Source organism: Cupressus sempervirens, chromosome 9 (genome assembly GCF_028749045.1).
Source record: "Cupressus sempervirens isolate cs-2001-9-10 chromosome 9, ASM2874904v1, whole genome shotgun sequence".
In the NCBI taxonomy this organism is placed as follows: Eukaryota; Viridiplantae; Streptophyta; class Pinopsida; order Cupressales; family Cupressaceae; genus Cupressus; species Cupressus sempervirens.
The window spans coordinates 704,475,031-704,547,119 of NC_143126.1; the positions used below are offsets into that span (position 1 = coordinate 704,475,031).

The following is a 72,089-nucleotide window of genomic DNA, read 5'->3' on the forward strand; positions in this document are numbered from 1 at the left end:
AAATTTTGATTTTGCATAGACATCTTTGGACAACTGTGAAATAGTGAAATGTCACCATTTCGCAGGTGGCATTACTTAACAATTGGTATTAGAGAATGAGGTCCTCTTTGAAAAAAATCTTAGCAGCTTGAGGATATCTATGACTGACAAGAGGGAAAGTCCTAAGTTTGATGGTAATAACTATGGCAATTGGAAGGACAAGATAATAACACATTTTATCGGCATGGGAATTGAATTTTGGTTAATTACAAACAACTAAAGTACAAATTAAGACATATAATAAGTTATCTTCAAGCACAAATGATGAGAAGAAGATATTTGAATGTGACATGGTTGGAAGGGAGGCATTGATCAATGCCCTATCAAAGTCAAAATTCATTAAGGTAAAAGGACTTGATCCAACACATGATATTTGAGTTAAGTTAGAAACATTAGATGAAGGTGATGACTATACAAAAAAAAACTAAATTGTTGAATTGGAAAACTAAGCTTGAGAATGCTAGAATGCAAGAAGATGAAATTATCCTGGAGCATATGTGCAAATGATTAGTGAGATAAATACATGTATTAAAAGCTCATGAGAAACCATAATGGAAGATGAAGCTTGTCAGAAGATTCTCAGATCTTTGACACTAACTTAAGAAAATAAGGTATATGCAATTGAAGAAGTTATTCCTCTTATTCAATAATTTAACAAAGAAATGTCAATTGAAAACTTACAAGCTTTTAAAACCGGTAGATTGAAAGATGCTTTGCTAAGAGTTGAGATTGCTTTTAGAGCTAGTGTACACAAAGATAAGATAGTACTTACAAAAAATGCAAGTACCAATGGAGGCATTGGAGATTATGCAAGTGATTGGGAAAATTTTCAAGAAGAAGAGAGAAAGATAGATGAATTTGCATCTCTAATGCAAGAAGAGAACCTAAAGGTAAGGGTATTTTTAAAAACAAAGCTCCTTTTTTTTGTTGGCATTGTAAGAAGATTGGTCATTTTCTGCTTGATGTCATACAAGAGAATCTAAGTTAAAACCTAGACCTTAAAAATCAAAGATTCCTAAATAATGTATGTATATAGTGATGAAGAGATTGAAGTTGAGGAAATAATTTTTCTAGATAAAAATGATATAAGATGAAATCAAAATTGTTACAATTAAGGAAGAAAGTCTTGTTTATGAAGAAAAAACACTTATTTCACACGTTGAGAAAAAAGAAATCAAACATGATTATAGATAGTGGATTTTTACATCACATGATAAGTGATAGAGATAAGTTTGTTGAACTTAAGAACTATAATGTAGGTGTTTTTAGAGTTGGTAATAATGCACCCTATCCTATTAAGAGAAAATGATCTATTACTCTTGATGGTAAGACTATTAAAAACACTTATTTCTCACGTTGAGGAAAAAAAATTATGATATAAGATGAAATCAAAATTGTTACAATTAAGGAAGAAAGTCTTGTTTATGAAGAAAAAACACTTATTTCACACGTTGAGAAAAAAGAAATCAAACATGATTATAGATAGTGGATTTTTACATCACATGATAAGTGATAGAGATAAGTTTGTCAAACTTAAGAACTATAATGTAGGTGTTTTTAGAGTTAGTAATAATGCACCGTGTCCTATTAAGGGAAAATGATCTATTAAAGATGTTTATTTTGTCGATGGATTGAAACATTACTTGTTGAGTGTTGGATAGCTTGTTGACAAGGGATAACATTTACAATTCTCTAATAAGAAATTTTCAATCAAGGATAAGCATGGAAATGAGGTTGTCATGGGAAAAAAGACTAGAGGTATTGTATTTCAATTGAATCCTACTGAGATTAGTTGTCTTGTTGTAAAAGTTAATGACACTTGACTATGACATATAAGATTTTTTCATATAAACTTGATAATATAGTGAAGGTGGGTAATTATAATGCCATCAGAGATCTACCTAAGATTGTGAAACTTGCTAACATGATGTTTAAGGAATGTGTAATAGCTAAATAAAGGAGTACACTTTCAAGAAAAATATTTACTACTTCAAAAAAGTTGGATATTGTTCATACATATTTGTGTGGACCTATAAAGACAAGAACATTCTATGGTGAAAGGTATTTTAATATTTTGATTAATGATTTCACTAGGATGATGAAGGTTGCTTTCTTAAGAGTAAAATTTGAAGCTTTTGATAAGTTCAAGATCTTTAAAGAAAAAGTTAGGAATAAATCATAAGCGAGGATAAAATATTTGAGGTCTGATAGAGGTGTAGAGTTTACTTCTAATCAATTCAATGCATTCTATGAGAATAATGGTATTTGTAGACAAGTCTCAACACTTAATTCACCACAATGAAATGGTATAGTAGAGAGAAGAAACATAACAACGAGTGAAAAAGTTAGAATGATGTTACTTGAAGCTAAGCTAAGGTATCACATGTACATTGGATAGAAACAATTAATACTACACTATACACAATATAAATTGTCAAAAGCTTCTCACAAATAGAAGAAAACGTATTAGTCCCTACCTTTTTAAGGCGGGGATCTAATATTTTCGATGGACCCTGATTCAATTTATATTTTTTCTTGCACGATGTCATATTATAAAGTTCAAGAAGGCAATTTTTTAAAAAATATTTATTACATGCATATTCCTATTTTTTGATTAGAGGAATCAAAATTTAGTGGGGTTTTCAAGCTTTTTTCATATTTAAAAATAGAATTAAATTATGACTAGCATTGTCGTGAACTAGGTCCCACCTCTACGGCCATGGATGTGGGTAGGGTTGTGGGAAGAGCCTCAAGTGCAGGGGTGTGAATAGAGATCTAGGGTAAGTCCAAGATTTAATCAGTAAACATATCTTTTGCGCACTAATTTCCTCCTCAAAATTTTTCTTTTTTCTTTTCCATGTGGGCTACTGCATGGAACTTCTACACTTTGTGTGCCTTTAACCCCACATTCATAGAAAAAACAAAAACAATCAAAAACTTTTTTTAAGCTATCGAGGATAATGATTTGAGCCATGCAAAACATAGTAAGGTTAAGGATCGGGGGTCCCACATTGGAAAATTAGGACCAGGATAGTCAAAAATATGGGAGCTTAGGCCGATGTCTGAACAACCTCTGGTTCGCACAGTGGTCACTTGGTAACTCGCATCTGAGGAGGTTACAAACAAAGGTTTGCCCAAATCGACAATCTAGCCCTATAGGGACACAATAGAAGGAGCATCACAACATAAACATTAAATGCATCTTTGTGAATGAAAAAAAATACCTGGGGATTCTTAAAAGGAGGTAGATTTGTAAGAAGAAAAAATAACTACAGAAGAGGAAACTTATCATGATTTTGCCAAGAGCAACTAAAACACTTTCAATAACTACTCCAAAGGATCAAACAACTAATGATCCAGCAATCCAAGGGGGAACCCAAGAGACTACAATAGAGTTCCCTAAATTTAAGGTCGGGGCAAACAGAGGAAGTTGTTAGGGGGTCTACTTACAAGAACCTTACAACCCTTCCTCATCTCCTTTGCTTTGGTCATCAAAGTTGTATGTGAAGGATCGTATAGACATGAAAAGAAGGATTGAGGCCCTAGAGGAAAAGGGACAACAAGACAATGACAAGCTGTAAGAGGTCACAATTACTAGTTGCGAGCTTGAAAGAGAGAACAAATGGCTAAAAAAATAGGTTCTATGTCTTCAAGATGGCATTGAGAGAGGGTAGTAGGAAATAATCAGTCTCAAAAATATTCTGGAAGAAAGGAAAGCAACAACAGTAATCAGATTGAAAACAATCACAAAATCAAATACCATAGCAAAAATAGAGGAGGTTCAAGCAACACTAGCAAATATGGTAATGAGAGAAAATGAACTTAAAGAGCAAATAAAAGAGGCCAAGTCATTGCCCCAAGAGGAAAATGAATTGCCAAAAGAGAAAAAGGAAATAATTAAAAGGCAAATCAGGAAACAAATCAGAGAAGAGAAGAACATAGAAGAGAAGGCAGTAAACCTCATCATTAAAGGTTTAAAAGATTCTAGAGAATGTGAAAAGTTAGAAATTTGGGTACATGACTTCCTTAGGGACAAGTTAAACTAGATGGGGAAAATTAGGCAAGCGCACAGGATTGGAAAGAGCATGGGGGTGGGGAGAAACATGCATATGAGAGTTACCTTAAACAACATAGAGGACAAGAGCACAATCTTGAAGAACATGGGGCTACTAAAAGACACCCAAATCTATTTAGATGAAGATTTGACCATTAACCAATAGGAGGAAAGAAGAAAGGAGTGGGAGAAAGTTAAATCAGCGAGGGCTAATGACAAATGGGCTTGGATGAAAAATGGTAAAGCTAATGCTGCTAATAAACCAACAACTTAGAAATAGGAACTTAGGGCCCCATGAGAGTACTTAGACATGGTGAGTTGAAATTGTAGAGGTTATCCATGGAGAAGAGGACCAAGGTTGGGGCCCATAACCGATAGGCAAGACATCATTTGCCTCATAGAAACACATGAGCACGAAGGATGTATTATTCCAAATTTGGAAGGGTACAATAAATTCTTAGTATGGAATGAAGAAACAAAGACAAGTAAAGGTCATGGAGGGATTACAATCTTGATAAAAAAAAATGTGGAACAAGAACATAAAAGTTAAGAAAGATAACTCAAATAAATAATTTATATGGCTAAAGATTAAGGATGACAAAAATATCACGTAGTTGGCGGCATGCTATTGTACACCTAAAAGCTCTAAACTCTACAAAAGAAGAAATTTAGATAATGAAGACCCATTTTCAGCCCTAAAGAAAGGCATGCTCTATTATAGCTCTACTAGAAACATTATTCTTATGGGAGACTTTAATGCTAGGACTATGAGTAATCAATTGATTTAGTTCAGCAATGACTCAATGGAGAACGACAACCCCTTGTGGCTAAAAGAGGAGAAAGACAATGTCAATAAAAGGACCTCACAAGATGAAAAAGGCAGGTTGTCTCACTTCGGGGCTAAACTTCTAGGGCTTTGTAGCCTACATGGGTTGGTGATTTGCAATGGCATTATGAAGTGGCCAAATTCAAATAGAATCACTTGCAAAACTTATAATAGGCAAAGCGTAGTTGATTATATGATTTGTTCTCAATCATCTCTCACCAAGGTAGCTGATTTTAGAATTGAAGAATGTCCTATGGAGCTAAATTAAGATCGCATGCCTCTCTTTATTAAATACAACATGAGAGTTAGAAGGCTGAAAATGAGTGAGTCCAAGAGGTCAATACAAAAGGCCATAAAGAGGGAAACATTCTTATAAACAATGCAAATAAAGAGTTATTTTACACTACCCTTGAACTACAGATCCAATTGACTCAAGGAAACAAGAACCTCAATGTCAACAAGGATAAGAACAAACACATTAACAACAGTTCAATGATCCCCTTAATACTAAGAGCATTAAAGGAGTGTAAGAGAACAAGAAAAAAGAAGCATATTGCAAGAACTTTTCCAGCTAACCCATGGTATGAAAAAGAATGCAAGGCTAAAAAAAGGGGCCTTAAAGGAAAAAGGGAAAACAAGGCAATCACACATGAATACAAACAACTGAGAAAACTCAAAATAAGATGAACATGTTGCTAACCGAGGAAAAGAGTTAATCAAACTAGGAAAGCATAACCCTAAAGGTTTTTGGAGGGAGTTACAACAAATCAAAAAATAGGTCAAAAAAAAATTCACAAATTCTCAATGGTTGGAATATGCAAAAAGTCTTTATGAAAGATGAGAAGGGGAAGTAAATCTTCCCATGATCAGTAGCTCGGTTGAATTATTCTCAGATGAAGACATTAATTTGGGGATAAAGAGACTTGTCAGTGGCAAGGCTCAAAATATAGATGGTTTACAAGCTGAATTTCTGAAGTGGGGGGCTGATTTGTTGACTCCACACATCAAGAACATTTTTAATAGGGTCACTCAATGCGACTTTCGCATTGAATGGACAACCAACGTAGTTATCCCCCTCCATAAAAGTGGAGATATCATCAATCCTTCCAACTACTAAACCATTATGGTGAACCCTCTCTTAAGCAAGCTTTACAAGAGTATGTTAGAGCATAGAATCAATAGTTGGGTAGAAAAAGAGGGAAAAAGAGCTAAGGGGTAGGTGATTTTCAAACCCAAACACTCCACCATTGATCATTGCATTACTCTACAATACCTCATCAAGAGAGTATGGGAGAATCAGGGAGAAGAAGCTTTTTATTGCTTTGTCGACTTTAAGAAAGCCTTTGATACTGTACCCAAGGACAAAAAATAGAAGAGACTGGAGGAATTGGAGGTTCCAATAGAGTACAAAGCTATTATCTATAAGCTTTATGGGCAAGTTAAAGCAAAAATCAGAACCAAAGAAGGCATGTCAGAGTGCTTTTGCAATGACATAGGGGTAAAACAAGGTTGTCCACTTTCCCCCACCCGGTCTGGTCTTTATATTGACAAGCTAGAAGAATGGTTAAATAGAGCTAATGGAGAGGGAATTCAACTAGTGGAGTATGTGATTAGGTTGCTCCTATATGTCAATGATCTTATACTCATTGCTAATACAACCTAGGGATTAAAGGAACATCTGAGGAATTTAGAAACAATTTGAACAAAGGTCGAGATGGAAGTGAACACATCAAAAACCAAGATCATGTTCTTTTCCTTTAAGAAAAGAAAATAACAACTTACTTTCATATTCAAAGGTAAAGCCTTAGAAATTGTAAAATAATACAAGTATCTAGGGATATACTTCCACTACCTACTAGGTTGGGATACATGTAGATAAAAAAGAATATAGGGAGGGTGGAAGGCCTTGTACCTTCTACAAAATAGATGCAAAAAAGTAGAGTTATGGGATTGGGAAACTAGAAAAACCCTCTTTGGGCTACTAGTGATTCTGGTTGTTCTTTATGGCAACGAAGTCTAGGGGAGCAATGTTTCAAACCATGAATGGTAGCAAATGAAAGAATACAAAAGCATTTCATTACCACTAACCTCAAAGTCAAGTCAATAGTCCCATATGAAATTATTTTGACGGAAGCATGCATGTTTCTGGTAGAGACTATGACACTTATTCGTCTGTTGAGCCACCTAAAAAAGTAGATAAAATGGATAAGCATCGCTGGCCTAAAATGGTGGTTGACAAGGAGTTTGACCGTCGAAAGAAGACATGGAAGAAAAAAAACAACAAATGGTTCAACAAGTGGAACATCAACTACCAGGAATACCCAAAATCCAATCTAGAAATTAAAAAATGGGTGGTAGAAAAAATCAAATCTGCCATGTGGACAAATCAGTTAGGTAGAAAAAAGGCTCATTATGTAAAAGAATTTAATCCCACATGCAATCATAGTGACAAAGAATACTTAGGGGCTGAGATTAGAGGAAAAGCTAAAATTCTAATTGCCCAATTGAGGTGTGGATCACACCAGTTGAGATGTGAAACATGCAGATGGGAGGTTCCTAAAGAAGAGTGGGAGGACAAAATCTGTAGGTTTTGCAAAGATGGAGTGGTACAAACAAAAGGGCACTATGTGAAATATTACACCACATACGAGGACATTCACAACCAACACAATGACACTTTACAGGGAACCAACATAAAAGAACTTTTTGAAGGGGCAAGACTCCACAAGGGGGTAATATTAACTCCACAAGGGGGCAATATTACTTATACAAATCCACAACAAAAGGGACAACCTGGATAAAGCACAATAATTTAACTAAGGGTTGGTCTATGGGTCTCATGGACATCATTAAAAACTTCAATTTCATTTCATTTCATTGTAGAAGAGCTAAAAATAGTGAGAGTTTTCAAACTCAGACATACCTTCTCAGGTTTCGTTGACACATGAACTAATTATGAGGTTATGCCATAAACCCTCTTTTCTTTTCTATATCATCATATTTTTTCCTTTGTCTACCTGTATTTTTGACATAAAATCAATATAACATACAACAATGATTAGATTATAATGTATTCAACAGAGAGCTTTAGGGCATTTCAACGGCTGTTGTCTCTATTTGTCATTGTTCTTTTTCTTTTCCATCTTTTTTTTTTTTTTGTGGAACAAGTAAGAATAGGGAGCAAATACTTGAAGGCATGAACATATTTTGATTTGCACCAGCTACTGTTGCATTGCAGAATAGTTTGATAGAACAGAGTCAAGGGTTTTGGTTCATTACACTGTAGTTTTAGTTTCAATGACTCATTATCACATTTTATGGTAATACCCCAAACATTCTTCAATGACCTTTTTCGTCTATATTTTTTATTAGTATTTTCTTATGGGTATTTAAATTCTAGCAGTATTTGTCTCGGTAAGAGTTTGAGACCGAATCCCTCATATTAATCTTTAGTAGTGACATAGATCTCCTCCACTTTTCTCTGGCGGATTAGTGGGTTCCTCTTAAAAATACAACACTATTCTTTTTAGTAGTACCTATATTAGATATGCGAAATTATTTATATATTTCTTCTATTTTAAAATTTGTAGGAATGGAAGCATCAGTTCTCTAATAGTTCTAATGCAGAGTGCCCAGAATTTCTAATGTAGAATGCCCAAAGTTTCTCAACCATTTTTTCTTAATCAAATTAACAAGTTCTGAAAACAAATATATGAACAATTTTTAAAGGCAATAAGCATTGCACAATGTACAATGCCCTTATATTGTTGAAATTTTTTTGGATTTTAGTTTCTGTTTCTTTTGTGACTATATAGAAAAGGAAGAAGTGCACCAAAAAAAACCTTGTGCAATTGGCATCATTAAAATAAAGAGTAAAACCCAGTTCGGCTGTGTCATTGAATTCATAAATAATAGGCATCTAAATAAAGTATTGTCCCATTTTCAAACATAGCGTAGATTCCTCAAATACTTAAATACTTATAGATGTAAAGCATTTTCCATACAAACTACAGCCAAAGGTGTAGAAGTTGTGAAAACCAACTTCATAGATTGCCAAGATCACCTGCATGCAAATAACCTGTTGAAGAGAAACCGAAAAAAGAAGGAAAAAGCAGAGCTTGGAAAAACTCAACAAGATGAGAGAAAAATTGTATTCCAAGATTGATTGAATGGATGCTTAAAAAAAGAATTACAAGAGTTCAACCTTAAAGGTGAACGAAAGCCCTAAAGCCTAAAAAAGCTAGGTTGCACAATATAATTAATAAAATATTAATTATATGCACCTACAAGATAGCTTAAGAAAACTAGAGTAATAGGAAACTTAATTAATTAAATCAAAGTGATTTAATTAATAAGTGCGAACAAATAATTACTCTAACACCCCCCCTTAAGCGAAGCTCAGGAGGTAAGCTAACCTAGCACAACTATGAAAGTAGGAAAAAATGGGTTCCGACAACAAGGCCTAATCAGGTACCCAAAACAAGGAAATCTCTATAAATCGGAGACAAAGGAGAAAAACCAATGGGAAAAACCCCTCTCCAAAAGGAGATAGCAAAGAATGTTCCAAAAGATAGGAACAAAGAGAAGATCATGAAGAAAACCACTGAAGCAGAAGAAGTCACAAACTCTGTCAAAAAGAAACTAGTGATCTAAAGATCCTCCACAAAAATAAAAGGCATGAACCGAGAGTGTCTATATGGTAGGTGATCCATCTCACCGAAATGCATAGGTAGCCAGCCACTGCAATCACCTAGTATATAGGATCAAAATACTGAATACATAGCTCACTCCAACAAACCATCAAACTAAGGAAGCATTAGAACCAACAATATAACCCCCCCTTAATGCAAACAGGGTGAGGTGACAGGCAACTGAAAAGATGGGCCAAAAATCTCCTACAACACAGGAACTAAACACATCAAGAGTGAGGTACAGACACCTATAAAGGCACATGTCACCGACACTGCATGAGGCGAAAGAGGAAGAGGGCACACAATTGGCAAATAACTACCCCCCCATGGCACTTTATAAAATAGTGCGAGTACAACAAACCACAATGATGAAAAAGATCTTAAAACGCAAGAGTGACACTTTATCTAAGTGTGTTTGCATAAAGATGCTTACAATGATCAAAATAGGAAAAAAGTTGATACAAAAGATAGTACAGCCCAAAAGAAGAGGTCCCATGCCAAGAAAACGATCTTCGGACCTGAAATACCCAAGATATCCATCATAGAGTAAAAATGCCAAAAACATGATAGACAGAGCATGGGATAGAATCTAGAAGAAATTACATCATTTCTGAAAAGTAGACAAAACCAACTTTCCAAAAATATCACGTTTTCAAAAAACGGAGATCGGACGCACAAGAAATGCTTGCTGGAGTAAAAAATAGAAGTTTGAACTTTAACTACAAAAATAGGAAAGTAAACTACATCAAAACCAAAAAACTCCTACACCACTTTCTCTGTCTTGGAACTAGCTTTCTGGCGCTTCTTTCGGATCGAAAAAAGACCTTCGTATGCTCAAGATATGGCCAAAAAACAACTGTAGGTCAAAAAGGACCCTAGAGAGGTGTTGGAGGGCTGATGATGTAGTGCTGACATCATGCTGATGTCAACAAATCATGACAAAAAATTTGACGACCTGCTTGCTGTCGCAACAAAAAAATATGCCACGTGGCGGTGCTGACTAGACCTGGTGACGTGGCAGGGGCCACGTGGAAAACTGCCAACGTGGCACCCATGCCATGTGTCAGTTGCGGACTAGTGCTGATGGTACAAAATCTTCCATGCTGGTGTTGAATGGGCGTGGCCGCAGGTGGGCGGTGGTCGCTGGCGGCGACGGTCGTAGTGGTGGCTGGAGTAGGCAGCGCCGCTTGGAGGGTGGAGGGTCGGCAACGCGACAGTGGCCACAAGGGCGGTGGCTAGGCCGCAGTGGCACGCCGGTGGTGACTGCAGGCACAAGCGATCCACTGGTGGCACGTGGGTGGCCATTGGGTAGAGCGGGCCAAAATATTTTTTTTTTTGAAAAATCGCAATAAATGAGTCCGTATGGCCTCTCGAAGGGAAAAAAAAATTGCTTGACACTACGGAAGCCAAAAAAGACAAATTTTATATGGATCCTGACTGTAAACGGCCTTTCGAATCCAATGGCAGCATTCGTTTGGGCCCAAAGTGCTATGAAAAATCGCTCTTCCTCTCAATTGAAGAAAAATTATCAAAAAAGCTAGGGTTTCTAACTATGAATCGCGGCTTCAAAAATCTTTCAAACAAGAAGCAGCAGGGCGGCTCTGATACCATGTAGAAGTTGTGAAAACCAACTTCACATATTGCCAAGATCACTTGCATGCAAATAACTTGTAGAAGAGAAACCGAAAAAAGAAGGAAAAAGCAGAGCTTGGAAAAACTCAACAAGATGAGAAAAAAATTGTATTCCAAGATTGATTGAATGGATGCTTAAAAAAAGAATTACAAGAGTTCAACCTTAAAGGTGAACGAAAGACCTAAAGGCTAAAAAAGCTAGGTTGCACAATATAATTAATAAAATATTAATTATATGCACCTACAAGATAGCTTAAGCAAACTAGAGTAATAGGCAACTTAATTAATTAAATCAAAGTGATTTAATTAATAAGTGCGAACAAATAATTACTCTAGCAAAAGGTATGCTTGATTTTATATCCTTAGTTAAGTTCTAAAGTCAAATTATGTGAGCTTATACATGAAAAATAAATAGCTAGAAATCTTCTCCATTTCTAGAAATATTAATTGTACAACAAAATTGCGTGGTATGTGCCCAACTGAAATTCAGTGAAATCAAATGGAGAAATGCCAGAAATTTCTTTTTTTTTTTAAAAGCAAGAGAAGATAATTTAGGAAAAACTACACTGCAATGTTGTAAATTATCTATCATTATCTTCTTTTGTATGATGGTAGAATTTGGAATACAAATTCAGCCATTATGGTTACACTAATCTTACATGCCACAAACAAAGGGATATGGCAGACACACTTGGAATATTAGACGTCTTTAGAGTAATGAATAAATTTGCTAACTAAATGACAATGTTGTGAGCTGTATTTTTGCATTGTTAGAGTCACAAACCTTGGCTTCTTCTACCCTTCACACAACTCCATTGGCCCTGCATACAAAAGTTCAAACTTGGTAGGCAAATTGGACTCCGCAGCATTTCATGAAATATTCTTTATTTTGAAATTCAAAGAAATTGTCTCTGAAAATTTTCCCTAAGGACATTTTTTTATAAATGATCTCTATATCTTTGTTTGATTTCTTTACTCTGAATTTGATGTTAGTTTCTTCATTGTTTCCTCAAATTACTGTTGCTTACAGTTGATCACTGGTCTTTAGAACTTAACTATGAGTAACACACACTTATTATTGTTCAACTCTAGTCATTGCATTATTATAGTTGATATGCTCATCACAATTATGCACTCTGCTTTTTTTTTAAAATGATCCTTTACTAATAGGAAGATTATATTTGACTTTTTATTTATGTAAAATCTTTGTTTTTTAATTATGTGTTTAGGATACACTAAAGCAGTTGTTATTCTTCACTTTTGTCCAGGTTAGTGTTTCTAACTTCCACATGGATACTGCTTGAACTCCTAGAATAGTAAGAGAAGAGGTCAGTAATACAACGTGCACTAGGCTCAAAAGAAGGTACACTATGAAATTTGGTACTAGTAATGTTGATGTCATCTCAATTTCTTTCCATTTGCTTACGATCTACAAACACTCTATATTATGAATATAATATCATATTTGCATTTGCCTTTGCTTCCCATGAAACTGATTATAACTTTTAATTTTCTAGTTCTTGAAGTCATATTTGTATTTCGCAAATTCATACAAACTAGTATCATAATATACACTAGACATAGATTAGTTTCTACCTAGTATACATATACTGAAATATTAGTGCAAAAGCAACATACAGAATGATTACACAAACTAGTTATTAAAATAATAGCAAATCAATAGCAAACATGGCAAAAGAACATGAAACTCTATAAGGTCTTGAACAAGTTGAACAACCAAAACACATTGACATGTATATGGGAAAATGGACTTTGTCACCAGCTGCCACCACTTCATCACCATGTCCAAAACCACAGACAATAAGATTCAAACATTCTTTCTACCCTCACAATAGACAACTCCACCTCTCATAACACCACTTCTGACCTTCTCACTCTAATATTCTGCAGGAACAATCAACCCACAAGTAGCAGCAATGTACAAAGACTATGCACGCAACATGAAATCTACCTAATATTATAAGCAAATATCAACGTCCTGCTTCTTTCCTTATCATGAAAACAAAACAACAAACTACTTTATTTTCTATGACTCTAAAGTCATATATGTACTGGACAAAAGTGGACTGCGACTATAAACTTTATAAACTTTCAATGAATAGAAAACAACATGTGGTTGTGTTTAGTATACTTTCATAGTTCTCACAGATAGTCTAATTGTTTATTGGGATAAAATATATGTAGCTATATATGGGATATGTAACACCCCGCCAAGGGACCCAAAAGAATTAACCTAAAGTTTTACTAAGTTTGCCAAACATTTTTTTTTTAAAGAGAGAATAACATACACATCAAACATAAAGTAGCGGAAGCAATTACATTCAATCATAATTAAGCAAACATCATAGATTACATTCCTTAAGGATCCCAAGACGTTGAATCACATTTAAATATAATTAATACTAAGTTTAATAAATACCATATCCAAATGAAAGAATAATTAAAAATCCAAAGTCTATTTCAATAATATACATTTGTTTCGAATGCCACTTGGCAATAAAATTTGGAATGCTCAATCATCCATTATACATGTCACAGGGTATGAAAGGCTAAAAGAATATACATTTATAAAAATGGATTACATCGTCCTTTTTGGATCCATGAACAAAGTGCAATATAATAAATGAAACCATCCATCATAAAGATATAACTATCCATCATAAAGATTCAGAGATAGGCAGAAAGGAAATGCAGACAAGGAAACTCTAGCTACTATATCAACGAACGAGGCTCAATGGTAAGAGTAAAAAACACTACCACCCAACCGCATGGTAACCCAAAAAGGCTCACTCCCACCACGCTAAGGAGATAGTCTCAAGTCCCAAATAGGATAACAATCTAAATATCAAAAGTAATCTCTAAGTCTAAGAAACCCTAAAAGTACTCTAACTCAAAGATTCCAAGATAAATCGACATCTAGACCCAGAGGCACACAAAGACACGTAGGGAATCTATTATGTAAGCGGTCAAGTGTCATCACACAGATCAACACTAGAGTTACCCTGGCAGTCTCTCAGGACCCCGGCCCCCTAGTGATCCATATGTGGCACTAGTATCCTCTCGTACTGACAAGACATACTAATGATGCATGGCCACAACCAAGTGTTCTCTCTACTCCTATCCTAGTTTGTACTAGCACTTAAGGCATAGACGAGAATATAAAAAGACTCTTATTAGGTTCATTTTACTCTCATTTAGTGTAGTGTTTTCACTTATTAAACAACTTACAATGGGTTACCCTAGTAGCCACTTAGGGCCCCAACCTCCATTGCAAGCCCCTTCCCAACATTACATATATATAACCTACCCTAGGCTCATAAAAGTATAAATCAAAAAATCATATAAAATTCACCCCAGTCCTATACAAGTGACTAGAAAGCATCAAAAGATAATTCATAATAACACATCAGTTCTCTATGAGCAACTAGAAAGCATCCCCAAAAATATTGATCGAAGATTCAAAATGGTTAAATCACATATTTCATAGCATGACATCACTAAGAACAAATTATACCAAACACCTCAATCCTATAAAAGCGATTGGAAAGCAATCCAAATACAACTGATCGAAGACTCAAAATGGTTATATCAGATAGGTCACACCTTTCACCTCAGTTTCACAAGAGAACACTGGAAAGCAATAACAATCAATAGATCAATACACATCATAGAGCATACTAGACACATTACCATGGTTGAGTATAAAAGATCGGAATCAAATCATCATAACCTCACAAATACAGAACTCTCAAGCCTCTAGTAACATCCTAAGATAGGTCAACACTCTAGTCAACCCAAACCCAAAACATAAACAACATATAAATAACAAAGTGTAGGTTTCATAGTTTGGTTTGATTTGAAAATACATTGTTGAGTTAATAGTAAGGTTTCAGTTTTCATTTTCTCAAAGTATTATAATTATTAAGGGTTTTTGGACAATAAAATATTCCTAGTATTACAAACCATTTTCATATATCTGAACCATATAAACACATCCAAGTTTATAAAAGAAAATATTAAATCTTCCAATTAATTTCTATGATTTTTATTTTACTTTAGAATTATATTTAAATAATAAAGTAATAAATCAAATTTTCAAATAATTAAATTTTAAATTTTAACAATACTTATTAAAATTAATAATAATTATTATTATCAATTATTACGATAATAATTTTAATTTAATTATGTAATGTCCCCTCTTTAGTTCGACATGGCATTGATCATGGATTTGCCTATTCCAGACTCTCGTAGGCAAATGGTGTGGAAAGAGAGTCAATTCTGCGGATCAGATAGTCATATCTTGCTCTTGAAGAAGTGTTAAGAGGTTATATTTTATCATTATGTGATATTGGGGCCCACATGTTATAATTTTAATTTGAGTTGCACTTTTTATTTTATAAAATTACTTTATTATAAAAAAGTGCATTATAATGAGAAATTATAAAGGATGTTTCTAGAAGTTCTAGCAACTTCTTAGAAAAGTGAATAAATAGAGGGTTGGGCCTCTCATTTGGACATGCTTGGATTGGAGAACTCTTCTACTTCTTCATTGTGAAGACATTTGTGGACTTTGGATCTGCAAATTATTCGATCTTTGGGAACGAATCACTCCCTTGGATTGGCGACTTTGAGGGTGTGAAATATCACCTGAATTGTTGCATAATTGGAGTTGGTATTCAACCATCTCATTGGAGCTTATTGAGAATTCGTTGTTAGGGTTTGTTTTTGGTTGGAATAAGGATTTCAGATTTGTCCTATCATTGGAGAAGCATTTGACAAGAGTTTGAAGACAGAATAAGTGCATTTTCAGAATTGGCAAAGCAGGGTTCAGAACCACATAATTGCTCATATCTCCTCAACCCCTTGGAGTTATTTTTTATGGTTTTACAGGGTTACTACCTAACCCTAGGCGCCCATTTTCCTTGCATTTGGGGGTCCCAAAACCCTAATATTATTTTATTTCAGCAGCCGTACAGGTACGGCCTGGTACGACCCTGCTAGTTTGGGCAGCAGCAGCAAATTAAGGACAGTTTGGGGGTGCGGTTGGAGGTCTTCATCAACGATCTGCAGCAAAACGTGGTGTTCTTCCATAGTTCTTCAAACTAGGTTCTTGCATTCTGAAATATATGTCATTTTTTGGGTAAATTTGCTGTCATACAGTCATTGTAATAATCAGTCCAGAATTGGTAATAAAATAATTTCATAATTTATTGCATTGTAATTGAAATATAGTTCAATGGCTTTATATATATTGTAATTCTGTGATTATATTCTGAAAGTATCAAATCTGAAATTACCATATTCTGAATATTGTTACTGTTACACGCCAAGTGTTTGACAAAATTCCTAAGTTCAGTTTGAGGGTTTCTGTGGCCTTTATAGAGAGGGTGATTACAGTGGTATCAGAGCTATAAGTCCTGCCATCCTGTGGAGGTCTTATAGGGAATTTGGAACAGCTGGATAGGAGGGAAAGTGTTTGACGAAATGTCAAAACACTAAAATCAGAGCATGCGACAAAGGCCTTATAATTTTCGCAATACCAAAGCAAGACAAGATAGGATTTCTGACCTGCAGAGCGAACAGTCTAGCTCATCTATCCAGGTGGACATAGAATCCAGTCATACAGACACAGGGGAGGTATTTTTTGATCAAGACTACGACTACAATATGGATAGAGGCGGGAATGCCGGTCCAGATCCGCAAGAGGAAAGATTTTTACAGTTATTAAACACCCTGGCACAGGGACAGCGATTAGTCGAACAAAGAGCACAAGAATAGAATCAGAGAATGGAGCTTATGATGCAGATGATGGCTCGACAAATGGGGTTGAACGCTAACATAGGTGGAGGAAATAATCATAATGGTCACAATCAGAATGGGAATAATCAGGATGAGAGACCTAATGGAGGTGAACAAATTGGGAACAATTTCGGTCATGCCCCCCAGCAAGCTCGGACAGTAAGTTCGAGGCCTATGATTCCTACGTTCCTTCCTAGAGCTCCAGAGCAGCCGGTACCAGAACCCCAGATCACTGACATACAGGATCAGCTGAGGAGAGATTGGGAAGCAGGAGCACCAGATTTTACAGCTGCAATCACCTTTAGAGAGTATATGGATGTGCGGATGAAGCATATGCCCCGTGGACAAGACAGGACTCAGAACTATGAGCTACGAAAGAAAGTAGGAAAACTACAGTTACCATATTATGATGGCTCGGGGAAGTCTACAGCAAGAGCTTGGGTTCAAAAGCTTGACACATACTTTCAATTGAATCCTATGTCTGAGGAAAAAGCTATTAAGTATGCAGCAATTCACCTGGATGGGTTAGCACACGAATGGTGGCATCATGGTATGATCACTATGGGTCATGCACACATTACCTCATATGTGGAGTTTACGGAGAGACTGATTGAACGTTTTGATAAGAAAGATCCAGAACTCCATTTCAAGGAATTAGCCCAGCTTAAACAATGGGGCTCATTGGAAACATACATTTCAGAGTTTCAGAAACTTGCAGTGTTAGTAACAGATGTATCTGAACGAAGGCTATTGGTTTTATTTATGGATGGGTTAGTTGAATCGTTGAGAGGGTGGATTAAAGCTCTCAACCCTCCCACTTTGCAGGAAGCCATTAAGAAAGCTCGTGACATGGATTCCTCCTCAGCTTCTAAAAATAAATTTTAGGCAAAGAGTTTCCCTTCAGGAAAAGATAAGGACAGGAAACCCTTTCATAGAGAGGCACAGCTACCTAAGGAAGAAAGTAAGAGGCTGGACAAGGAGACACTTAATGACTTGCGTAGGAAGAAGCTATGCTTCTATTGCAAAGGCCCGTATGAGTACGGCCATGACTGTCCTATGAGGCCAAAAGGGAAGGCCAACCGGGCAATGTGGGCTTATTACGAAGGCTCAGATTCAGATGGTTCAAAACATCATGATGAGGATCCTGATGAAGCAGAGGGAGAGCAGGAGATAGACAGTGCAGGGCAAAGGCAGGAAACAGAACTACATTTACAGGAAGCACGACCGTCTAGTATCCAGAGAGAGGGATCTTTCAGACTTCGAGGAGTCTTGGCTGGACAGAAGGTTATTACATTGTTGGACACAGGTGCCACACATAATTTCATTGATGCACGATTTGTAGAGAAGCGTGGACTCATTACTGAGGAGTTCGAAGGACTAAGAGTCAAGGTAGCTGATGGATACACTCTTCGTTGTGACAGGATGGTACGAGACTTACCTTTGCGCTTGAACAACTATGAGTTTAAGGCGGATTATCATGTGGTCAACATGGGTGACATGGACATAGTACTTGGGATGCAGTGGCTACATTCATTGAAGGTGGTTACCCTAAGATTAGAGGATATGGAGATACAATTCGAAATGAATGGTAGGATTCATGTGCTAAAGGCTATCCGTAATGGAGACATCAGGACTATCTCATTTAGGCGGCTGGAGAGATTAACTAGGCATAATGATATAGAGTGGGCAGCAGTTTGTACTTTGATACCTACACAGGAGGAGCAACATAAGGCGGAATATCATCCTGATATTCAGAAGTTGAGGATTAAGTACGAAAAGGTATTCAGTGAGATTCCACCAGGCAGGCCACCGGACAGAGGTATTGAGCATATTATTGAACTGGAGGAAGGTGCTAAACCTATCATGATCACACCATATCGACATCCAAAGCAACTCAAGGATGAGATCGAAAGGACCATTGAGGAGTTGCTAGCTATGGGGCACATCCGACCTAGTAAGTCACCTTTTGCATCTTCTGTTGTTTTGGTAAAAAAGAAGGATGGAACGCTTCGGATGTGTATTGATTACAGGGCATTAAATAAGAGAACCATTAAGAACAGGTATCCTATTCCTCGCATTGATGAGTTGATAGATGAATTGCATGGGGCCTGTTATTTCACGAAAATTGATTTGAGATCAGGATATCACCAGATCAAAGTCCGTGAACAGGATATTGAGAAAACTGCTTTCAGATGTCATTGTGGGCACTTTGAGTTTGTAGTCATGCCTTTCGGTCTGACCAATGCACCTGCCACTTTCCAGTCCACTATGAACAGAGTTTTCCACCATCAGTTGAGGAAATTCGTGCTGGTGTTTTTTGATGACATTTTGATCTATAGCCGATCATGGCAGGAGCATCTAGAGCATTTGGAGACGGTGTTGAGCATTCTACAGAAGGAGTCCTTGTATGCAAAGGAGTCCAAATGTGACTTAGGGATGACTGAGCTGTTATATTTAGGACACATCATTAGTGCAGAGGGAGTGCGGATGGATCCTGAAAAGATTCGCGCTATTGTTGATTGGCCTCCACCAGAGAACCTTACACAGTTGAGGGGGTTCCTTGGTTTATGTGGTTTTTATCGCAAGTTTGTCAGTGGCTACTCACGACATGCAGCGCCCATGACAGATTTACTGAAAAAAGGGGAATTTGTGTGGACTCAGAAGGCACAGGACTGTTTTATGAGATTTAAGGAGATAATGACTACGTGCCCAGTTCTAGCATTACCTGATTTCACGAAGCCATTTGAGCTTCAATGTGATGCATCTAGAGAGGGAGTAGGTGCTGTACTTATGCAGAATAAGCACCCCATAGCTTATGAGAGCAGGAAGCTCAGAGGCCCTGAGAGTTCATTCAGTATATATGATAAGGAGATGTTGGCCATCATGCATGCTTTGGCCAAATTCAGACAATATCTTGTGGGTAGCAAGTTTTGTATTAAAACTGATCATAACAGTCTGAGGCATTTCTTGGGACAGCAGGACCTGAATGATCGCCAACAAAAGTGGGTAAGTAAGTTGCAGGCATATGATTTTGACATCTCATATGTCAAGGGAACTCAGAATGTTGTTGCAGATGCTCTATCTCGAAGGCCACACCTCACTCTTATGGTTCAGATATTAGAGGATTGGCGACACTTGATTATAGCAGAGTATGCCAGGGATACATGGGCCTCCGATATAGTAGAGGGAACAGTGATTGATACCAGATACACACTTGTGGATGATTTGATCATTTACAAGAACAGGATTTACCTGGTCCCAGGATCGAAGGTTAAGCAACTGATTATGAGAGCACTTCACGACTCACCGACAGCAGGCCATCCCAGGTACTTCAAGACTTACAAGTCAGTTCGAGAGCGGTTCACTTGGAAGGGGCTGAAAGCTGATGTTTTGCAGTATGTTCGAGAGTGTCTTGTTTGCCAGCAAAACAAACAAGAACACAGCTATCCGGCAGGGCTCCTACAGCCACTTCCGATTCCCGATAGGAAGTGGGAATGCATCTCCATGGACTTTATCACAGGTTTGCCCAAGGTACAAGGACGAGATTGTATTTATGTGGTGGTAGATAGATTAACGAAATATGCTCATTTCTTTCCTATCACCACTACACATTCAGCAGCTCAGGTGGCAGAGGTTTTCTTTCGGGAGGTTTTCAGATTGCACGGCTTGCCTCAAAACATTGTGAGTGATAGGGATAGCCGTTTCATGAGTCACTTTTGGCAGGAGGTATTCCGGTTATGTGGCACGGAGCTTACACCCAGCACTAGCTATCACCCACAAACCGATGGTCAGACATAAATTGTGAACAAATGGGTGGAAGGGTATTTAAGGAATTATGTGGCAGCTCAGCAGCGAGCTTGGGTCAGATGGATATATCTCTGTGAGTATTGTTACAATACTACATATCATATGACTATACAGATGACACCCTTCATGGCACTTTACGGTTATGAAGCACCTAGTTTCTTGGATTTGTTGTTGAGCGACAGCCGGGTACCCAGTGCAGGTGAATTATTACAGGAGAGTAAGGATATAGTTGCTACCCTCAAAGACAATATTGCAAGAGCTCAGAACCAGCAGAAGCAGTATGTAAACCAAAAGAGAACTGAGCGTAGTTTTGAGGTAGATGATATGGTTTACCTCAAGTTGCAGCCATACAGGCAATCTACTCTTAAGAAGAGTGGGGCAGAGAAACTTAAGCCACACTATTATGGACCATTCAAGATTATCAGGCGAGTTGGTGAAGTGGCTTATGAGTTGGAGCTTCCCGCAGACAGCAGAGTGCACAATGTGTTTCATGTGTCACGCCTCAAGAAGGCGTTGGGTCAGAATGTGGTGCCTTCTGCAGTATTACCTCCTTTAGACGATGAGGGAAAATTGATTTTAGTACCAGAATCCATCCTAGAGAGCAGAGAAAAGCAGCTTCGTAGAAGGGTGATCAGAGAATACTTGGTTAAGTGGAAAGATTTACCTGTTGAGGATGCTACTTGGGAGGGGGAGGCTATTTTGCAGCACCCGGCGTTGAGATTGCTTGAGGCCAAGCAATTTCAGGAGGGGCGGACTGTAATGTCCCCTCTTTAGTTCGACATGGCATTGATCATGGATTTGCCTATTCCAGACTCTCGTAGGCAAATGGTGTGGAAAGAGAGTCAATTCTGCGGATCAGATAGTCATATCTTGCTCTTGAAGAAGTGTTAAGAGGTTATATTTTATCATTATGTGATATTGGGGCCCACATGTTATAATTTTAATTTGAGTTGCACTTTTTATTTTATAAAATTACTTTATTATAAAAAAGTGCATTATAATGAGAAATTATAAAGGATGTTTCTAGAAGTTCTAGCAACTTCTTAGAAAAGTGAATAAATAGAGGGCTGGGCCTCTCATTTGGACATGATTGGATTGGAGAACTCTTCTACTTCTTCATTGTGAAGACATTTGTGGACTTTGGATCTGCAAATTATTCGATCTTTGGGAACGAATCACTCCCTTGGATTGGCGACTTTGAGGGTGTGAAATATCACCTGAATTGTTGCATAATTGGAGTTGGTATTCAGCCATCTCATTGGAGCTTATTGAGAATTCGTTGTTAGGGTTTGTTTTTGGTTGGAATAAGGATTTCAGATTTGTCCTATCATTGGAGAAGCATTTGACAAGAGTTTGAAGACAGAATAAGTGCATTTTCAGAATTGGCAAAGCAGGGTTCGGAACCACATAATTGCTCATATCTCCTCAACCCCTTGGAGTTATTTTTTATGGTTTTACAGGGTTACTACCTAACCCTAGGCGCCCATTTTCCTTGCATTTGGGGGTCCCAAAACCCTAATATTATTTTATTTCAGCAGTCGTACAGGTACGGCCTGGTACGGCCCTGCTAGTTTGGGCAGCAGCAGCAAATTAAGGACAGTTTGGGGGTGCGGTTGGAGGTCTTCATCAACGATCTGCAACAAAACGTGGTGTTCTTCCATAGTTCTTCAAACTAGGTTCTTGCATTCTGAAATATGTCATTTTTTGGGTAAATTTGCTGTCATACAGTCATTGTAATAATCAGTCCAGAATTGGTAATAAAATAATTTCAGAATTTATTGCATTGTAATTGAAATATAGTTCAATGGCTTTATATATATTGTAATTCTGTGATTATATTCTGAAAGTATCAAATCTGAAATTACCATATTCTGAATATTGTTACTGTTACATGCCAAGTGTTTGACAAAATTCCTAAGTTCAGTTTGAGGGTTTCTGTGGCCTTTATAGAGAGGGTCATTACAAATTAAACTTAGCAAAAATTTTCCCAAAAAGGAAAATTGCTAAAAATAAAAGCTTCCAAAAATAGAAACCCGCTAAGAATATAAACTTTCCAAAATGGAAACCTACTAAAAATATAAACTTTCCAAAAATAAAAACCTACTAAAATTATAAACTTTTTCGAAATAGAAACTTGCTAAAAATAAGGACTTTCTAAAAATAGAGATTTGCTAAAAATAGAAACTTTTTCGAAATAGAAACTTGCTTAAAATAGAGACTTTCTAAAAATAGAAGCTTGCTAAAAATAGAACCTTTCTAAAAATAAAAACCTGGTAAAAATAGAGACTTTCTAAAAATAGAAACCTACTAAAAATATAAACTTTCCAAAATAACCTGGATATAGAAATCCAAACCAACCAGTCAAATTCTATAAAACGAAATTTGTTTTCTTTTCAGAACTCAAAACCTGATTTAACAATTCCATATACCAGACCTTAATTTAACAATAAAGGTTTTGATTTAACTCTTTCACATATGTATTCAAAAATAGAGAACAATAGATCTTAACACGAGGGTTTTCTAATTTCTAATTTGTATACAAATGTTTCTTGAGAATGATGAACAACCAAATCCACATAAAAGGTTTATAATCATTAAATTGCTTACAGAAGTTTTCGAAAATGAAGAACAATAAATATGCAAAACAAGGTCTCGACTCAAAAGAATTCTGAAATCCAAAACACAATAGACATAGAGAAGAGAGGAATTCAAAGGACAAAAAACTACTGTACAAATAAACCACGAGATCCTACCTGGATCTGATGCTAAAACAACAATCACATGAAGCACACAAAATAATCCCCTTTCTCTGAAAACTTCCCTCTTCAAAATTGCTCCTCTAAAACCTGTTTAATTGCATAATGAGCTTTAGATCTCTGGTAAAAAGTTATCCCTTAATTTGAGGTTGTGATTGTACAATCACACAATCTTTGATAAAGAGTTCTCCTTTAATTTGAGGCTTTAATTGTGCAATCATGCAAGGGAACTTGTTGATCAATTATTGTTTATTACTTAAGATTATTTACCTCTTCATGCACAAACTTTTATATATTAAAATATCTTTATTAAATTAATTGGTTTTCTCACTTTATTTAATTTATTATCTTTTAATTTCATGCATATCTTTATTAAATTAATTAGTTTTCTCACTTTATTTAATTTATTATCTTTTAATTTCATGCATACACTTTAAGCAATTTAATTAAAATAAACTTTATTAAATAATTGCTTGTTCTCTCTTTAATTAATTTATTATATTTTAATTTCATGCATAAGCTTTATGCAATTTAATTAAAATAAACTTTATTAAATTATGTTTTATCTCTCTTATTAAATCATAAGACGCTTTAATAATATATTTATTAACTCAACTAATATTATTATTTAGAGTTTATCAATTAAAATAAAACTCCTAAATAAATTAAATAAAAATAAAACACCAAAATTAGAACTATAATTTTTATTGAATTATAAAATAACTTTATTTAATCTCACTTGACTTCTCTTTTTAATTAATTTATTAAATTTTAATCTCATGCACACTTTATGCAATCTTAAAACTATTAATAAATTAATATCTTTTTCCACTTTTTAATTTATTTTTGAAATGTTAATTGATAAAATATTTATTAACTTAAATAATAATACTATTTAGCATTTATTTAAGAATGAACTCTAAATATGTTATTATTAAATTAAATAAATATTATCACATTTTAAAATTAAACTTATAATTTTTATCTTTAAATTTAATCCTTTTTATTTAATTAATTTCTCAATTAATTAAATATAATTAAATATTTAAAATACCATAATAAATTTTCATTAACTTAATTCATTAATTTAATAATTTAATTTGACTTAATTAATAAAAAAAATACCAAAGACTTATAAAACACAATACAAAAAATCATCATAGAAAAACACATACAAGATCAGACTAAAGGGTTATAATTACGAATTAACGTCATACGACGCATTCAGAAGGTAATCAACTCAGATACTTGTCCTAATTTTTCTAGGACAAATGACTTAAAGGTTTAAGATTTGGACTCAAAAATTTATCTCTCATCTCTTACCATTGAGATAATGCGATATTGGCAATTCAGGTAAGCCGATACCCAGTACCTACAATATGCATAAAAATTCACACATGTACAAACACATATATACTAAGCTAAACAGACAATGACACAAAGTGGTGCATTGTGTAGATTCCGACTAGCAGGTGACTACGACTCCCTTCCTTAACCACATCAGAAATGCTATACATAAAAAAAATATACACGCACACCATACACATGAAGTATGGAGTAAGTATCCATAAGAAAATACATATGATAATCCATCTAACCAATCATCATCAATAATTGAAAACATTGTAATAATCATCATGCATACATGAAGTATAAAGTACCAAATAATCTCATTATAAAATAACTGAATATAAAACAATATCTTATAATCTCAAAAATAATAATATTAATTATCAAGCATAAAACTGACCTAAAAGAATTTGACAATAATAACAAAATGCAAACTAAGGACAAGCACTATAAGATATATGTCGCAAACAAAACTTTACTAATTTCTAAATTTCCTAGTTAATAGCGAAAACTCCATACCCACTACCAGTACAAAACAAAACAATAGTATGTTGATTACATTCTAATAATTAACACACTTTGAAATGTTCATCAGGAATATCTCCCCATTAATCTGCCTTCCATTTATGCAGGAACTGAGGCTCCACCAGAGCCCTTGTTTTCTTTCGAAAATACCTATATTATATTCCTTAAGAATTATGTGATTTGATTAAAATAATAATTAATAGGACAACAAAAGTCGCTAGAGAAGGCGAGGGCGTTGTTCGAATTGTGCTTCGAGGCTATAAATGTCTTTCGGCGAAAGGGTTTAAGAGAGTTCTTCCGGTCGGATTACCATTGTTCCAAAAGCATCTAAACTGAAAACTCCATCTCGAAGTGTATTTGTTTTACAGAGTAAAGTCCACTGAGCTGCAGAGAGCTCTAGGAAAGGAGGAATGTGTAATGTTTATCAACTAGGGCATTCGTTGAGGTCTCAACAAAATATTTTCAAGTTTCAGGTATGCTATCTTATTCGGAACTATATCTTACAATTTCAGTCTCTCTATCCTGCACTCTAGATATAATGCAACATTCTGTCCAATCCCAAGTCGTAACTGACCCAAAATTACACGGATAAAATTTACTTTGCAAATCACACTGGGAAGTAATTTATTTTTAAATTTTATTTCCAGCGCTCTATGAAATTAGATTGCTAAGTGGAGTTTTTCAATACCTACAGAATTTAGGTGTTTTATGATGCTTTACAGCTGAATGTTCATGAAACACCAATCTTCAAATGCCCTGTCCGCTTGAACGTGTAAACCCTATATTATCTGCAAACAGCAAGTAAGATCGTATACTTAAGTTTTCTTTACAGTGAGTCATATTGTGAATATCCAAATCTCTACGTATGGTGGAGCAGGGTTCTTATTTCTCATAATAACTTGTTTTTTTAGCAGCAGTTTTGTTTCTTGAAAAAGCAAGGGTTTTACATGGGTAGGCTTTCGTTGTCCATGTAATATAGCTAATTTATATGGAGAAGGATATCTAGCCAACATACAGCATTCCATCATCTTTCTACTATTCTTACTGGTTATAAGTCTTTGTTCAATGTGTTACAAGTATCGTCTGCTTGAACATGTAAACCCTATATTATCTGCAAACGGCAAGTCAGATCTTATACTAAAGTTTTCTTTACAGTGAGTCATATTGTGAATATCCAAATCTCTACGTATGGTGGAGCAGGGTTGTTATTTCTCATAATAACTTGTTTTTTTAGCTGCAGTTTCGTTTCTTGAAAAAGCAGGGGTTTTACCTGGGTAAGCTTTCGTCGTCCATGTAATATAGCTAATTTATATGGAGAAGGATATCTAGCCAACATACACATCTTTCTACTATTCTTACTGCTTATAAGTCTTTGTTCAATGTGTTACAAGTATTGCCTGGCCTCTGTTAATCAGTTTGTATTCTTGTGCTTGTGGATTTTTCTGCAGCCAAGCATTCAACTTGGATCCTGTCATATGTGCGGATTAATGTTTGAATCCCGAGCCTTGCCAGCTCAAGCTTAAAAAATCTTAGAATGCATGGAGGCAGATTGGGTAGAATGACAAACAAAGATTAGAGGCTGGGTAAATATATAGGATCAATTGAATGGGAGGTTTATAAGGAGAAGTATTTAATCATAATGTTTAAACCAGTGATACATAGTTGATACTAAAAAGCCTCAACTCCTGGGAATTTCCAACTGGATGCTGGAAAACGTTACATCAATGTCTAAATCACGTGAGACAGATAAAGAAAATTGAATGAAGCATATAAGAAACTTTACAGAAGCAATCTAGCATGCAATAACGTCAATATCCCTCTTACAGCAGACTTGGAAAACTTCCAAATATCTCCTCTCTCTCCCTCCCCCCTTCCCCAATAAAATTCTATCTACCTAAACCCAGCAACAACCCACAGTAATAAATAGTAACTACTATTCTAAGAGAAGAAATACTCTTAGATAATACCTCACAATCACTCACAAAACAATCCCCTACAACTAAGTGAACAATTAAAGCTGATATGAAGTGGGGATTAATCAGTAGTTAATGGTCAGTTACGTTAACCTCCTTTCTTTTCAAAATTTTGAACCTCTTGGTTCAATGAACTCAAATTCTGTCTACCACAGCCTACCACTTACCGTGTTAGGTAATTCTGCAATTATAATTTGTTTCTCCTCTGCATTTTGCCATTAATGCATGCTTTCTCAATTTGTCATTGCACCATACTTCTTTTCCATGGGCTGTCACCCTATCACAGACTCTGAAGAGCCCATTTTCCTTGTCATTGAGTTTTTCTTCCATATCAGCTTATGATATGCTCATAATATTAGGCTCTTTACATTCATTCTGCAAGTGCCATTCTCTTAAATGAGGACTGCTTTTCTGCCATCAAATATGGAGCCTTAAAAAGATCTCAATATCTACTCTTGCTTCATCTATAATGTCAATTGCTTTTACTGCCCACCTCCAATAATATGCTATTTCCTCGTCATTACAATCTCCTAAATCTTCTCCTCTTTTAAGGTGATTTAATAGTTCCCCATTTTCAAGATAATACAACGCAAGATACTCATCCCATTCATTCTATTTGTCTCTAGCCCAAAATCACATATAAAGGTCTTCCAGCCACTAGTAATTTTTAAATTTTATCAACTTCTCAAGACTAATAGCTTTAATGTCTCTCCATTTTAACAGGTCCATGACAGACATGAATGATAGCTGTCTTTGATTGACATTTCAGGCTGGTAATTTAAAAGAACAAAACATTAAAATCATAGATTTTAGGATTTGAGAACTAACTGGATGAGACTATAATTACACATGGACTAAGATCAACTTAGGAAATATATACTGCCTAAATGTACATCTGTAACGAAGGTCTTCATATGGTGTTAAATAGGAGGAAAGAGAGGTAGTGTTCATATGACATGTTCAAGCCCATGTTTGACATAGGAAAAAATCCATAAAGAGAGAAGGCCATTGTTTTTAGTTTAGTCACTGTTATTCTTGGATGTGTTGATGTGATCACTTAGTTTTGTTCCATTGCAACATGCAAAATTGAATACTTAGTATTTCAAGATGAAACACCAAATTTCCAACTCTCTAGCCCAAAATCACATATAAAGGTCTTTCAGCTACTAGTATTTTTATCAACTTCACAAGAGCTATAATGTTTATCCATTATCACTGTTCTATGACAGACATGAATGATAGCCGTCTTTGATTGATATTTCAGGTTGGTTATTGTATAAGAGGAAAATATTAAAATCATAGATTTTAGGATTTTAGGACTAACTGGGTAAGACTATAATTACACATGGGCTAAGATCAGCTTAGGAAATATTTACTGCCTACATGTGCATCTCTAATGAAGGTCTTCATATTGTGTTAAATAGAGGAAAAGAGGTAGTGCCTATATGACATGTGCAAGCCCATGTTCGACATAGGAAAACCTATAATTATAAAGAGCCGTTGTTTGTAGTTTAGTCACTGTTATTCTTGGATGTGTTGATGATAGTTATGTTCCATTAGAACATACAGAATCAAATACTTAGTATCTCAAGACGAAACACCAAATTTCGTACTCTCTCTTGAATAAGGATGCTCATACACTAAACAATGTATATTAATTGTGTGATCAAATGGGACAACCGCTAGGTTTCTTCTTATCCAGGACTTTTTTACTCAGTTTCAATGATGTGATATGCTGGTTATCACAAAGGGACTTACACTTTTCATTCAATAGATATCAACTTGACTTTTACTTAAATTACTTCCAACCAAAGGGCTTTGAAATCCATCTATTTAGAAATTCTATCCAACTCTATGAATGTAAGATAATGTTCATGATGAGGTGATCGTCTAACCAATCCTTGCTTCACTATGTCAACTAGGTATAGGAGGGTGTTAGCTTCTAAGGATGCAAAAATGATTTTCAGATCGTCAATATTCATCCAAATTCACTACAAAGGCAAAATCTAAATGAATATCTCCAGTAGAATTTAAACACTTGCAATTTTGGCCTACACTAACCTTACATTGTTCCTTACAATCAACATGTACCAAAAGGTAGGGGCACTAGCTTCATTACTAATCATCATTCAACAATATCTTCCATCCATCTCTACTTCTACTTGACATAAAATAAAAGTCTAAATGAGAAATTGAAAACCATGCAATTCTCCAAAGCAATGCAGGTTATCCACCATGAAGACCAACAATGAATCAACAATTACTTTGGTAGCTTTATGGCGACAATTTCAACAAGTCTCTACTCTAATCTTAATCTCCTCCCTAATCTTAATGAGTTATAGATGAGAAGGTTTTGATCTTTTATAGTTGTTCAGTTACAATCAAAGTAACAAGAATCGGAATCGGATCGGAATCGGCAAGGCCGAATCGAATCGTGAATCGGCAATGAATCGGCAATGAATTGGCGATGAATCGGCAAATTTGAAAAAACCCTTTAAATTTAAAGATTTTAACAATTTAAAACTTATTTCATGCACCCTTTATTGAATATAACTTAAACACACTATAACATCATCAAATAGAAGTTAAAACTTAACATACATAAACATGGAACATAAAATCCATCACATATGTAACTTTGTTATCTAAAATGTAAATTGTAGGCTAGCTGAAGTAAATAGAAATCAAATGATCATAATGATTTAAATCATAGAATGTATGTAAGATGATCCATAAGACATCAAATCATAAATGTATGTAAGAATCTAAGATGAAGATCTATGAAAGTTTGAAACATATGTCTATCAATAATTCAGTATCAATATCTGTAAACAAAATATAAAAACAAGGCTCCAGCTCAAGCCTTAGACTCATAGTCATCATCATCATCCTCAACATCATCCTGAAGCTCGGCTGCAGCCTCAGCCTCAGCCTCTGAGTATCCAGTCTGCCTAGTAGCAAGGCGTCTAATGTAGGTCCTAGAGGATTGCCGAGCCATATCTCCCGCATGTAAGATGGGCTCATGAACGTCGCTAGGGCCTTTGCCTGTGCGTGCACGTGTGCGTTTACCAATGCCTGAAGGACGTGCTCTAGCTGCCTCAGCCTCTATATCCACCTGGTCAACCCACACACGGTCTTCCTCAGTGAAGACTGGATCCACAACCTCTGTGAGCCACTCTGATTTTGGATCAATCTCCTCCAGAATGATCGAAGAGGAGTCAGTGCCTAAAATTTGTCTGATCCTAAGACGGAGGTTGTAATGAACAAAGACAATATCATTCAACTTCTGCACTGTCAACCTGTTTCTCCTCTTCGAATGGATGTGCTCGAACATGGACCAACTGCGCTCACATCCAGAAGCGCTGCTTGGCTGACTCAGAATACGAATGGCAATTTTTTGAAGTTTTGGGGTTGTGGCCCCAAACATTTGCCACCATCTATCTGCAATAAGGGAAAAATTGAAAATAGAAACAATTAGTCTCGTTTACAAATTACAAGTTAACTCTAAAATTACATAATCAACTTTAAGATTAGAATCTAGATTCATGAACATTGAATATTCAATATATTATTTAATTTTTACCTGGCTATAGTGTTGTCTGAGCATTTATGGCCATCCTGCCAGAGAAAAGTGGCCCCTCTTTATTGTTGAACTGGTCTAGCTCAACAATCGCAGCAGCGCTATCTTCATCGCTACTCAACCTTTGAATCACTGTGTATAAGCCAGTGAGAACCTCCGCATCCGCCTTGAACTCAAGACGGAAACGATATGCCGGATTCAGAAAGTAAGCTGCTGCATGGATGGGTTGATGGAGCTGATTCTGCCATCTCCTATCGATGATGTCCCAAATAGGGCCATACCTCTCCTGCACTCCTGCATATTGGGCTCTGATGGCCTCCTTGGCCCTATCCATGCCCTCATAAATGTAGCCCATAGAGGGCTTCTCGCCATCAGCAGTTCGTAGCAAAGCTACAAGGGGCTCAGTGACCTACATATAAAGTAAAACAAAAAACTTGAGTCAAAACTCAAATATAAAATAATATAACTTAAAGTAAAAGTAAAATACTAAATGTTAAATTGCAATAAATTTACCTGCAAGATTTCTCTAGCGGGTTTCCAAAAACCATCCTCATCAAATATGCAATCCGCCACATCTATCCCTATAGTGGTCGTAGCATAGGAAGAGGAAATCCACTCCCGCCCAACAAACATGCTCCTCAATTCATCCCTTGATGTCAACAAGGACTGCAAGGTGATGAAATTCGAGGCAAACCTCGTGATACCTGGGCGAGCTAACTCCTTGCCTTCTGTATACTTCCTCATTGTGCTAAGGACAAATGAATGATTATAAATGAATTTGTATATGTTTTTTGCCCTTTCCACACATGACTTGACAAACTCAAGTTTGCCAATTTCCTCCAACATGAGGTCAATGCAATGTGCCGCACAAGGGGACCAAAATATGGTGGGGTGCCTCTCCATCAAAAGTTTACCTACAACAATTTTAAGTCAATTAGAAATTCAAATTTCAAAATTCAAATAAATTTATTTTCAAAACTTGAAAAGTTAAAAGTTTACCTGCAGCAACATAACTTGCTGCATTATCCGTCACCACCTGGATCACATTTTGTTCTCCCACCTCTGCTATGACTTCCTCAATAGCCTCACATAAGTATGTGGCATTTTTTACATGTGCAGAAGCATCAATGGATTTGATGAACATGGTATATCCTACAAGTAACAAAACAACGAATTAGAATATTAAAATTAAATGGATCATCAACAAATTAGAATTCAACAAATCAAAATTTACAATTATGTATGTAGGAAAGTAGAATGATCAATTACCTCCACAGGATACAAGAAAATTGAGGAGTGTTCTATTCCTCTTATCTGTCCAACCATCAGTCATGATGGTGCAACCCTTTGCAATCCACTCCTTTCGGTTCTCCTCGAGCTCAACCCTCATGTCCTCTACCATCTCATCCAAGAGGTATCCGCTCAACTCAGCCTTAGTTGGGGCTTTAAACCCCGGACCACAAATAGCAACCGCATCTATCATGTTCTGCCAATAAGGAGCCCTGTCACAAATAAAAATTTAGATGTCAAAGACTCAAATTATAAAACAAGTAAATATAATTAAAGTTTTACTTTTACTTTTAATTTTAACTTTAAAGAAAACAACGAAAAAAGAATCAATTACCTGGCTGCAATAAATGGAATGTTGCAAAAGTACCAAAATTTGCATATCTCCTTTCTGGCAGCATCATGAATCTCCTTGTTCAAACCCATGCCCTCAAGCGTGGGTTGGGAACCAGGAGTAGTGTGGGGCACAAAGTAACTATCCATTCTGTTTTTCCGCACTCTAGGCTGCAATAGGTTGGTGTGGGACTCTGTCTCAGTATGTGACCGACTAGCACTAGCACGAGCAGAAGAACTAGGATAAAAAGGAGGCCTAGAAGAACCCTCTCCAACACAACCTACAGATGCTGATGCAGATGCAGATGTGGATGCGGCTGCGGATGCGGATGCGGGAACATGGGAGCCAATACCCCTTAACCCTTCAAGTTGCATTTTCCTATTGGCTTTGTCTTTTTCAATTTTTTCTAATGCCATTAAGCAAGTGCGTTTTGCCTCAGGAGTTTGGTGAGTGCAAATTGTAACATCGTGTCCAGGTATAGCAGCAATGTGGTATTTCAATCTATAAATACCCCCATAAGTTATTTTTTCTTTACAAAAAATCCATTTTGTTTGATATTTGGTTCTTTCAGGAAACTCTTCGTTATATTTCCAACATTCATCTTTTCTACCCATTGCGAATTTGCGAAAAATGAAAGCAAAGGCTGCTGCAATAAAAATTTATATGTAAAATATCAAAGTTTTGAAGCTAATAGAAGTTACAAAACAACAAACCCTAGTTTGCAACTTAGTAAAAATAAAGAACATTCAAGATCTAAACTAAAAATTTTGAAAACTATAAAAATTTAACAAAAAATGCATAATACATTAACATGCAAAAAAAAAAGAAGAGCACTTACCTCTTGCAAATGAGTTGAGGAGTGTTAAGATTGGCTCCTTAATGCTCCCAATGCAATTGATGGCCTCCCCAAATGGATTGCTGATCTCTTATGTGCTCTTTCTTTTGCCAGTTAGAAACTTATGGCTTTTCTTTTATCTTCTTCTCTTTCACTTTTCCTCTCTTCTACTCATGTTAAACAAATAGAAGGCCCTTTAGGGTTATAACAAAGAGAATAGGTCAAAAACAAAGTAAAAAAAACAAGCAATTTTTTAAAATTTTACAAGTCTATACTTTATTGGCTGCGGGCGATTCATGCGATTTTTTGGATGAATCGCCTGAATCGGCGATTCAGGCGAGTCACCTGATGAAATCGGCAATGGCGATTTCCGACTCCAAAAAAATCGCCATTGCTGAATCTAATCGCTGAATCGCCGATTCAGGCAATTTTATGGCGATTCTCGTTACTCTGGTTACAATGAAGGGCCAAGATCGATTGTTAGTATCAAGGGCCAAGATTGATTCACTACAGCCCCCATATAGGGTTACCACAATATCATCTAATTACATGCACCATCATGTGGGCCAATAAGAAAATTACAATGCTTTTGAGAGCAAATGAGAAAATATGTCCACTTGGCATAATATGATTGAATCTGCTTGGACATGTTTAGCTGGAATTTTCTGATTGGTTGAAGACAAGTGGGTGCCACCTCAACATTCTTATCTTGTAGGCTTGATCACTTCTTTTGGTGATGAGAACATTATGAAGTTCTCGATTATGATGACATTCTCAAATAGCTTCATCTTCTCAAATCCTCTCCTTCTTCATTCTTATAAATTTCGTCATTACCAATTTTGAACTTGCTTGTACTTGGAAACTTGACGTCCCTTTCAATCCCTTGACCTTAATCTTCTTGAAGTGATGAAGCTTTCATGCACTTGGATCTTTCAAAATAAACTTGGATTTTGGGAGGAAATTCAAGTTAATGATTTTTCATTCACTTGTATTCCTGATCATTTTCTTACATGACTTGTTCTTTGATATCCATTTTCATAGTTTGATCTTGAACTTGGATCAGAATCTTCTTCTTAGCTTTCAACTCTCTTGTCATTGAGCACCTTCTTGGTTGAAGTTTTGAACTCGAGCTTGTAGCATACATTTCTGTTGGTGTGACATTTATATATGCATACCATCAATGTTCTGATCTTACACATTACTGATTGCTCCAATGAGTGAATCTCGATTCAGCCTTTCCTCCTCCGCAATTACCTCGCAAAAATAAAAGGGAAATTGCATTAAGCTCACAAAATTGATAAGCATAAAAGAAATGAATCACTTGGAATCCATCTAGGACTGGGTGGAATTGTGGGGGGTCTCAAGATTGTGAATCTTGAGACATGGTCGGATTAGGACCTAGTGTCGAGTTTTTTAATTTTGCAAGTTAAAACTTAACTCCCATTTTTCATTTAAATTTCTTCAGCTGGGAGGGTGAAATAATTTATGTAACATTGAAGTGTAAGTTACTTTAAGTTATATTTTATATAAGTACTGTCAGGATGTTGAGGTACATTTCAGGTTCACCGTTCATATGAGCTATAATAAAGATTTTAGATTTTGGGAGTTTCAAAAAAATTCCAGACAACCAAATTTCAGGATTTAGCATGCCTACCAACAGTGTTACCTCCCACAACCTTTCCTAACTTTGTAAGACGAAACTGAAATTGGAACAGGGATTTTCAAAAGGTTCTAACTCATGTCATGCCAAATCCGTTGATTTTAACTCCATACCCTTGACTAGCGTAGCCCAACTCTCACCCAGACCCTCAACTGACTTGAATACCCAACAAGCCAAAGTTGCCCAAATGCATCTCTTTGACGTGGAGACTTGAAAATTGTTATGAAGACCACCTAAAACCACTACACCTATGGCCAAGGCAAAAAGAGGGATCCCCATTTGGAATGGGGTGATGGTGCGAAAAACTCACAACAGGATGCATTCTTGAGCTTCAGTCCATTCAGAAAAACTCCTAAGTGGGCCACGCCATCTTAATAATGCAAGTATTTTTTATTAAAAGATTGTTCAGGATCAGCTGTTCTATCCTATTTACAGACAGCTGTTTATCACTTTACCTTAAATAGACAATGGAAGGAAGTGAGACATTTCACTACTTACATAACTTGTTGGTCAATTTAGAGCATCCAAATTTTTATTAAGTACACGAATGTATAATCTATTTTATGTGCCACTCTCCTGTGTACTTAGTTTGCCATGATCTTCATCCTCGTGATTGACCTTATGTGACTGGAACATTTGATTCATTGTCCTGAGTCCTGACCATAACTAGTGATTAGAAAGATGTGAACCACTTCTAATCACAGTCATTAAACAGTACCTAGAAACCATAGTTCCATTATCATTGTGATGAAGTTGAGGAAGTTTCTAATGCAATCCTTGCTCTAAAAATGGTTTTCTGCCCCCTTAATAATTCAAATTCCGACTTCTCTACCAAGTGCATTGACCAACTGCAATGGTGAATTCCCTAATCAGGTCATGAATGTTAAAATTATTTCTATAAAGTCATTCAATCCCTAATCATGCAATTCCATCAATTCATTTTAAAAAGAAATTCCATTCAGGTAATCTAAATAAATGAGATCAGGCAATTGATCCATGGCTTTAGCAAGTGAATTTGTTTAATCTGAACAATTTTTCTATAAGGGAAGTTAAGGTATGAAGATAATTCCTATTATAAATATCTACACATTGAATAAAAATACCTGTTTTTAATTTCCACAAAAGTAACATTACATTATGTTTGTTTGCTGTTCTAAATTGTTCTATTCTCAGTTGTAAAACAGGTCCTCATAGATACAGGATTTGGTGAAAACAGTAAATTTGGTGAAAGCAGTAAAGATATACTTTTGTTTGGATGTACTAGGCATGCTGTAAGTGCTACTTTCTGTCTGCCTCTAGCTATGGTTGTGATCATGGCATCTGTTGCCCTACATCAAACCATGGTGCCTTTATACTGCAAGAACTTGCACTCTCTATTTGGGGGATCTCTGTGTACAAGCAGAAAATCTGGAAGATTTTTTCTCAATGTCACTAAATTTCATGCAACATCTTTTGTTGGCCATTTTGAAAAAGGTCCCCTGACCCTCAAAAGTTTGGGATTTGAAAGTGACTCTAATCAGATAAAGATCAAAACTAAAGGGGACAAAGTGACAGAGGTTATTCAAATCGACGAAAAATATCCCCCATTGAGTGGGAAATTTCCGGTAGCTTATAAAGAAAAGACATACAAAAAAAAAACCAAGGATGATCGAAAACAAAATATTATCAATACTGAGGCTTTTCCATTTGCTGCAAAGAATTTTTCTGCATTGAATTTATCTGATGCACTCATTAAAAGGTTAAAGAATGAAAGCCTGGAAGTTCCAACTGATGTGCAGGTGACAGCAATCCCAATGATTTTGAAGGGACAAGATGTTGCAATCCAGTCTTACACTGGTTCTGGGAAAACTCTTGCTTATTTGCTTCCGATACTGTCAAAAGTTGGTCCATTAAAGGAAACTCGGGCTGAAAACATTAAAGGCAACAGTAGATATGGGATAGAGGCTGTTATTGTTGCTCCTTCGAGAGAGCTTGCAATGCAGATTGTGAGAGAGGCAGAAAAGATTTTAGGACCAGATCATAAGAAAACAGTACAGCAGCTTGTGGGAGGTGCAAACAGGTCAAGACAGGAGGAAGCATTAAAGAAGAACAGACCATTAATTGTAGTAGGAACTCCAGGAAGAATTTCAGAAATAAGTCTGGCGGGAAAGTTACAAACTCATGGATGCCGTTTTCTTGTTCTTGATGAGGTCGATGAGCTTTTGTCATTCAACTTTAGAGAGAATATGCACAGGATTCTGGAACATGTTGGGAGGCGCAGATATGCAGAGGAGCAGGAAATTGAAGATAAGAGCCCTGTGGTCTCTGGTCAAATAGCAAGTAGTAAAGATTTATCTGATGAAGAAGTGTCAAATTCACCTTCTAATAAAAAAGATGAAAGAATTCAGAGGCAGACCATTTTAGTGTCTGCCACCATGCCTCCATCAGTATTACGGGCAGCCAGTACCTGGGGTCACAAGCCATTACTTGTCAGGGCCAACAGTGTCATTGATGTCGAGTCCGCCGCAAGGTCAAGTACTAGCAATTCAACCATTCAGGGTGCGATTGAGAGCTTGCCCCCTTCACTGGACCATTTCTTTGCTTTCTGTAAACTACAGCACAAGGTAGATACTCTCAGAAAATGTATTCATGCTTTAGGTGCGAAATCTGTAATAGCCTTCATGAATCATAACACACAGTTACAGGACACTGTATACAAGCTGGAGGCAAAAGGGCTGAGTGCTTGTGCTTTACATGGTGACCTTAACAAGCTAGAAAGAACCAATCGACTTGTGAGGTTTAGGAAAGGGGAGCTTAAGATATTAGTGACGAACGAGTTGGCTGCAAGGGGTTTGGATGTGATTACCTGTGATCTTGTTGTGAATCTTGACTTGCCAACAGATACAATCCACTATGCTCATAGGGCTGGGCGAACAGGTCGCCTTGGGAATAAAGGTACAGTTCTTTCTATTTGTGAACAAAGAGAGGAGTTTGTTGTGAAAAAATTTGAGAGACAACTTGGCATTTCTATTAAGTGTTGTGATTTTGTTGGAGGGAGTCTTAGGAAGGGAGCTGATGAGCATATCAAAGCCTAATTGCCTTTGCATCTATGAAATTCTAAGCAGTTGTAACTTTAAGGATTTACATGTGACAATCAAGCTCAAACTCAGCATTTCCATGATAGAAAGTGTTCATTGGCCAGCCAAATTTGAATCTATATTTGCCTTTATAGTCTCAATTTTTTCAAGCACTTCTAAATAAACTAGAGGGTTTGTGATAAAGTCCATGTGGATTCTACTGCAACAAATGGAAAATGTTGTAACAGTCAATTGAATACACAAGGCCCATTATAATATATCTTGAGGACATGTTTGGATGTTTTCTTTCTTATAGAAATTTCATTTCAAAGAACATTGTGTAAATGCAGGTTGGGATTTGGATGCCAGATCACAAGCAAATAACAAGAAAGAGTGAACAAATTGATAATAATAACAGTAATTAATGCTTCCTATGAAAATCATTTAAGATAAGCGAACATAGATTTGAATATGCCAATGCTATTTTTTGGTATTGTGATAGAGGAGTTCACATTCCACTTATGATGCTCAAGTCTAGAAGCACATCAACATTGGGCTATGCCCTCTGTGATTCACATCTAGATTGGTAATATGAGAACTGTTTCCTTTTCTTTATTTAATTTATATTGAAATGTGAAAGTGTACAAAGTTATATGGCTCACTGAAGCAATCAAACAGTACCGACATGAGGTTACACTATGAGCTCAGTTCTGATGTTTTGTCAAGCACTCATTTAATACAAAGAAAACTGTTAAAAGACATGAAGATTATTCACTCCCCAAGTAAACAACAGAGTAAAGATGACTTATATACAAAAATATCACGTTCCTTTGAATACAAACTTCATCCAATCAAAAAGCAACTCCATCCTTTTGCCATCCACACAACAAATCTAATTTCTCCATCATTAGCTTCAGTTCCTGCAAGAAGTTCAATTTCCTCAGCTACTTGAACTACATTCTCTAGTATAGGAATCCCTTGGGGTGCCTCATTTACCATAATGGGTCAGCCATGCTCTCTCTCATTCAGAATTATTGCAACTAGCACTCTCACATTCAGAATTATTGCTTGTCTTGACCTGCCTATCGATATTTTTGCAGCCAGAATATTAATAGCCCCATGAACTTTAGCCATCATTGTTTCCGTATATCGTCTTCAATGAACTTCTCAACCCATTCATGGTCTTGAGAATCGGAACATCTATTAAGAAGAACAAGAAGATGACTATTTGCTTCAGAACCTGCACGTTCACCTGCCACTGCACAGGAAATAGAGTAGAGACTATTGGGCAATACTTGGAATTTAGATTGGTAATTTTGCCTAGCTACTGCCTCGTTTCAGATTACAATCACATAAGTATCGCCCACTTGCAATTGTGCACATAATTATTGTGGGTATGCACCTGGTCAACTTGGTGAGTGTGCTTGCCATTATTTAGTTGTTATTTGATGTTTGCAGTTAAACGTGTATTGGCACGCATATGTGCCAAAGATTCAAGTGTGTTCTTATTGGTCCACTTAACCTGTTAGTACTGCTAGAGATATGTCACGTATATGATATAGTAGACAGTCTTTTAGAGGAAGGCCATGGTTAATTTTAGGTTCATTTGTAATTTGTGTTAAAACAATTCCTTTTTAGCACAGTAAAATAGTTAAATGTCTATTGTAACAATCATGTTTTCTCTTGAATCGTAATTGTGAAAGGTAGGCATGGGTGTTCCTAGCTTCTTGATACAATAATATTGTCAACTTGAGCATGTTATTAGTTCCTGCCATGCAGGAAACTATTGCCGAGGGGTTCACTTAACTAGTTATTGAACTTTCATTGCACAACCAATTCCATTGCTATTTTCTCCTCATTATGTGCCCATTCCGATCAATTAGTCTTTCAAATCCGGTGAACATGATCGACAGTTACCAGCAGCAGGGGCAGCTTTTGCTTTCACATTATCCAAGACAAGACAAGAGACATGAATCAAGTTACAGGCCTTGAGGTCAGGATCATTTCAGGCTTTTTCCATATACGAGGTCTTTCCCATCTGTTGCTATGGGATGATCACAAGCACCATCGCAAGCTAGGGCTTCTCCTGGTTCATGCACCTCTGACGCCTGTCTCTTGCTGCAGATGATTAAGATGATTAGAAAAAAGATAATCATTTCTATACAAACCTGCTACAAATATGTTTCCAGTGCAGAATAAGTAGGATGTAGGGCTTACTGGTTAGAGGAATACAACCACGTGAGGTATGGAAAACCTATTCTATTATTCTGCTACTTGCAGGTTCTATTGTTCATTTGTTTCAGTTTCGCTCATTTGCATAAACCCTCAAGTGCTCTATTTCATGCTTCCCTTGCCTCTGTATTCTTGAAGCCGTGTCCATATGTTTGGTATTTTCTATCCTGGAAAGCTATAACAGGTCTGTTTTCTCTCTACCAAAAACTAAATTCCTTAAAAGAAATACAAGTTCCGGCTAGATTTGTCATTATTGTGTCGCCTGCATTCAAGCGCTATATTACACAAGAGTAGCTAATCGATTCTGAATTTCTCACTTGATAGAATAGTTAATGGATTCAAAACTTCTCAGAATTTGGTTTTTCGCCAACAAATCCGTGTAGTGATTGAAGACTAACAGCAGATTTATGCCTCCGTATAGTGATTGAAGACTAACAGCAGATTTATACCTTCAGGACTCTGAGCAACCGATTCCTTCACCTAAAATCTCTTACAGTGAAAGAAAGACCAAAAAAAATTTCTCAAATTTACTCAGCCTTCAACCCCACAAACTCTCTATTCTCTTAACATTAATTAAGGAGTGAACAACGAATCCGAATACACTAAGTGTATATCTCTATTTTGGTTTCAAGTGATTTTTGTGACATGGGGGTTCACCATTAACTCCAACACTTTGGACTATATCCTTCCTTGCAACGATCACTGCAATGAGTAATTTTCCCAAAATAGTTTATATGTTGTGTTGAAAGGAACATTGTTACCGAACAGAGAATTAACACAAGGAACATCTGATTCCCTGTTTTTCTCATTATTTGACATTGCAGCTTCATATGAAGATTGTGATCCAAGTGTATTTTAAGGAAAAAAAAGCCTTGTGATGGAACTCTATTTGAGTTGGACAAGGTGGAATTCTTGTGTAGGCATGCCCCATAATTGGAGCCCGCAATCTCTGTTATAGCTACCTCTGTTTTTTGTGCAAAGTTGGGATTAATGGTCGTTGTTGTGGTTGTGTTAACCCTCTTCTTATAAGCCTTGTTTTTGGCTCCCAATGATAGCTACCTGATGTTTTGCAGTATATTCGGGCATTGGATTAATATTACTGATTCTAATATTGTTAATATCTGAACTGGTTGCATTAATGCCTTTTAGATTTTGTGCGCAGAAAACAAAGACAAGAAATAATAGCCAGAATGGGGTTGTATACGAGGATGATCCCTCAATCTTTGCATTGGAGCTTATCAATGAACCTCGCTGTAAAACTAATCTATCTGGAAGAAAAATGTGATTTTGCTAAGAGCACTACAGAGATGAGTAAAAGCGATGGCTAGCCATGTGAAATCAATTGATAGCAATCACCTGGTTGAAGTCGGTATGGAAGCAGTTCAATCCAAATGGGCTTGAATTTGTAACTCACTTCATTAGCACAAATCCGCTCCTATGGATTGATTTTGCAACAGTTCATCCAAATTGGCTTGAATTTGTAACTCACTTCATTAGCACAAATCAGCTCCTATGGATTGATTTTGCAACTGTTCATGCCTACCCTAACTCATGGTACCCATCCTTTATACTCTCAATCTGATAGTTTTTCCAACTCGGTATTGTTTCTTCAAAATATTCTGAACTAAATTCAGGCTGGCGGAAGAAGCTCTTATAGGTTCGCTTGAAGAATTATCAGCTTTCTGCTACCGTATCAAGATAGTTCTAGTATCAGTTTTAAACAGTTGGAACAGTCTTATCTGCTGATGCCATTATTTAAGTACATATACATAGCAAAATGATGAGCATAAATAGGGATAAGATGCAATTGTTATTCCCCTCCAATGCATAAATAATGAGGTTGTTTAAAATTATCTAGAAATAGTTTGGAAACAAATTTTTGAGAATAATTTTCAGTGATTCCTTCATCATTTTAGGCTTTGACTGTAAATTTCAGATTAGAAAGATTGAGGCTCTGTATGGATTGTCATGGTATATTTATTGGCCTCCATCAAAATGCATCAGACGATGTTTCTAAAATGTCTGAAAGTATAAGTTGTATTCATAAACAGTGTTGCTTTTGGAATATGCAATCCAGGACTATATTTAGGGAAACTATCAAGTTTCTTGTACTCTATTGGCCAAATAATCAAGTGACAAAATTCGGTTAACAATGACGTATCACCCATAGTTTTTATTATTGATTAATATAAAAAACAATGTGTCACAATATTATGAAGTCAACAAATTCTTTTATGTCTTATATTTATTGCTTAAATTTCTCTTTCAAGAGTTGTTGGATCTTCTTAGAAGTTTTGGATTCAGCTAGCCTTCTGAAACAATACATATTACATCTATTGATACAATATATTATATCTATTAATAAAGGATTGCTTCACTTAGTAAGTTTCCCTCTTCTGCTTGATATCTTCAAGCAATTGATGATTGATGATTTTCCCCTTTCTGAAAAGATTTAAGTGCAATGATATTTTATCAAGATAAGATAGTAAACCTGCATTTACCCAATATGCATGACACTTGACTAATTGACAAGCTTCTTAGAAACCAACACAATCATCTTCCATCTTTGGCAGGAACTTGGCTGCCCTGCAGCTCTTTTTAATGTTTGATGTACTCCATTCTCTCTTGTTAATGTTTGATGTGCTCCATTCTCACCTTTGCACTACGAATCTAAATTCTTTTTGATGTGTTTTTAGTGTCGAGCGTTTAATTTTTCCTGTTAATGTTTGATGTGCTCCATTCTCACCTTTGCACTACGAATCTAAATTCTTTTTGATGTGTTTTTAGTGTCGAGCATTTAATTTTTCCTAAGAGTGCTTGGGAGGGTCCAAAATTTTAGGCCCCAAGTGCAATGTCTATGTAGAGCAAGGAATTTGTTACCTTTCGCAAGAACAAACAAACCTTATGCTACCTCACTTAAATTAGCATGCAGAGCTAGGGGGAAAGGTCTTAACCTAAATCAACCAACTAAACTTTAATTTAAATGAAACAAGTAACTTAAAAAAACTAAAGTACAATGAATTATAACTAATATAGCTATTTTACAATTACAAAGAGAAAAATAGAAAGAAAGCTAATAACTTGTAAACTATGACATCTGTGGGTGTTCTGACTACAAAAATGTCAAGTGCTTAATATAAATACCTTAGTGAAGAAGTTTGGAGCTCTTAGACTTGGACAATAGTGTGTTGCGGTGATGCTTGCATGTTGCACTATAGTCTAGTTTAGCAGAGAACAAAAAATCTGCAGAATGTTTTATTTAGTTTAGAATCTTCGATTCCAATACCTATTTGTCACCTGCACACATAGAAAAAGAGAAAGTGTTGGGATTGTATAGAGGTTTGCCTCATTCAAGTCCCAACTTAGAGTTCCCACCTCTACAAACAACCAAACATGTAGATATACATTAAGAGACAAGCCATAGCTATTTGCTTAATGGAGGAGAACCCCTATTACACAAAAGACAAGCAATAAAAATGAACCTTGCTTGAGGGAAAAGCTCCGTACTACCGAATAAAGGAATATTTTGAGATACAATAATGCAAATCAAACCAACATAAGACACCAATACAAGAGGTATGTAAGTGTAGGTCTCCTCCAAGTTGAGCATGAATTATGATAGAGCTTCATTGCAAGAGACTTAGGATGAAGAAGGGGAAGAGATTGGTAGAGATTTATTTTATTTTATTTTGTCTGTGTGAGTGTGCGAGTGTGTGTGTGTGAGAGAGAGAGAGAGAGCTACAAATGAGCTAAAAACATTTATCATTGTGAACATGTAGAAGTGCCTGTGTGTGTGAGAGAAAGAGAGAGTGCGCGCTACAAATGGGCTGAAAACATTTATCATTGTGAACACGTAGAAGTAGTTGTTTCTCATGCATCTGAGATAAGGTACACATGTTGAAAACGTCACCATGTTCTCAAATTTTGTGAATACTAGCGCATCGTGTAGATGTTTACATGTTGTGATCATGCCCAAGCATGTGAAGCTCAAACTTGGATGGTAGATCATAAACATTGCACTATGGAAGGCCATGATGTCAGAGTGTAACCATTTAATCATACGATCCTTTGATGTCAACATGTGAAGCTTAGTGTGTTATAAATGTTACATTTTGCCCCCACTTTAGAGAGCTGATCGCTATGAGGTAGCACAATAGTTGCTTAGAAGAAATTATACCATTCAGTATATGGAGCAATTCAATGCTTTAGTTACTAGTTGAAATAATTTCTTGCATTGGGTGGTGAGTCGTATTAGGTACGATGCCCTTAGCATTCAACATGGGATTGTTTTGATGAAATCTTCAAAATCAAAATTTTGTTAGCATCCAAAAATTGAAGAAACTACTTTGGTGACAATAATGATTAAGAAGCGTTAGTCTCAGTCAAAAGAGAAAAATTAGGTGTAGAGAATAATATGCTCCTTGTGGAATAACAAGAAGAAAACCAATGCCAGACAAACCCCATTTTTGTTTCTCCATTTTTTTGGGTCCATTTTAGGCTATATATGGACTTTGCGGGCTCTTAGAAGGGTCAGTTTCACTATTCACCGTGATGGTTTTAGTTGAGATTTTGAGTATCTAAGTGAAGATGCCTTGTAGACAAGATTCCTGAGTGACCAAGATCGAGGAGCTATGTGTTGTAGTAGAGAAGGGCTATTTTTTAGACGAGGCAAGCTTTGTTTGATTCCTCCTACTCAATTTTTAGGTTTTTAGAAATCAGCCCAGCTCATGTGTTCAACTATTGTGTGCACATCCTAAATCAGCATGTTTGTCCTAGGAGGACTTTTGTGATGACATCCAAGAGCATTAGCGCCCGTTTGGTAGTTGGAATTAGAATGGAATTGGAATTCATAATTCTAAAAAAAAATCTAATTCATTGTTTGGGTCCGCACACAATCGGAATTGGAATTGGGAAAAAGTAGAATCTAGTATCCCAATTTGACCCCCAAAAAAAGAATTCCAAATTCTTCAAAATACTTGTTATTTGGAATTCCTGTTTTAATTCCCATTTTAAATCCCATTTTTTGAAAATGAGGATTTCAACTAAAGTAAAATTTAATTGGTTTTGACATGCAGATCGCCCTTCTCATTGTAACTATTATACTCATTTTTTGAACCATATATTCATATTTTGAACCAAACAGTCTTGGAATAACAAATTTTGAATATCAAATATTTTTAAGTTTGAACCAAACAGTCCCAAAACAAATTCTAGAAACCATAATTTGGATTTCAATTTCCAGAATCCCAAATCAAAGATTTCAAAATATAATTCCTAAATTATATTCCAGCAACCAAACATGCCCTTAAGGTTTCATGTTGCATCTAACAGGGACATCCATAGTAGTGTCCACTTGATGTGCATGTGTCCTGTCTTTAGAAAAGATTAAGTTACTTTTGCATTTTGATTTTTGCACATATATATGATTGAGTGTATATTTGATATATTGCTTTCATATTTGTTTGTAGGTTGTTATAGAGATTAGAGAGCATACATTTGGACATATCTTGATCGTGCTCTAAGATGCACTGCTAAGTTAACTTGGGAGGAGTGGTACACTCTGTGATGGGTAGGCCTATGATGGGTCTACCAACTACTAGAGATGTGATTTCACACTCCTATGTTAATGGAACTTCTGGAGCGATGGGATATAGATACCATATCTTTCCATCTCCCTAATAGAGATGACTACCACCTTAATGGACATGCACTAGATTCTGCATCTAACCATCTGCAAAGCAAAGATATCTTTGGATGTGCCACTCACAATACAACAATTGTGTGAGGGGCAACAATGGAGACTTGACTGAGTAGCTAATGATAACAAACACATCTACCTATAGTGGCTAGATTAGGGATGTGTTGCCACACCACTAGTATACCACATACTCATCACCACAACCATAGTGTGTGTTGACAAACAACTAAGACTTACACCTACTTGGAAGCCTCATACCATACACCAAAGCAATGGAGGAGAGGGGGCATGTATACATATGAGGGTGTAGCATGCTAGCACATTTGTTTTATGTCTTGTGCCACTATGTGCACTATGAGTTCCATAGTGTTACCCTTTTTACCATCCTACATATATGGATCTTTGAGCACATAACGTGCAATCAACCATCATGACTTCCCATTGGTAATAACAACTTGTTATTGTGTCTACACCTATCCTCTAATGTATGGTGATTGGAAATTTGGAGACCTCGCCCACTAGTGAGTAACTAAAGGTCTTCCTTAAGTTGTTAGTATTCCTTCAAGGCATTAGGCTATGATACCAAAGAGCACTTGGAGGGTGGGGTGAATCAATGTCGTGTACGTTTTAACTTTACCAATCCAATTTCTTAACTATGAATGAAAAACAATAAGAATAAAACAACATAAGCATAAAAATGCATCTACACCATTATGGCACCATGATTTTTATTGTGGAAATTCTATTAAGAGAAAAACCATGCTAGAGTTGGAACCCGCAATAAACTATACCTTATGAAAGTTTAAATTATTACAATAGGGAATGCACGAGTTCAAGCACACTACCTAGATCTCACTTCTCAAAGGAAGGTTTGGTGCCTTATAATTACAAGTGGACAACAATCTAACAATGGACAATAATACACAACTTTTTGAATTGGCTAGTAGCATCTTCAACATTCCAAGTCAACTCTAATGAAGTGCATCATATTCCAATTAAACCTATTCACATGATCACCAGTACATAGATCACATCCATACACATGCCTCACACATTTCACAACTACAATAAATTATATTACCTTATCCAATTCATCAACTTGTAGAAACAAACAAGGCCGACCTGACTAAACACCTAATTACAAAATATTTACCTATTACAAGTAATTTTTCAAAGAGATCCATTGTATGTCAACTAGTACATAGTAATGATCCTTAAAAATATCCTTAATCACACCATGATCCCCTAGTGCACACTACATTATTAGATTGGCCTCAAACACCACTATTCCTAAATGCTCCAACGTTATCATTCTACCAACCTATTTAATAATCCTAATAAGAACACACATTTATAGTCAAGGGATTATACACAAGTACTAATCATTCTTCCAACTTTGTGTAAGCTAACTCTATCATATTGAAGCTCATTGGTCCAAACACTATCATTTTTTCTATTCTTGAACTCCTTTTGAACACTAAACACTAGTCTTTGATAAATCCAATGTAACTCTCTCATACTTTCAATTGATCCTCTATAACTTTCTATGTATCAACTACACTTAGTCCTCAACATCTTTGTACCTTCACACTAGATAACTGTAAGTACAATTTCGACATTGATCTATCATTTCCACTATATCTTTCTACAACATGTTTGTACAACACTTTCTAAACAGAGAAATGTGTTGACATCAATGACAACACCTCTCTTAGTCCAACAATTTCACACTAATTTTGGGGTTCAACATTTTTGAGCCAACCACAAATAAAGGTTGAGACAAGAAAAACCTCGTAGTGGGCTTGAATCTCATTAAAGAACAATTCTCTAGGATAAGGTCAACCTATATGGCCTTGTCCAAGACAACGTTGACCTAGTTGTCCTAGTCCAAATATTGATTTGCTCAAAGAAATCTCATATCTAGGGGAGTTTGATTAGCAACAAAGGAAGAAAATTATAGATGCAAGAATCAAGCATAAAAGACCTTCATATTTATAAATTACCAAAATGGGGTCTAGTAGGTCCTAGAGCATCCAATGATGGGCGTTAACTTTATAGGATGGTATACATATATAATTAGTATGGAATGCATGAATCTATACCTCATATAATCATTGCTAAACGAGGCAAATGAAGAATCAAATACTAGAGGAAAGTCTGGCAAAGTCCATATCCTTGATCAATGCAAAATAACTAAACATATGATTAATCAAGCTGGATTTTTTTTTTTAAAATTCTAATGATATGATTTAATAAGACAAAGTTACCTATTTAACCATTAATGCCAAAAAAATATTATGACTATTCACAAAAGCTAATGGATCATGTATTATCAATCTATCAAGATGTGCTCATTTCCTACATAAGGGTGCCCCTATAATATCAAGTAATGAAACCAATAAGAATCATTGCAAGGACAACTTTATTTTATAGCTCAATATTCAATAGATGAGCATTGGAAAATGATGAAATGACCAATTTTAAAATCAATTCAAAAGGGGCATATTTGACCAAGCACATCACCTTATGAAATCCTCTTTTTCTCAATAAGTGAGATGACACGTGACATCTTTGCATCAAATATTGGGACTTGAACAATATCACTATAAAGAACATATATCCAATCCCTTTTACATATGACCTCTTGGACCTAGCTCAAGGGAACAAACTTTTTCACCAAAATTAATTTGAACTTTAGGTCCCACCAAATACTAATTGAATGCTTGTATATATGGAAAACTACATTAAAATCCAAAGAGGGATAGCCCTAAAAAATATCCTAACTAATTTTGTATTACAAATATAATATATCAATGATCTATGAAACTAATAACTTGTTTAACTAACAAACTATTTGTAGCTTAAATGTGTTCCAAGATTTATATATAGTGGAGCCTATTAAAAATGGAATAGCTATATAGATAATTGTGCCATCTTTCACTAACATGACTTATTAACATATACCTTTGTGTAATCATTCTTTCTCTTGAGAATTTGGTTTGCTTTTAAGGGACATAAAGAGATTGGGTAATTTTTAAGAGTTTTTGAATGTGTCTTAGTACCTATCAATACATTAAAAGAGTGGAACGATTTGTAGATCACGTAATTGGACCTATTACATGTATTGCATTTCACCAAAAAAAAAAAAAAAAACTCAAATACAAGGCTTCTCTATTTTGGTAAACTCATTTAAAGAGTGGAATTATTAGTAAATCACATAATTGATTCTATTATATGTATCTAATTTCTAAAAATGAACACAGATTGGTGACAGGGAGGCTACTCAAATGAATTCCACTGAACTCTACTCTAAGGCCAATTCTAGGACCTTCTAGGGTTTCTCCTCGCTTCAACCCTTCACTATTGGGAGGATTCAATCCACTTCCCAACTCAACTTGAGCTTCTCTACCAATTCAAGATTCTCTATTTTTTTGAATTCACTAGGGTAAGTACACCTAAAAACTCTCTAGGTTATTCCTCATCACCTTGTAGGAGTATTTGGACTTCCAATCAACTGGTTCAATAATAAAACTATCCATTTGGTTTGATATTGCAAGTATTATTTTACCGATCTTAAGAATACTAGTTTTTAGGAATATTAGGCCTACTAGGTCTCATTTATCCTCCAAAATGGGTTTTGGTCTATAATTTCAAAACTTTTCAAATGAGTTGATGAACAAATTTGTATTTCAAATACCCTTTTGGGAAAACTTCAAGACTTTTAGGGTTTAGGTCTTTGACCTATTTGCACAATACTAAACCCTGATTGAGCATAATTAGAAAGGAAATGAACTAATTGTGATCTTTCAATGGGTAGGATTCCCAAATGGATTCATTAAATTTTGAATTTTGCTCCAAGACTCTATAGAGACTATGTTGATGGATTCATTAAATTTTGAATTTTGGTCCAAGACTCTATAGGGACTCTGTTGACACCTCCGAATCATTAAATTAATCAAAACAATCCACTCTTGCAAGTAACAATCAACTGATGCTTCTTGTCCCTAGTCGAGCTTTGGTTGAGCTCGCCTAGGGCAAGACATTAAAAATGGCAAACATGTTTTCTAAACTCCTCCAAAATGGAACACATAGTACATTCATCCTTCTATCTATCCTCAAAAGGTAGTACATATTCTATAGTGAGAATTCAAGATAGGACCATTTTATTAGGCCAAACCTTGTACAAACCAATGAACTAGCTAAAGAGTTTAGATTTTATTTAGACTACTAAAACTGCAAAAGACCTAATTCAAAAGCACACAGCGTAATAAAATGAATTAAAATATTTATCTACAGGGAGAAACTTGAAGTTTCAATCCATTACACTCATATTTCCCAAGTTGCAAGTGGCCTGTGACAAAATCGCCAGAAAATATGTTGCAACTATACTGCTCAAACCTCAAGAATACCATTCAACCCTTGTACAATCACTTGGGAGAGCTTAAATATTTGCCCTTGACATGCTCTATCAATTAGTTTGGCATAAAATTTTTTTACCTTGAAATGCAACTTTTAGCAAAATATTGTCATGCAACATTTCAAAGTTGCAAATGTTGTCATGACAACATTTTTGCAACATTAGCAACTTTCCAATTCTCTTAACAATTGTGATTCTTATGGATGTAGAATAGTGTGAAATCATGCCCTAAACATGCCCACCACCAATACAACCCATTTATGCATTTTGGAGCTATTTTGTCTAATATGCCCATTTTGGCCCATTTGGCAACTTTTGGCCAATACAATGATAACTTTTTTCTGAAGATAGGCAATGACTTTCACACACTAACGAACTTTCTCAAACACACCTAACGTACCTATACCTAGGCCTTATTCACTTCATGGCCTGGTTAAGGTTAATACAATCCAAAATTTCAAGGGTTAATCATCCAAACTACACCATTCTACCCTTATAGAAAAGAAGCTAAGTCACATCATGTAGGTTCTTCCATTTGATCACACATTCCATGTATGTTCAACACCTTGTTTTCTTTTTCACCCTTGAATCAAGTACTTTCTCATCTTGTGATCATCTCTGCATCTTTATGAACATTTTTGTCTCTCTCAAGACTGATACATTTATACTATATTAGATCTACAACATTAAAGACATGGGAAAGAGCTAGGTCCTTTGGAAAATCTATCTTATAGGCATTGTTTCCATACTTGACTAGTATTTTGCATGAGCCTATTCTTCTCATTCGTAACTTTCTTGGCACACCTTTCTAAATTCTAGCCTTGTTTAAATGAACCATTACTAAGTCTCTAACATCAAATTGAATAGCCTTCCTCTTAACATCAACTTCATCCTTTATCTTTTGAGTGTTCTGTGTTAGAGTTTTTCTTACCTACTCATGCACTTAATGTGCAAAATCTTTAGCATGTCTGCTCCTTGAATCCATGTTTCCAAGGTCTCTAAGCTCACATACACCTCTGGGATGCATTCCATAGACAATTTAAAATGGTCTCTTCCCTGTTGTTTTGTTTCTAGCATCATTATAGGAAAATTCGGCTTGATGAATCACTTGATCCCAAGCCAACCCATACTTATTGGTCAAACACCTCAAGAGGTTTCCTAGTATCCCATTAACTTATATTTTCCTATCTATTAAGGGGATGGTAACCATACTCAATAGATAGATTAGTACCCAACCTTTTCCATAAGGTTCTCCAAAAATGCCCCATTAATTGAGTGTCTCTATTTGATACTATCCTAATTGGTAATCTATGAATCCTAATGACCACTTTGAATGACAAATGATCCATATGGATAGCATTATGAGTCACTATGAAATGACCTCTTTTTTGTTCTTGGATAATCTTTCCAATTTACCTAATTGATTAGGGGGATAAGGGAAACACTTTAATAGGACTATTAGTCTCCCTATTTCTGGGCCACTAAGCCATTCAAATATGTATGCGAGGGAAAGAAGAGAATTTCCAAATATGATTCCACTTCTAATCCAAATTAGATTATCTAGGACCCAAAGGAATCAGGGTGCTAATACTAAATTGGAATTATAAAGAGGAATACAATACAAGGAAATGTACTCTTTGGCCCTTGTGGATGTGAGATTGAACTAATTACTTAAATAATGTAAATCTAGATGCCATGTGAGTACAATTAGCCATATTAAAATGTAAATCTAGCGGTAAAGATATGAAAGGAAATAAAGTATAAAAGATTCACCTTGAAATGTATAGAGGAACACGTATTTTAGCTCCAAAACTCACAGATTTGAATTGTTTCTGACCTTCTGATTGCAGATCTTGGAATAAAATGAAGAAAGGAATAAAACCCATAAATATCCCAAAAAATGGAGCCTGGAGGACTAGGTCAACTTGGGAAGACATCCTACAACCGAGTAAACATAGTCCAACAACTTGAATCTGACTTCTTTAGAAAGCTACTAAAAAGCAAGTTCCAGATATGTACACCTTTCATTGATATCATGCAAATCCATATAGAAAAGAAGGGTTTTGGGGGTTTTATTGGGGGAGGGCTTGTCTTGTTCAAGCCCTAGGTTAATAAATTAACCATAAATGATAAATAGAAATGTAAAGGAAACAAGATAAATGTAAAATTCCATCTTGCTTATAGAAACCCTTGTCAATAAGGATTTATTGCAATGTATGTTGTAGATCTTGAATTCAGTATAAAGGATGTAGGATATCTCCACAATGGAAATGGATCTACCATAACCACATTAAGGAGTCAATGGTGTAAATATGCATCAATGAAGAAGTTAATGAATACCGTAATGTAGATACCCTCCCTTGATAACAAAAAAAATGCTAGATCTTGAAGAGGAAATGCCCACAAAAGATCCTTGGATGCATGAAGAAAACTTGCTTGCTTGCTTGAATATTCAATGAGGTCTTAAGTATGAGATGAGATGAATGAGATGTGATTTAGATATGAAAATGAAGCCCACAAGCCTCCGTTTATACTAGTTTTTTAGCGGGAAATCAACTCAGGACGATAGGGGAGTAAAATTAATTTATTGGCAAACTTGAGAACTTTCAAGCTCTGAACTCTACAATCATCGGGAACTAGGTCGACTTGGGTCAACCTAGTCCCAAACTAGGTTGATTTGGGTCAACCTAGTCTAGGTTGACATAGTCCAAGTTGGCCTAGTTGAGGTCAACCTAGTCCTAGTGGATAGGTCAGAAAGGCCTCATGAAACTCCATAAGGTGTAGGTGAAACTAGAAAATAGTGAACTAAACAAGATATATGGTCAAAAGGGTATCAAAATGACACCTAGAGGATCATGTCAGAAGAAGAGATATGATGATGAAGAATGAAATGGAAGGGGAGAGGAGAAAAAGAGACATTGAGCACAAGTCCATCCATGGTTCGAGAAAAGAATTATAGAAAGGGTGCTAAAAGGTGTTAAAATGCAAGTGTGTTCATTTAAGATGATACACTAATTAAATTTCCATCCTTTATTCTGATAAGCTCATTTTCTTTGTGTTGATATGAGAATTGATCCTTTGTAGTGATAAGTCCAGTCTTCTTGTTCACTTTCCAATTTTCTGATATGACTAAGTTCTTCTAATAAGATTCTTAGTGTACCGATAAGATCTTTCTTCTTACCTATATACCTATCCATTTTACCTTTAAGATTTTATCACTTCCAATTGATTAAATCATATTTAATTATACTTATTATAAAGTGTTGTCTTAACTTTATCTTCTAACATCTTCATGATTCATAGTCAACAATCAAATCAAGAAATTATTTCATAGATTTGACCAACCATTCAAATCATTCAACTGTTATAATTGTCTTGTTGCAATTGTTACCCGGTTTGATTCCTATCTTCATAACTTACTGAAACCTTCACATAAATAGGTTTTTAACATCTATACCCATCATTAACATATTTGTACTTAATTCATCATGCAATTCACTTTTTCTTGCTTCTAAATATTGGGTATCAAGTTAAAACAACATACCAAATAATTTGACACCAATGAAAACAATATAACATATTATTCTTATTATGCCATCAATATTATGTTGGACTAGATGCCAATATTTCCCTTTCAGATTTGCAATGTGGCTTAATTGCCTCATATGTTCTATAAGTCATGATGTAGTAGATGTTCATAACAAGTTGATGTTTTAGTGCAACAAAAAGCATAATGGATAACAAGTGATATCAGAGCTTGGTCACGAGTTCAAATCTACGCAAGCCACAACAACTGACACTAGAAGAGGAATTGTTGATAGTTGGCTAGTATCCCTCATGGGATTTGTAATATGGCATAACAAACTCCCATGTCTTCTATAATTCATGTGGTTGCATCAAGTGCTAACAGGTTGAGGTTTTAGTGAGATGAAAAACATGACAACTAACAAGTGGTATTAGTGGTGACAAGTTTAAATCTCCTTTGGTTTTGCTAAGGGAGGGATTGTTGGACTAACCACCAACATTTCCCTTTGATATTAACGATGTGGTTTAATCATCTCCTATGTTCTATAAGTCATGTAGCTGTATCGAACTTTAATAGGTCAATATTTTAGTGCACTGACAAACATGACAACCAACACAATGTACACCATAAAATTTACCTTACCAATCAATATCATTTCTTCTCATCAACATTATTCATTAATCAATTACACCAACAATCTCCCCCTTTGGCATTGATTGCAAACACTAAGGATACTATAGAAAAAAATGGAAAACAATTCCTTTCCATTCTACCTAAGCATCAATTTCATTTATTTATAACCATACACTAATTAATCACATCCCACCTACGAATGTTACTTCCCCTTAGAGCATTCATCATGTTTAGTTCTTAATCACTTTTTACTCATTCTTACTCTAACTTTGTCCATGCTTTGCATCTCTCCCTTTGACTTCTCATGTCTATATATATTCTCTTTCTCTAATCTTTATAGTTTTATCTATAGAACATCATGCATCTTTATCTCCCTCTTTGGAAGCATTACCAAAGGTGATAAACCTTTCTATTATATCCAATTTATGTCTTTTTTTGTTACATCTTCCTTATTTCTTGTTTATGATTTGTTCCTTTGTGTTCTTCATTTTTTTAGCTTGACATTGGTTCTCCCTATGTGAAGTAGTCCACCTATACATTTACCCATGCTTATGATTCTTTTTTGTGTGCCATGAATTGATCTAATTTTCATCTTGTTCCTAGTTAATAGTTGATAGAGGTAAGACCCCTAATCTACCTCTTAAGTATTCAAAACTTTCTATTGGTAGAAGTTTAGTGAATTTATCTACAACTTTTTCCTTAGTGGGAAAGTATTTCAATCTTACTTCTTTATTATGTACCTATTATCTTAGAAAATGACACTTCATAGCTTTATGCTTAGTCTTTGAATACCTCACTAGATTATTTGATATGATTATTTGATATGTTTATAGTGGACTAGTATTGTCACCATGAATAACAATAGGTTTAGTCACATTTTCATGTATTCCTTCTAGTATTTTCTTGATCTATAGTACTTATTGATATTTTTTTGCAGCAACAACATACTCTACCTTAATTGTAGATTGTGAAATACAAATTTGGTTCTTTATTATCCACGAGATTAATCTACTATCAAGATAGAACTCTCCTCTAAGTGTACTTTTTCTATCATTAAAATTTCCATCCCAATCAACATCTATATATACCTTGATATCGAAATCACCTTGTTCTTCATACCATAATCCATAATCTTCAGTTCATTTTAGGCATCTGAATATCCTTTTGACAACAAGCATATGTGAATCCTTAGGATTTGATAAAAATCTTGCAATTATACCAATTACATGTGCTATGTCTGGTCTTATAAGAATAACATGTTGTAATTTTCCTATCATTAACATCTACAATATTTAATTTACCTCCTTAGAGTCATCTTCTTTTGAAAGTTTAAAAACCAATTTTAAGTCTTCCATACCAAATACTTTCAATATCTCCTCGATGGACTTGGACTGAGTGATGTAAATGCCTTTCTTCGCATTTGGTACTTGCAAACCTGTAAAGAATTTTAACTCTCCTATCATATACATTTCAAATTCTTTTCTCGTTTCCTCAGAAAATAATCTTCTCATTAACTTATTTCCTCCAGACATTATGTCATTAACAAATACTCCAGTAATTAATATCCTACACTCACTTTCATCTTTCAAATAGACATTATTTTTATCACTTGTTCTATTGAATCCAATATTAATAAGATAAGAGTGTAATCTTTCATACCATACTTTTGATGCTTTCCTTAATCCATACAATGCTTTATGTAGTTGGCAAACCTAATATTTACCTTTTTTTTTGCAATAAAACCTTCAGGTTGTTCTATTTAGAACTCCTCTTCTAGTATTACATTTATAAAAGTATATTTTACATCCATTTGAAAAAAATTAAATCCTTTGTATGTAGCATAAGCTAGCAGTATTCTAACTCCTTCCAATCTAGCAACATGTGCAAAAGTTTGTCCAAACTCTAGTCCTTCTTCTTGTGCATATAATTTACAAACTAGTCTTGCCTTTGTTACAATATTTAGAATAACTAAGAGGTGGGGGGAGGGGTGTGGGAGGTGAATCAGTTATCCAAGGTCTAGATGTACTAATTCAACAAATAAACACTTCAACTACTTCAAATCTTAACATCCATTAGCTCGATCTCTATTACAAATTATTAATAACATCAACTACTACTCCATTGTCCTAATAATATAATACCTATAGAATTTAAAACATTAACAGTAAATCATCACAAATAACATCCACACAAGTTAAAAACCACATTGTTAAATGTGACCTTGTTAAAGAATTTAATCATCCTATTAGGAGTGGCCTTGTTAGAGGACTTTAGAAAATTCCATTAGAATGCCACCTTGATTAAAGGATTTACATATGATTGTTAGGTCAACCTTGATTAAAGGATTTCAATACTAATACAACAGTTAGAAAGTAACAGTAGGTTTGATCTGACAAATACAACTCACTTGCAAATAAAGATCACAGTTTCGGTTCACATATTGATTCATTGGCTAGCCTTCATTTTCGTCTCTATCTCTAAACTTCTTAGCAACCCTTCAAGCAATCACTCTTCACTTCTTCACAACTCTTCTCAGCCTTGTTCTCAAGTTCTCCAATCAATAGCATCAACAACTGCTCCAACCTTAATAGGTTAGCCCTTATACCTCCTTAAATAGGTAATTATAATCTTTTGTCGCTTAAACACCATTGTAGATCTTAGGGTTAGGTTAGATTCATCGAATCCTTCCAAAATTTTGCTTCATCTTTTCTCTTCTAGAAACTTCTTCTAGAATCCTTGCATAGAAACATGCAAGCAGGGTTTCTCTTATTTTAAATGTTTCAAGTTATCCATCCTTATCTTCAACATGCTTTACATATTCCAAGAAACCAACTGTGTTAGCTGGAAATCATGATTTTCTCATAAACTCTTAAATGTTGTCCCCCAGCCAACATTGTAGTTTGACACTCGGTCATCACTGGATTACTCGGTCACTACTAACTTTTTTGTTTAGCACATATACTGGCACTTGGTCAATATTGATGCTCAATCAACACTACTTCTGCTTGACACATACTAGCACTCAGTTGACACTAGCATCGCTCGACATTTATTTCAAGTTCCTTAATCTTTTTCTCTTTTTCTTAGTCAAGCCTATGCATTTGGTCAATCTTTGATCACTTCTTCAAGGCTTGAGTACAACTATCTTCTTGACTTTGTAGCATGATTAAACAACCTTTTTATCTTGTCAAAGTTTAACTAATCAAGTGTTTTTCTCAACCTTTCCTCTAAGTACTCTTGTTATGACCAACTTCTCAAATCCTCTTCATCAATCATCTAGATATGATACTCAAATCATATAGAAAAATTTCTTACCAATAACGTTCGACATCAATGACAACATAACAATTGTTTCAATTGTAGTTTCCAATAATCTCCCTTTTTGGCATTGATGGCAACACCTCTAGTTACCATTCCATTCAAAACATGTACTGCTTCAAGCAATCTTCCTTTGTGTTTAGTATCAAATCTTTATTAATATGCTTAGTTTTATTTTGATTCTCATATCTATTTCCAAAACTCTCTCTTTTTCAATTTCATTCTGATTCTCATCCATGTAGCTCTGATATGCAACACATAAGCTTCGTCCATCATATCAAATCATGGAATTAATCAACAATAAAATTCCTTTGTATTGTTGGTAACACCTTTCATACATTCTCCCTCTCTGCATACATTCTCTTCATCTGACATAATCTTCTTCTTTCTTGTTACTACATAGGTAATTACCCATAATCTCCCTCTTTGACAACAATGCCAAATACACTTCATTTCTCTCTTACATCTTGATTATGTAGATATCTCCATGTTAGTATTGAATTCATCATTTGTCTCTGATCTATGACTGGTACAACATTTTTTCCTCCTTCATTTACTACTTTAGGTAGCTCCTAAAGTATAATGTGTAAGATGTCTTGATCAACACATCTAATCCAAAAGCTCCATCTCAGCTTAAGTAGCCTTGTATAGGGAATCACCCCTAATTTACCTATTAGATAGTCATGAGCATCCTTAGGTAAAGCTATAGTGAAAATATCATTTATTTTCTCCTTAGAGTTCACATACTCCAATCTCACTTCTCTTTCTTGAACTAGCTCTCTCAATTATTGATACTTGATAGAAATATGTTTTGTCTTTGTGTTCATCATAGGATTCTTTGATATAATTTATATCACTAGTGTTATCACAATAGATAACAACTGGATCGGTGATCTTTTCCTTCATTCCTTTCAACAATTTCTTCATCTATATGGTGCTTGAACAATTCACTGCTGCTACTACATATTCAACTTCAACTATTGATTGAGGAATACAATTCTACTTCTTACTTGTCCATGAAACTAGCCTCTTGCCTAGAAAGAAAGCTCCTCCACTTGTACTCTTTATGTCATCAACATTTCCTACCCAATCAGCATTTGTGTATACTTTGAGTTCAAATTTGTCATTCTTCTTGTAATATAAGCCATAGTCTTATGTTCCTTTTAGATATCTCAACATCCTTTTTACTGCCATCATATGATTCTCCTTAGGACTTGTAGAAAATCTTGCAACAATCCTAACTACTAATGCAATATCAAGTCTTCTATAAATAACATATTGTATCTTCCCAATCATTGATCTATATAATGTCTAGTTCACATCAACTGAATTATCAATCTTAGATAGCATATGTCCCATAGCCATAGGTGTACTAACTAATTTTGAATCTTCCATTCCAAAGGTCTTCAATATCTCCTTGATGTATTTTGATTAATATAGATACCTTGTTTCATTTGATATACTTGTAAACCAACAAAGAATTTGATCTCACCAAACATAGACATTTAAAATTCCTTCTTCGCATCATCTACAATTGATTTGCATAATGCATCTTTTCCTCCAAATATGATATCATTAAAAAATATTTCATATAACTATACCTCATTGTTACTATCAATCTTCAAATATAAATTGTTTTTATCATTAGTTCTTGCAAATCCAATATTCACCAAAATATTGTGCAACCTTTCATACCATGTTGTAGGGGCTTATTTCAAACCATATAGAGCCTTGTGCAATTTACATACCATGTTCTTCTTACTGGGATCTACAAATATTTTGAGCTATTCAATGTAAACTTCTTCTTCATTATTCCTTTTAGAAATGCAGATTTGACATCCATTTGGTATATCTCAAATCCTTTATAAGAAGAATAGGTAAGTAGTGTTCTAACTTCTTCTAATCTTTCAACTGGGGCAAATGTTTCCCCATAGTCAATTCCTTCTTCTTGTGCATATCCTTTGCATACCAATCTAGCCTTGTTCCTTGTGACTTCACCTTTTTCAGTTAGCTCATTCCTAAATACTCAGTTTGTTCTAATAACATTCTTGCATTACTACATTTCAGCCTGAATTGCGATGACCACTTGTCACCCAAGCGAAAATAACAAAAATTGGACCCATCGGATGGGTGTCAGACTTTTTTTGTCACAAATTACAATGACAAGGGTGTTTTTCACAATTGTGATAGACAAAATGATCACAATTTAGAAAAAAGAAGGGCAAAGAGTTCCTCTTTACGTTTTCATATGTGCAACGGTTTACCATCACAACTACAATGTCCTACATTTTTAGAAGGTCATCATAGTTCCAATGACATTTCTGAAAGCCTGACAGGAATCCTCTAGAATGGATGTCGCAATGACAATGACGTTCGATGGCAACACCATTGGAGCGACAACCATTTATCGGTAGTTTCCGTTGTAATTGAGATAGAATACAATGGCAATGTCGTCCAATCGACGACTGCCATCAGACAAGCCATCACAATTGTGATGGATTGCTACATTATCAAAAAAAAAAAACTTAAGATGGCCCTATATGTTCAAATGATCCTATCAAGAATCTTAAAGTAAATTCAATAGACAAATAGGGTATCGATTTCAAGAATAAAGCCTTAATGTAGTGAATTTATTTTTAGAAACTCATCTTCCTAATCAAGTACATTTGAATTTAATAGTGGATGCATAAATAAATCATTAAAAATGAAAATTGGGCATAAGTATTTGATACATACCTTCCAATATGATTGAAGATCCCATATCTTCTCTTTCTTGCAACACTCATCTCATCTTCCTGCTAAATCAACTTTCCATTCTTCCTTTTTAGTAGTCCGGCTAGACATCACTCCTCTGGAAACATTAAAAAATTAATTGAAGCCTACTCACTATGAAACATAGCACTTCTTTAGGGATTCTCCATTACTCAACCATAACACTCACACACAAACATATTAAAATATAACAATTCAACATTAAAATGACAACCATTCAACTTGTTAATGGTCAACATCAAAATTGTTATGCACAAAACTAGCAGGAAACACATTACAATTAACAATCATCAATGCCCATATAAAACTATTGAAAATTAGAAGAAGGTAGGTTAGAACAATCCAATGAAAAACAAAGACAAAAGAAGGCTAAGCTAGAGCCATTGCAACTATCTCTGTATTTGCCAAATGTGTCATTGACTCTAGCTTCTCGTACCATAAATGTGGCTCTAGCTTCTCCTTCTTGGGGAAGAAGTTATTAGTCGTTAAGTCATAACAGCCCATACAATTCATACAACTCACACCCAAACATATTAAGATGCATTTACTATGCCCATATCATTCTTAGGTTCTCATCCTTTTGTTCACTAAGGAAGTTATTGACAGCTAAATATTCACCAATCTGAGTAGGACATCCATGAGCCTATGGTTAGTTGTTCTTTTGTAATTGTAGCTATTGTCATCATTTTCAATGTCGTTGTTGTTGTGTATGATGAACTTTTTGTACTATTATTTGATCTTGAGGGAAATGAGGACAAAGAAGATGTTTGTCGGGATGTTTTCAATCATTTTTTCTTCCTTATGCCCTCTTACATTCTAATAATAAGTCTTATAATATGATAAGAAACATTATGAACTGGATCATGGTCAAAATTTCTTTGTAAAGATAAACAACCCATACTTTTTCCTTAGGTTTTTCATCATAAGAAGAGATTAATAGCATCTTTAGACTTCACACAAAAGAGTAAAATTAGGATGATGAACTTTAACTGATAAAATATTTAGAATGTTTTGTATGTGCTTGTAGATTTATACAATCTATATTTTTAATCAACATTTGGGGTTACACTCACTGAACCAGCATTAAAATAAAAGAACACCAGAAGATGGAAAAATATGGTTACAATCAAGTTCCAAATATTGAGGTAAAAAGTGCTCTGGATAAATACACACAAAAGGTGAAGCGTGCTACATGGTGATGATATTTAAAATTGGTTCACAACCTCAGTGTGAAATTTAAACAACAAAACAACTTGGTGATGATGGTAATTACAATTGGTTCACAAACTTAGAAGAAATACATTTGTTACAGATTGCCATAAAGAGATTTTTTGCTTAAACAATTTTTTGTTTGTTTTGAAATTGCATACATAACAATGACACAAGAATTGTTTGACAGAAATAATGCACCTTGAGGCATTTGGCCATTCCACCAACCTTAAGAGGGAGAGCTCTTGACCATGAGAGCCCTCCATGCAATAATAACATCTTATATAACCCTTTTTTCTACTATGATATGTGCCCCCACATACACATCTACAAATATACATTTATAATCCCCACAAATCACATACAAAACATTCAAAATTAGAGGCTTATGTAAGGGAATGCGCCTCGTGATTATGGCATTTACACAAAACAAATGGGGAATGATTAATGTTTTGTTTTTTTTCTTTTTGTTTGTTTTACTTAGTCCTCCATATGGCCTATAGTAATATATGTATTACATTTGCATTTGCTTTGCCATTGCAGCAACAACAATAGATACTTGGGATCCTCGTAGGGAGAGCGTGCCAATACATACATGGTTACATCCTTTGCTTCTATTGTTGGGCAAGTGTATGGAGCCTTTATATCAAACAATTCATTATAAATTGGGGAATGTGCTTCATGTTTGGCATTTAAGTGATGCATATGTATATGCAATTTTATCATTTTCAAAAACTATATTTGATCCTACTAGCTGAGAACAAGTGATTGTCCATTTTATTGTACCTAATCTGATGACAGTTCTATAAGAATTTTTAATCAACCGAGCTAATTAGTAACTAGGCCCATTTAACTAGGTTGTGGCTTCTATATATATGTATATTTAATTGAGTTATGGCTTCTGCAAGGGAATGAGCCTCGTGATTATGACATTTACACAGAAGAAAAACTTGCTTCTTTAACTCCTCACACTCAACTCTTCATTGAAGTTATTCTTCTGGTAGTGAGAATAACTGCTACAAATTTTTGGGAGCTAAGGGACCCTAAACCTATGCTACATTTTCTAGAGACATGGGAGAAGTTGCTATTGGCTTCAATACTTCATAACATTTTGGATCATAAGTGATGCCCAAATTAAGAACGACAATAGATACTTGGGATCCTCACTGGTAGAGTGTGCCAACACATGCATGGTTACATCCTTGGCTTCCATTGTTAGCCTAGCATATGGAGCCTTTATATCCAACCATTCATTATAAGTTGGGGAATGTGCTTCATGCTTGGCATTCAAGTGATGCATCTACATATGCAATTTTATCACCTTGGAAAATTGTATTTAATTCTACTAGCTAGGAACAACTGATTATTCATTTTATTGTACCTAATCTGATGATAGTTCTACAAGAATTTTTAATCAATCCAACTAATCGACAAGAGACCAATTTAACTGGGTTATGGCTTGGGCATCTATTATTCCAATTTATCATATGGTTTCAATGTTGGAGGTATATATTTTTCCAAAGTGGCAGCAAATTCTGTAAAACAACAAGTGCTTGCACAATCTAGAGATAGATGGGTGATTGCATCATTGGAACAACTAGTTGAGATGCATCGTAATCAAATCAATGATAAAAAAAACATATAATGAAGAGAAAACTTGAAAAATTGAATGTTGAAATGCTGAAATGAAAGCTATCGAGGATCAAACACCTATGCCAGAGTTACAACACCATGTGAAGTTGATTTTAGATATGGTAGAGGCAGGTATTCAGAAGTTTGATTAGAATTGAAGACACAAGAGAGAATATATGGCAATATATCTAGGAAAGTATTGTGGTAGGTACTCTGACATTGGAGTCACTTACAAGTGTCTTTGAAAATTTACAGTCCAAATATCGGGAGGAGTACAAGTTATGCAATTTGTCATGTATTGCATCTGCATTTAGAGGAATAACAAATTGTTTCTCATCTTTGTCTCATTGTTGGACACAAAGTGTGCTTAAATAATGAAGTTTAATCATCTTCCATTAGTGCACAAATATAATCCTCTCACTAAATACTCTTCGTTCATAAAGCACATGAAAAAAGCCTCTCATCAGTCTTAGTGTATTTCTATCCACTTGTTGGTCGGTTGAAGAAGGGAGAATCTCATGGAAGAACACAAGTTGATTGCAATGATGTATGGGTACATATATGGAACTAATGCAGTAAGCTCTCCAAGATTTCCATTTTACTAGGTTGATTTTGGATGGGTAAAGCCATTGGATGTGCAAATTGCAACAATGAATGAAATTGGATTAATGTTTTTGTCATGTGGAAAGGATGGAGGAAAAAACATTTTGGTCTCCACTTGCCTTCCTCAACACTAGATACAAGTCTTACATAATCTTCTCTTTGTTTAACTACAATGCTTTGCAATATTCCCTTGTAGGATGCAAACTATGGGCGATGACTAGTAATAATTAAGGTTATTACTAGAGGCAGTCCACAAAAACAATACCAAAAAATCTATATTTAAGTCTACAGATGATTTCTAGTAGCAATCCAACATATATGAAAGTAAGACCCCTAATGAGATGACAAAAAAAAAATCTACAAGATAATTTACTACATACACATCAAATCATAAAATGAAGTCTCTATCTACTTCACCATACCAAAAGATTTATAATTTACATATGAACCATTTCAACTTTTATTGTTAGACCATTAGGAACTTCTAATTCTTTCATAACCTGCACACATATGTACCAATTAAAGTTGCAATTAAGAAACTCATCTCAATTAGCAAATCATAAACATGAAATCCCTTTACAACCCACACTACTAAAAGCTCTATTGAATCTACAAATAATACACAATGTACCCACCAATTCAAAATCAGTTCCTCAGTTAGACAATAAAGAGATTTATGTTTATAACCCACAACACCAAATGATAATCCTTTTGAATCCACAAAAACTTACAGAAAACCCTAATTGAGTTAAATATGGGACATATTTTATTGTAAGAATACTCCCAATTTCTAAACATACAACTGTACCCATAGGTTTCATTACCTAATACAAAATGCAATGGATTCTTATGATAAAATTAATAAAGAAATGAATGATAACAAGCAAAATGTATATGAAAATTTAATAATGGAACTCATCTTGAGGAACTTGTGTATGCTCTTGGAAAACATGTCATTGGAAATGTTCATGACCTTTTTTGCTTCTACATGTTTTTGCATGGAGCCTTCACACACCTAGTGCTCACAAATGTCTACTTAAGAATGTGTTATTATTTGGATTCTAGAAAATGTATGCAGCTGGATCAATTTTTCTGTTGTGCCAAGATCTCTTTGTGTACACACACACACACACACACACACACACACACACACACACACACACATGCATACACACATTTACATACATACATACATACATACATACATGCATACATACATATATATATAGTATCTAGATTTGCTTTGCCATTGCTTATAAGAGTGGTCCAAGGTTGGGAACCAATTCAACATCCTTTGCATGGTTTAGAGGTAATGTCATTGTGGTAGAGGCTTCTACAAGGGAATGATCCTCATGAGTTAACATATAATGTCTTAAAGTAGTTAAGTGCTACCTAACTATGTCCAAGGCATCTGCACACTAGAGGCATACTCTGCCTACCATGGGATCAAGACCCTTGAACTAATCACTCTAACAAATATGTAGTTCTTGTTTCTAATTGTTTTGATGTAGTTGTATTCCTATAACCACTAGTGAGCTTTACTCACTGAATACAACTCTTTGCCATCATATACCCACTTGGGCAAATCAGGTGGTTTTCTATAATTACAATATTGTAATACCCTACAACCTTTGTGTTGTAGTTTACAATTAATGTAAGGTTAACATATATATGTCCTAACTCACTCCTTATATAGTTATGTTTAAAAGTTGGTTTTGAAGCACATATTCCTTTTATTAAAAGTAAGGTTGATTACCTGAACATCCATACATGTATAAGCATGGTAAGTTTCTTGGAATGTCACGAGATCAATCTTTAAAGTACCTAGAATTTCCTCATCACCTCCTACTACTCTCAAAGGAAGTCCATCTTCATTTCTCACGAGCAATTCATCACACAGGTACATCTAGGATGTCCTCATTGTCTCCTACATAAAATGAATTCAATATTACAAAATTCTTCCTAAGAAACAATAGTTCAAGTGAAATAAACACATGAAAAATGAGAGAGAAAAAGAGGAATCTACTTACCAATAGGCATTTCCATTGCATCTATGGCCATGCTACCTGCTGAATGAGTTTTATTATTTTCCTGTTGTGCCAAGATCTCTCTATTTATATGCATACATACATACATACATACACACATATATATACATATGTATATGCATACATATACAAAGATCACGAGGGCACAATAATGAGATACAAAAATCACAAAGGCACGACAACGAAATGCAGTGATCACAAGGGCACACCAACAAAATCCTAAATCTCCATTGATCTCCACAATCCACATGATCTATCCCTATATATACATACATACATCAACACACACATATGTATGTGTGTATGTATGTATGTATATATACACATATATATACACATATACATATGTATATATATGTATATACATACATATATTTATATATACATACATACATATAAATACATACATATATATATATATACACATACATACATACATACATACATATATATATACATACATACATACACATATGCAATATTATCACCTTAGAAAATTGTATTTGATCCTCCTATCTGGGAATGACAAATTGTTCATTTTATTGTACCTAATATGAAGTAGTTCTACAAGAATTTGTAATCAAGCCAGCCAATCAACAACTAGACCAATTTAGCTAGGTTATGATTTGTTTCTTTCTAAAAATATTTGCTATGATATGTTTTTCTAAAATTTCTTGTGAACTCTGCCCATTTTTCTTGGTTTGCATTATTTTTGTGCAAGATCTTGAGCTAAGTCACTTAACATAGGTTGAGTGAGTTTTATTGTTTAATTATTTGGATTTTGGAACATGTATGCAGTGAGATCAATTTTTTTGTTGTGGCTAATATGTAATAAGCACCTTATAAAGATCTCTCTGTATATATAAAGACTACAAGTTGTTCAATTTGTCCTGTATTGCATCTGCATTTGCTATGCATTTCTTATAAGAGTGTTTCAAGGTTGGGAATGTGCTTCATGCATGGCATTCAAGTGATGCATTTGCATATGCAATTTTATCACCTTGAAAAATTATATCTAATCCTGCTAGTTGGGAACAACTAATTGTTCATTTTATCATACCTAATCTGATGACAGTTCTATAGGAATTTGTAATTGACCCAACTAATTAGTAACTAGACCAATTTAACTGGGTTATGGCTCGGGCATGTGTTGTTCCCATTTATCATATGGTTACAATGTTGGAGGCAACATTTTTTTCAAAGTGGCAGTAGGTTTTGTATCATTGGCTTTATTCAAGTCTTGATTTTAATGAAGTAACAAAGTAGTTTTTTGGGTGGAAAGTACTATATAATGAAGAGGAAATTTCAAAACTTGAATGTTGAAATGCTAAAATGAAAGCTATCGAGGATCAAACACCTATGCTAGAGTTACAACACAATGTGAAGTTGATTTTGGATATAAACAAAATGAAAATAAAAAAATGACATAAATCATTCCCCGTGTTTTGATTGTGGAGAGTTGCACGCAAAAGAGGGTGGAGAGCTTTGAACATTTTTGCACTCTTGTCATTGGTGCATTTCGTTGCTAGGACCTCTGCATTTGGTTGTCCTACCCTTGCTGGAGATCAGTGGAGATCTACGATTTTATTTTCGTGCCCTTGTGATTGTTGCATTTCATTATTGTGCCCTTGTGATTGTTGCATTTCATTATCGTGCCCATGTGATCTCTACATTTTGTTGGCATGCCCTTGTGATCTTCGTGCCCTTTATCTGTGATTTTTTTGCCATGTCTTTCTCTTGTGATCTCTGTGCCCTTTTCACTACAACATTTGGGGTCAAATTGCGACGAAAATTTGCAACGGAAGTGTAATTTGTGGTGTATTCAAGCCCAAATGTAGTAGTGCTCTATGATTTTCTTCAAGGAGAGAAGAGGTACCTATGTAAATGTTCCTTTATTTTCCTTCTAAACATTTATCTCTTTATATTTCCCCTACTAGGTGATTAGAAAAGCTTCTCTTTATGTATATGTATGTGTATACATACATACATACAAACACATATGTGTGTGTCTATGTATGTATATATATATATATAGAGAGAGAGAAGCTTCTTTTTATGTATGTGTATGTGTATATTTGCATACACACATTTGTGTGTCTATGTATGTATGAATGTATCAAGAGATCTCTTTTTTTATATACATACATACATACATAGACACACACACACACATGTGTGTGTGTGTATACACATATAAACATATACAAATATCACAAGGGCATGATAATGAGATGCAGAGATACATATATATACATATATACATACATACATACATACATACATGCATATATACATTTCATACATACATAAATCTGCATATGCAATTTTATCACCTTGGAAAACTGTATTTGATCTTTACTCAATCACCAAGAGATAATATAATCTATAAGTACAGATTTTTGCATACTTAGTTTGGTATGAATAGTTTTGATTAAATTTGTCTAAGGAGAGTGAGTCTACTCATGATGACAATGGCTCCATGTATTGGGCCTTTAGAGGAGAGAGATTTATAGAAGATTAGATTTTGTTTGTAGATAGGAGATGATTCATTTGTGATGCCAATATATCCTCCATATTGAGTTTCTATATCATTAAATTGCTAGATACAAATCACTAGACTTGGTCTTCTAAAATGGTATGAGCTACTTGGAATTGTCAAACTTGAACCATTGAACTTTACATTCAGACTGATGAACCAACACTTTGAATCACTAGTTTCATGTTCAAAACCTTTGGCCTTTGAAATGTGAACTTTGATTTTGATTTGTGGTCCATGGACTATTATGAACCAAAATACACCTAAATCTTCTAGGAGACATATGAAAGCATCTACACAAATTGATATTAACCATTTAATCTAAATTATACAGTCTTTGAATCTCAATACTCTGATCCAAGAGAAGAGCCTTCTGAATATTGAAACTACTAAACTTCCCAAGGCACTGAACTTATCAAACATATGAACCTCCTTGAACTAATGGAACCATTTTGAAGTAGGTTCAAAAACCAAGAGGGACTAAGATATAAACCTCAAACAAGGGTTGCATACTATGGTGGGGTAGGAGGAAGATGGTTGTGTGAATGGTTGATATGGAAAGTTGAAAAAAATTAGGGTGTTCATTGCAAGTAGTTTCATTCATTTGATAAGGAAATTAGCTTTGAAAGTTGGATGATCAAATTTGGCATGTCTTGTTGATCTCATATTGGTTTTGACAAGCGAGTTTCTATATACTTAAGTTATTTACTTAGTTCATGTTGAACAAGTAGTACAGGTTGAGCACACCATGTATAAAATAGTGCATGTTGAGTCCACAGTGAGTGTCAAGCCACTCATGTGCTGAGTCACTCAAGTGCTGAGAAAACGGTGTATGCTGAGTGATACAGGAGCCAAACAAGCAGTGCATGCAGAGTCATTTAGATGTCGAGTCACAGTATAGAAATTAGTATATGTCAAGCATCAGAGACTTCAGATGTCGAGTAACACAATTTTGACATAGTTGTTTATAATGGCACAAACTACTATGTAAACCATTTTTGAGCTGACTTACAGATTGAATTATGATATTTTGATTATAAGTACAAATCTTAAGTTAGAATCCCTATGAAGGACATGCATCCAATCAGGTAAAGGGAAGGTTTAAGTGACAAAATGGATGAATCACAACCATTGATTCATACCTAACCCTAAGTCACTTAGATCTTCTTAAGGAGGAAAAACCCTAAACTTCATGTGTATGTGGAAGAACCGAAGAGAGAATCTTGCATGCACAAATAGAGCATTCATGGTGGCTAAGGAATTGTGAAGTAAAATTGCATTGCAAAATCAATTAAAGGAGAATAAAGGAAGAGAATACTACACAATAGAGAGACATCTAATCAAGAAGGATCAAGAACACATTAGTTTAGAGGTGATTTGTCATCAAGCAACAAAGTGTTAACCATAGGATCAAAGCTGATTCATTCTAATAGGTGAATCAATTAAATCTCTTAGCAGAGTAGTCCTAACAGACTATATTGAAATCCCCACCCCAATTTTACCTTCTCATTGGAGAGTTTTTTGTAATCATATCTGTTGTCGTATATGTGTGAATACTTGCTTGTTTACATGATTTAGATGTACATGCTATACATGGTATTCGATTTACTTATTGAACGTATGAGATGGATGTGTGGTGAATGTTTTATGGGTCAAAGTTTAAACTACTAATTCACTCCCCCCCACCCCAGAAATTTACCTTTCCTATTGTAATTTCAACAATTGGTATCAGACTCGTGTTCTCTAAAAGAGGAGCTTTGCAAATTTGAGGAAAGATCTTGAAAATGGAAGTCTACAAGTTGGGAAAGATCATTGAGAATTAGGGAATTGAAATACAACTCATTCTACATCAACTGAATGAAACAAGAGAAGACCTAAAGAAATATTTAAAGAGAAGGAAAGGAATTTCTATTGAAGAGAATGACACATAATATAGAGAAATGGACACTACTAAGCTATCGGCTAATGGAGACTCCAATGAATTTGATGCAATAATTGTAGATCTAATGGAAAAGAACAGAGCCCAAGCTGAGTAAATCATAAATCTCAAGTTAGAGAAAGAATCACAAGCCATACTACTATGTGAGGTGACTAAACAAAAAAAGAAAGCTATGAAAGACAAAGCCATGATTGAAGAAGACAAAAGAGTTTTGACCAAAAGACTGGAAGAGAAATTATCAGAGCTAACCAAGATTTCTAACATGCAATTGGACACTCTGAGTCAAATGATGAATACCAACTATGAATTGAATGTCAAGGACATTGAGATAACAACATTGAAGTTGTAAAATGAGTAATTGAAAAATGACCTAAAAAGGGAAAATAAATTTGTTAAAAGTCTCAATAAACCAAGTGAAGCCATCAAATACTTTAAGCAATTATTGAGATCCCCTAGATCCAATAATGATACTTCTGGACTAGGATACACAAGTAATAAAGAAGGAGAATCATCCAAAAGTGTTGAAGAAAGGAGAAACAAAGGTAAGAACTCCAAACATACTTGTCATAATTCTGGTAAGAAAGGACATACTTCTAATGTGTGCAAGAGCAAGAGTATAAATTAGAATTTCAAGCATAAGAGCATGGTTCACTGCCATAAGTGCAACAAACAAGGTCATTAGGTACATGAATGCAAAACTAAGACCATGCATAGACAAAGATTTGTAGAATATTTCTATAACTACCAGAAATATGGACAAAGAGATTTTGAGTGCAGATCCAAACCCATGTGGTCGTCAGATAGAAAAAAAAGGTAAACAACAATGACAACTCTTACAACTAGGATTATAATACAAGATATAGCTATCATTATTGTCAAGAGTGTCGACATGTTCTTGAGAATTTCATTAGGACACACTTCAAAAGTGACTATAAAAGGTGGTTGGGTCAAACTACATGTTTTAGCTGTTTGAAGATTGGTCACATCAGTCAATATTGTCCAACAAGGTCAAAGGCACCAAGTTCTGAGTTCAATAAAGGTAAAGGCAAAGGCAAGGCAGATATTGAAAATGTCAAAAATGAAATGAGGAAGACATTGAAGAAAAAGGAGGATTGCAGCATATCAAGTGGAAAAGGGGTCACTTCACCCAATGGGTCAAGTGATCACACCTCAACAGACTAAGCAATCAAGAGGTATGTGGGACTGATATTCAAAGGTTATATCATACATCAGTTCCAAAGGATTTAGTATTGAAGTCTACATAAGCATGAATAAAGATGCAAGATATTATTAGGAAT

The 72,089-nt window shown here is 35.2% G+C and overlaps 4 protein-coding genes across 7 annotated transcripts; 1 reads left to right on the top strand and 3 right to left on the bottom strand.

Moving 5' to 3' along the window:
* Positions 1 to 25,792: 25,792 nt before the first annotated feature.
* Positions 25,793 to 38,506, top strand: EMB1586 (P-loop containing nucleoside triphosphate hydrolases superfamily protein). 4 transcript variants are annotated; one of them, XM_089801766.1, is made up of 3 exons: positions 25,793 to 25,976; positions 26,198 to 26,304; positions 36,346 to 38,506. In XM_089801766.1, exon 3 carries the CDS (start codon positions 36,474 to 36,476, stop codon positions 38,244 to 38,246), a length of 1,773 nt encoding a protein of 590 aa, XP_089657892.1. In that variant the 5' UTR covers positions 25,793 to 25,976; positions 26,198 to 26,304; positions 36,346 to 36,473; the 3' UTR covers positions 38,247 to 38,506. The 4 variants fall into 4 exon arrangements, with proteins under 4 accessions (XP_089657892.1, XP_089657893.1, XP_089657891.1 ...); XM_089801767.1 differs by having other exon boundaries at positions 26,226 to 26,304; XM_089801765.1 differs by lacking the exon at positions 26,198 to 26,304.
* On the bottom strand, positions 30,178 to 31,180 carry LOC149540671 (uncharacterized). The gene is made up of 2 exons (XM_089801770.1): positions 31,060 to 31,180; positions 30,178 to 30,917 (listed from the first exon to the last, which is right to left on the bottom strand). The coding sequence occupies exon 2, from the start codon at positions 30,901 to 30,903 to the stop codon at positions 30,334 to 30,336; it is 570 nt and encodes a 189-aa protein (XP_089657896.1). The 5' UTR covers positions 30,904 to 30,917; positions 31,060 to 31,180; the 3' UTR covers positions 30,178 to 30,333.
* On the bottom strand, positions 31,543 to 32,200 carry LOC149540672 (uncharacterized). Its single transcript, XM_089801769.1, has 2 exons — positions 32,056 to 32,200; positions 31,543 to 31,970 (listed from the first exon to the last, which is right to left on the bottom strand). Exons 1-2 carry the CDS (start codon positions 32,198 to 32,200, stop codon positions 31,543 to 31,545), a joined length of 573 nt encoding a protein of 190 aa, XP_089657895.1.
* LOC149540673 (uncharacterized) lies at positions 32,318 to 33,190 on the bottom strand. Its single transcript, XM_089801768.1, has 2 exons — positions 32,681 to 33,190; positions 32,318 to 32,558 (listed from the first exon to the last, which is right to left on the bottom strand). The coding sequence occupies exons 1-2, from the start codon at positions 33,091 to 33,093 to the stop codon at positions 32,318 to 32,320; spliced, it is 654 nt and encodes a 217-aa protein (XP_089657894.1). The 5' UTR covers positions 33,094 to 33,190.
* Positions 38,507 to 72,089: the final 33,583 nt, after the last annotated feature.

Bases quoted from the DNA above. Each gene is read 5' to 3' on its own strand.
- LOC149540673 (XM_089801768.1), bottom strand. From the start codon at position 33,093: ATGGCATTAGAAAAAATTGAAAAAGACAAAGCCAATAGGAAAATGCAA. The intron at 32,559-32,680 runs GTAATTGATTCT...TATTTGTGACAG, and splicing joins ATTCCATTTATTGCAGCCAG to GGCTCCTTATTGGCAGAACA.
- LOC149540671 (XM_089801770.1), bottom strand. From the start codon at position 30,903: ATGTTTGGGGCCACAACCCCAAAACTTCAAAAAATTGCCATTCGTATT.
- EMB1586 (XM_089801764.1), top strand. From the start codon at position 25,914: ATGTGTAATGTTTATCAACTAGGGCATTCGTTGAGGTCTCAACAAAAT. The intron at 25,977-36,356 runs GTATGCTATCTT...GTTGTAAAACAG, and splicing joins AAAATATTTTCAAGTTTCAG to GTCCTCATAGATACAGGATT.
- LOC149540672 (XM_089801769.1), bottom strand. From the start codon at position 32,200: ATGTTCATCAAATCCATTGATGCTTCTGCACATGTAAAAAATGCCACA. The intron at 31,971-32,055 runs GTAAACTTTTAA...AAATTGTTGTAG, and splicing joins AGCAAGTTATGTTGCTGCAG to GTAAACTTTTGATGGAGAGG.